Genomic DNA, 72,089 nt, shown 5'->3' with positions numbered 1-72,089 from the left:
CAGTTTGATTGCTGCGTGTTGCAGTTTGATGGCTGCATGTTGCATTTTGATGGCTGCGTGTCACAGTTTGATTGCTTCATGTTGCAGTTTGATGGCTGCGTGTTGCAGTTTTATGGCTGCGTGTTGCAGTTTGATGGCTGCATGTTCCAGTTTGAAGGCTGCGTGTTGCAGTTTGATTGCTGCGTGTTGCAATTTGATTGCTGCATGTTGCAATTTGATTGCTGCATGTTACAGTTTGACTGCTGCGAGTTCCAGTTTGATTGCTGCTTGTTGCAGTTTGATTCTTGTGTATTGCAATTTGATTGCTGCGTGTTGCAGTTTGATTGCTGCGTGTTGCAGTTTGATTGCTGCATGTTACAATTTGACCGCTGCGAGTTGCAGTTTGATTGCTGCGTGTTGCAGTTTGATTTGGTGTATTGCAATTTGATTGCTGCATGTTGCAGTTTAATTGCTGCATGTTGCTGTTTGATTGCAATGTATTGCAGTTTGAAGGCTGCGTGTTGCAGTTTGATTGCGGTGTGTTGCAATATGATTGCTTTGTGTTGCAATTTGATTGCTGCTTGTTGCAGTTTGATGGCTGCGTGTTGCATTTTGATGGCTGCGTGTTGCAATTTGATTGCTGCGTGTTGCAGTTTGATTGCTGCGTGTTGCAGTTTGATTGCTGTGTGTTGCAATTTGATTGCTGCGTGTTGCAGTTTGGTTGCTGTGTGTTAAATTTTGATTGCTCCCTATTGCAGTTTGATGGCAGCTTGTTGCAGTTTGATGGCTGTGTGTTGCTCTTTGATTGCCGCATGTGGCAATTTGATTGCTGCATGTTGCAGTTTGATTGATGCGTGTTGCAATATGGTTGCGGTATGTCGAGTTTTGAAGGCTGCGTGTTGCAGTTTGAAGGCTGCGTGTTGCAGTTTGATTGCTGCATGTTGCAGTTTGATGGCTGCATGTTGCAGTTTGATGGCTGTGTGTCGCAGTTTGATTGCTGCATGTTGCAGTTTGATTGCTGCATGGTGCAGTTTGATGGCTGTGTGTTGCAGTTTGATTGCTGCATGTTGCAGTTTGATTGCTGCATGTTGCAGTTTGATGGCTGCATGTTGCAGTTTGATGGCTGCGTGTCGCAGTTTGATTGCTGCATGTTGCAGTTTGATGGCTGCGCGTTGCAGTTTGATGGCTGCGTGTTCCAGTTTCAATGCTGCATGTTGCAATTTGATTGCTGCATGTTGCAATTTGATTGCTGCGTGTTACATTTTGACTGCTGCGAGTTCCAGTTTGATTGCTGCTTGTTGCAGTTTGATTCTTGTGTATTGCAATTTGATTGTGAGTGTTGCAGTTTGATTGCTGCGTGTTGCAGTTTGATTGCTGCATGTTGCTGTTTGATTGCGGTGTATTGCAGTTTGAAGGCTGCATGTTGCAGTTTGATTGCAGTGTGTTCCAGTTTGATTGCTGCATGTTGCAGTTTGATTGCATTGTATTGCAGTTGAAGACTGCTTTTTGCATTTTGTTTGCAGTGTGTTGCAGCTTGATTACTGTGTGTTGTAGTTTGATTGCGGTGTGTTGCAATTTGATTGCTGCATGTTGCAGTTTGATTGCGGTGTGTTGCAGTTTGATTGCTGCATGTTGCAGTTTGATTGCTCCATTTTGCAGTTTGATTACTGCATGTTGCAGTTTGATTGCTGCGTGTTGCAGTATGATGGCTGCGTGTTGCCGTTTGATGGCTGCGTGTTGCAGTTTCATGACTGTGTGTTGCAGTTTGATGGCTGCCTGTTGCAGTTTGATTGCTGTGTGTTGCCATTTGATGGCTGCGTGTTACAGTTTGATTGATGCATGTTACATTTTGATTGCTGCTTTTGCAGTTTGAATGCTGCGTGTTATAGTTTGATGGCTGCATAATACAGTTTGATTGCAGCGTGTTGCAGTTTGATAGCTGCATGTTGCGTTTTGATGGCTGTGTGTTGCAGTTTGATGGCTGCGTGTTGCAGTTTGATGGCTGCATGTTGCAGTTTGATTGCTGCGTGTTGCAGTTTGATTGCTGTGTGTTGCAGTTTGATTGCTGCGTGTTACAATTTGACCGCTGCGAGTTGCAGTTTGATTGCTGCGTGTTGCAGTTTGATTGTGGTGTATTGCAATTTGATTGCTGCTTGTTGCAGTTTAATTGCTGCATGTTGCAGTTTGATGGCTGCATGTTGCAATTTGATTGCTGTGTGTTGCAGTTTGATTGCTGCGTGTTGCAGTTTGATTGCTGTGTGTTGCAATTTGATTGCTGCGTGTTGCAGTTAGGTTGCTGTGTGTTAAATTTTGATTGCTGCATATTGCAGTTTGATGGCTGCTTGTTGCAGTTTGATGGCTGTGTGTTGCTCTTTGATTGCTGCGTGTTGCAATTTGAAGGCTGTGTGTTGCAGTTTGATGGCTGCATGTTGCAGTTTGATTGCTGCTTGTTGCAGTTTGATGGCTGCGTGTTGCAGTTTGATGGCTGAGTGTTGCAATTTGATTGCTGCATGTTGCAGTTTGATTGCTGCGTGTTGCAGTTTGATTGCTGTGTGTTGCAATTTGATTGCTGCATGTTGCAATTTGATTGCTGCGTGTTGCAGTTTGATTGCTGCGTGTTGCAGTTTGATGGCTGTGTGTTGCTCTTTGATTGCTGCGTGTTGAAATTTGAAGGCTGTGTGTTGCAGTTTGATGGCTGCGTGTTGCAGTTTGATTGCTGCTTGTTGCAGTTTGATGGCTGCGTGTTGCAGTTTGATGGCTGAGTGTTGCAATTTGATTGCTGCATGTTGCAGTTTGATTGCTGCGTGTTGCAGTTTGATTGCTGTGTGTTGCAATTTGATTGCTGCGTGTTGCAATTTGAAGGCTGTGTGTTGCAGTTTGATGGCTGCATGTTGCAGTTTGATTGCTGCGAGTTGCAGTTTGATTGCTGTGTGTTGCAGTTTGATTGCTGCGTGTTACAATTTGACCGCTGCGAGTTGCAGTTTGATTGCTGCGTGTTTCAGTTTGATTGTGGTGTATTGCAATTTGATTGCTGCATGTTGCAGTTTAATTGCTGCATGTTGCTGTTTGATTGCAATGTATTGCAGTTTGAAGGCTGCGTGTTGCAGTTTGATTGTGGTGTGTTGCAATTTGATTGCTTTGTGTTGCAATTTGATTGCTGCTTGTTGCAGTTTGATGGCTGCATGTTGCAGTTTGATGGCTGAGTGTTGCAATTTGATTGCTGCATGTTGCAGTTTGATTGCTGCATGTTGCAGTTTGATTGCTGTGTGTTGCAATTTGATTGCTGCGTGTTGCAGTTTGGTTGCTGTGTGTTAAATTTTGATTGCTGCATATTGCAGTTTGATGGCTGCTTGTAGCAGTTTGATGGCTGTGTGTTGCTCTTTGATTGCTGCATGTTGCAATTTGATTGCTGCATGTTGCAGTTTGATTGATGCGTGTTGCAATATGGTTGCGGTATGTCGAGTTTTGAAGGCTGCGTGTTGCAGTTTGAAGGCTGTGTGTTGCAGTTTGATTGCTGCATGTTGCAGTTTGATGGCTGCATGTTGCAGTTTGATGGCTGCGTATTGCAATTTGATGGCTGCGTGTTGAAGTTTGATTGCTGTGTGTTGCAGTTTGATTGCGGCGTCTTGCAGTTTGATTGCTACATGTTACAGTTCGATGGCTGCGTGTTGCAGTTTGATGTCTGCATGTTGCAGTTTGATGGCTGCTAGTTGCAGTTTGATTGCTGCATGTTGCAGTTTGATTGCGGTGTGTTGCAATTTCATTTCTGCATGTTACAGTTTGCTGTGAGTTGCAGTTTGATTGTGGTGTATTGCAAATTGATTGCTGCATGTTGCAGTTTGATTGCGGTGTGTTGCAGTTTGAAGGCTGTGTGTTGCTGTTTGATTGCTGCATGTTGCCTTTTGATTGCTGCGTGTTGCAGTTTGATTGCTGCGTTTTGCAGTTTGATTGTGGTGTGTTGCTGTTTGATTGCTGCATGTTACCGTTTATTGCTGCATGCTACAGTTTGATTGCTGCATGTTGCAGTTTGATGGCTGCATGTTGCAGTTTGATTGCTGCATGTTGCAGCTTGATTGCTGTGTGTTGCATTTGATGGCTGCATGTTGCAGTTTGATGGCTGCATGTTGCAGCTTGATTGCTGTGTGTTGCATTTGATGGCTGCATGTTGCAGTTTGATGGCTGCATGTTGCAATTTGATTGCTGCGAGTTGCAGTTTGCTTGATGCGTGTTGCAGTTTGATTGCTGCATGTTGCAGTTTGATTGCGGTGCATTGCAATTTGATTGCTGCATGTTGCCGTTTGATTGCGGTGTGTTGCAGTTTGATTGCAGTGTGTTGCAGTTTGATTGCTGTGTGTTGCAGTTTGATTGCTGTGTGTTGCAGTTTGATTGCGGCGTCTTGCAGTTTGATTGCTACATGTTACAGTTTGATGCCTGCATGTTGCAGTTTGATGTCTGCATGTTGCAGTTTGATGGCTGCGTGTTGCAGTTTGATTGCTGCGTGTTGCAGCTTGATTGCTGTGTGTTGCATTTGATGGCTGCGTGTTGCAGTTTGATGGCTGCGTGTTGCAATTTGATTGCTGCGAGTTGCAGTTTGCTTGATGCGTGTTGAAGTTTGATTGCTGTGTGTTGCAATTTGATTGCTGCGTGTTGCAGTTTGATTGCTGTGTGTTACTGTTTGATTGTGGTGTATTGCAGTTTGAAGGCTGTGTGTTGCAGTGTGATTGCTGCGAGTTGCTGTTTAATTGCTGCATGTTGCAATTTGATTGCTGTGTGTTACAGTTTGCTGCGAGTTGCAGTTTGATTGCTGTGTGTTGCTGTTTGATTGTGGTGAATTGCAATTTGAAGGCTGTATGTTGCTGTTTGAATGCGTTGTATTGCAGCTTGAAGACTGTGTGTTGCAGTTAGATTGCGGTTCATTGCTATTTGATTGCTGCATATTGAAGTTTGATTGTGGTGTACTGCAGTTTGAAGGCTGTGTGTTGCAGTTTGATTGCTGCATGTAGCCTTTTGATTACTGCGTGTTGCAGTTTGATTGATGCAGTTCGCAGTTTGATTATGGTGTGTTGCAGTTTGATTGCTGCATGTTACCGTTTCCTTGCTGCATGCTACAGTTTGATTGCTGCGTGTTGCAGTTTGATGGCTGCGTGTTGCAGTTTGATTGCAATGTGTTGCAACGTCATTGCTGTGTGTTACAGTTTGATTGCTGCATGTTGCAATTTGCTGGCTGCTAGTTGCAGTTTGATGGCTGCATTTTGCTCTTTGATTGCTGCATGTTGCCTTTTGATTGCTGCGTGTTGCAGTTTGATTGCGGTGTATCGCAGTTTGAAGGTTGTGTGTTGCAATTTGATTGCTGCATGTTGCGGTTTGATGGCTGCGTGTTGCAGTTTGATTGCTGCATGTTGCAGCTTGATTGCTGTGTGTTGCATTTGATGGCTGCATGTTGCAGTTTGATGGCTGCATGTTGCAATTTGATTGCTGCGAGTTGCAATTTGCTTGATGTGTGTTGCAGTTTGATTGCTGCGTGTTGCAGTTTGATTGCAGTGCATTGCAATTTGATTGCTGCATGTTGCCGTTTGATTGCGGTGTGTTGCAGTTTGATTGCGGTGTGTTGCAGTTTGATTGCAGTGTGTTGCAGTTTGAATGCAGTGTGTTGCAGTTTGATTGCTGTGTGTTGCAGTTTGATTGCTGTGTGTTGCAGTTTGATTGCGGCGTCTTGCAGTTTGATTGCTACATGTTACAGTTTGATGGCTGCGTGTTGCAGTTTGATGGCTGCATGTTGCAGTTTGATGGCTGCTAGTTGCAGTTTGATTGCTGCATGTTGCAGTTTGATTGCGGTGTGTTGCAATTTCATTTCTGCATGTTACAGTTTGCTGTGAGTTGCAGTTTGATTGTGGTGTATTGCAAATTGATTGCTGCATGTTGCAGTTTGATTGCGGTGTATTGCAGTTTGAAGGCTGTGTGTTGCTGTTTGATTGCTGCATGTCGCCTTTTGATTGCTGCGTGTTGCAGTTTGATTGATGCGTTTTGCAGTTTGATTGTGGTGTGTTGCTGTTTGATTGCTGCATGTTACCGTTTATTGCTGCATGCTACAGTTTGATTGCTGCATGTTGCAGTTTGATGGCTGCATGTTGCAGTTTGATTGCTGCGTGTTGCAGCTTGATTGCTGTGTGTTGCATTTGATGGCTGCATGTTGCAGTTTGATGGCTGCGTGTTGCAGCTTGATTGCTGTGTGTTGCATTTGATGGCTGCATGTTGCAGTTTGATGGCTGCATGTTGCAATTTGATTGCTGCGAGTTGCAGTTTGCTTGATGCGTGTTGCAGTTTGATTGCTGCATGTTGCAGTTTGATTGCGGTGCATTGCAATTTGCTTGCTGTGTGTTGCAGTTTGATTGCTGTGTGTTGCAGTTTGATTGCAGTGTCTTGCAGTTTGATTGCTACATGTTACAGGTCGATGTCTGCATGTTGCAGTTTGATGGCTGCGTGTTGCAGTTTGATTGCTGCGTGTTGCAGCTTGATTGCTGTGTGTTGCAGTTTGATTGCTGCGTGTTGCAGCTTGATTGCTGTGTGTTGCATTTGATGGCTGCATGTTGCAGTTTGATGGCTGCATGTTGCAATTTGATTGCTGCGAGTTGCAGTTTACTTGATGCGTGTTGCTGTTTGATTGCTGTGTGTTGCTGTTTGATTGTGATGTATTGCAGTTTGAAGGCTGTGTGTTGCAGTGTGATTGCTGCGAGTTGCTGTTTAATTGCTGCATGTTGCAATTTGATTACCGCGTGTTACAGTTTGCTGCGAGTTGCACTTTGATTGCTGTGTGTTGCTGTTTGATTGTGGTGAATTGCAATTTGAAGGCTGTATGTTGCTGTTTGATTGCGTTGTATTGCAGCTTGAAGACTGTGTGTTGCAGTTAGATTGCGGTTCATTGCTATTTGATTGCTGCATATTGAAGTTTGATTGCGGTGTACTGCAGTTTGAAGGCTGTGTGTTGCAGTTTGATTGCTGCATGTTGCTGTTTGATTGCATTGTATTGCATTTTGAGGGCTGTGTGTTGCAGCCTGATTGCTGCGTATTGCAGTTTGATTGCAGTGCATTGCAATTTGATTGCTGCATGTTGCAGTTTGATTGCGGTGTATTGCAGTTTGATGGCTGGGTATTGCAATTTGATTGCTGTGTGTTGCAGTTTGAGTGCTGTGTGTTGCAGTTTGATTGCGGCATGTTGCAGTTTGATTGCTGTGTGCTACAGTTTGATTGCTGCATGTTGCAACTTGATTGCTGCGTATTGCAGTTTGATTGCTGCGTGTTGCAGTTTGATGGCTGCTAGTTGCAGTTTGAAGGCTGCGTGTTGCAGTTTGATTGCTGCATGTTGCAGTTTGATTGCGGTGTGTTGCAATTTCATTTCTGCATGTTACAGTCTGATGGCTGTGTGTTGCAGTTTGATGGCTGCATGTTGCAGTTTGATTGCTGCGTGTTTGAAATAAAGAATAGATTTGCCTTTCTAATCTAGGCTTTATTAACTGAAAAATCCTGTAGCACATCTTTCAACATCCAGTCCTAACTAAAGGCTGGAAAGAACTGAATTTAAGGTGGCCACCACAAATCACATGACATCAACTACCAATGAGATTACAGCATATATCCCAAGGCAGGAAACAAACAACCAATCACAATACTTCTTACTAAACATAAAGAATAATCACCACATTCACCCCTCCTTTTAAAATATACTCCAACCTAAATAACCTTTACAATTTATAATTAATATTTACAACTAAAACTATGCACAGTATCTTCTGCAGGAAGGCTATCCATATCCCGATTTTCAACGGTTTCCGGATTAGCAATCCCATCAGGAGGTAAACTGGGACGGTCATGAACATCCATCGAGGGCTGACTAATAGAAGTATAATTATCTGCAGTCGGATTGGAAATATTCGTAGTATCTGTAACAGCATCCACATTATCTGAATCATGACTATTGTTAATATCCTCAGAAGAGGGCTGGCCACCACAAGGAGCCAAGTCTTTAATTGAAATGGTACTTTCTTTCCCATCTTGGAATCGAATATGAGCATATTGGGAATTTGCCTCCAACAGCTCCACCTCCTCCACTAAAGGATCATATTTTGACAATCTAACATGGTGTCGAAGCAGCACAGGTCCCTGCATAGTAAGCCATGAAGGTACCGAATATCCCGTAGTAGATCTCCGCGGATAGTTAAAGAGCCTTTCATGGGGGGTCACATTAGTAGCCGTTGAAAGCAATGATCTAATGGAATGCAGGGCATCAGGCAGTACCATTTCCCACTGTGTATTCTTAAGGTTCCGGGATGTCAAAGCCAACATAACTGCCTTCCAGATCACCCCATTGTATCGTTCGCACAGTCCATTACCCTGGGGATTATACGGGGTAGTTCTGCTAGTAGAAATTCCCCGACTCTGAAGGTATTCCTTCAACTGGGAAGACATAAAAGAACTTCCCTGATCCGAATGGATATACGCAGGCATCCCAAGGATGACAAAAAGTTGAGTCAGACATTTGATAACTGTAGCAGCTGATACATCTGCGCAAGGAAAAGCAAAAGGGAACCTTGAAAACTCATCCACAACAGTAAATATATATCAGTTTTGAGTAGTTGAAGGAAGAGGCCCCTTAAAATCGACGCTCAAACGTTCAAAAGGAGAAGTAGCCTTTATAAGATGAGCTCGTTGAGGCTTAAAGAAATTCGGTTTACACCGAGCACAGATAGAACATGATGAAGTCATCCGCTTGACGTCTTCAACTGAAAAGGGCAAATTCTTACTGCGTACGAAGTGTATCATCCTCGTAACCCCAGGATGGCATAAGGCATTGTGAAGATTAATAAGCGTATCTCCGTGAATCACAGAACAATAAGCCCTCGACAGCGCATCAGCAGCAATATTATCCTTCCCCGGACGATAAACTATATCAAAATGGTAACATGCCAACTCAATCCTCCACCTCATTATTTTATCATTCTTAATCTTTCCAAAATGTTTGACATCAAACATAAAGGACACAGACTTTTGATCAGTTACCAACGTAAAATGTCGCCCCGATAAATAATGTCTCCATTTACGCAGTGCTTCTACTATTGCATACGCCTCTTTCTCTATTGAAGAATGCCTTTTTTCACTATTGTTCAAGGTACGTGAGAAAAAGGCCACAGGTCTTCCATTTTGGTTCAGAGTAGCCCCAATTGCAAAATCAGAAGCATCTGTCTCAATCACAAAAGGAACCTGCTCATCAATAGAATGCACAACTGCTCCAAGGATATCCTTTTTAAAATTATCAAAACATGTCCTGGCCGCCCATGATAGAGGATATGTCATAACCCGAATAAGAGGCCAGATCTTCTGTGAAAAATTTGCAATCCAATTAGAATAGTAAGAAAACAGTCCAACAACTCGTTGCAAAGCCTTAGAATTAGTAGGACAAGGTAAATCAATCAATGGTCGCAGACGTTCTGGGTCTGGTTTAATCTTGTTTCCCAAGATAATGTACCCCAGTAGATTTACCTCAGTGGTCAAAAAGGTACACTTCTCTTTATTGAAAGTTAAACCAACTTTTTCCTCAGCTTGAAGGAATCTTTCTAAATTAGAATCATGCTCCACCCTTGATTTGCCACACACCGTGATGTCATCTAAGTATGAAAAGGTGTCAGAGAGAGAGTTATCACTTATAAAAGCATCCATTGCCCGTTGAAAACAAGCAACACCATTAGTAACACCAAATGGTATTCGGCAAAACTGATACAGCTTTCCACCAGCCTCAAAGGCCGTATATGGTTGATCCTTCTTAACAATAGGAATCTGATGATAAGCACTCTTTAGGTCAATAGTGCTAAAAACCTTATACTGAGATACTTTATTGATAAGCTCATCAATCTTAGGCAAAGGGTATACATCTAATTGAGTATACATATTAATAGTTTGGGAATAGTCTATCACCATTCGTTTCTTATGTCTCTCGTTAGTCGTGACAACTACCTGTGCCCGCCAAGGCGAACAACTAGGTTCAATGATTCCTTCCAATAAGAGACGTTGAACTTCAGAATTAATAAATTCTCTATCCTGGCTGCTATACCTTCTTGACTTGGTAGCAATTGGCTTACAATCCGGCATCAAATTGGAAAAAAGTGATAATGGAGAAATGGATAAAGAGGTTAATCCACAAATAGATAAAGGTGGCTTAGTCCCTCCAAATGAAAGACTGAGAGACTCGTGTAACTGAAGCACATTATGACCAATCAAAATATCCGCACAGAGATTAGGCAAAACAGATAGGCGTATATCAGTATACGTATTACCTAGAAGAATCAATTTCACAAGGCAACAACCAGCTACTTGTGAAGTGAGAGTCGTCTGAGCCATACACACCTGATAGGAAACAGGCAAAATTTTCAAATGCTTCTCCTTTGCAAACTGAAGACTTATAAAACTCTCGGTACTGCCCGTATCTATAAGGGCCTTCACTTCCAACCCATTAACTTGGGCCGTAACTATAGCTTTGTTTAGGCCATGAGCAAATGCAGCAGAAATTGATGCAATAAACGCCCTATCTAAAGGCTGAATAGTCACAGAGGAGGTAATTTAACCTGATGATTTACACACACGTGCGTAATGACCTCTCTTGCCGCATTTACTACACACAGCCTCCCGAGCAGGACACTTCAAACGAGGGTGCCGGACGTTCCCACAAAAATAACACTTCTGAATCCTAGAGGCAACAGCCGCTGAAGTAGAAACTGTTTCAGAATCTAGTAAACCACTCCTATTAAGTCCACATAATTCCTTTTCATCCGGAACTGCCGAAACCACAGTCACAGGCCGATTAAAAAGAGCATAAGAATCCGAACTTCTCTGAGCCACATCCAATGTAGAAGCTTGCTCAAAGCACTCTTAAGATCTGAAGTCTTATTTTCTAACAACCGCTGATGAATTGATCTAGACAGTAATCCATTAATAAAAGCATCCCGTACTGATTCTTCCTTATATTCTTCAGCCGTCACGGCCTTATAATTACAGTTAACACTAAGGCACCGAAGTGCTTGTAAATAAGTATCCAAAGATTCTCCCACCTGCTGCCTATGGGCAGATAGAAGGTGACGTGCAAATACCTCATTCTTTGGTTTAACAAAAATCTTTTCCAATGTAGAAATAGCCACTTCGTAAGTTTTACAGTCCAAAATATACTTATACACATCCGGAGCAATGTAGTTGATCAGCATATTCAGCTTATTTAGAGACTCTTGATCCAACACGCCCAAAAAGTTTTTAAATGTACAATACCAGTGTTTCCATTTATCATCCACTCCTGCAGAATTAGGGTCAGCATTGAATCGTTCTGGTTGAAGATATCACTCCATTCTGACATAAGTTAATAAATTGAAATAAAGAATTGATTTGCCTTTCTAATCTAGGCTTTATTAACTTAAAAATCCTATAGCACATCTTTCAACATCCAGTCCTAACTAAAGGCTGGAAAGAACTGAATTTAAGATGGCCACCACAAATCACATGACATCAACTACCAATGAGATTACAACATATATCCCAAGGCAGGAAACAAACAACCAATCACAGTACTTCTTAATAAACATAAAGAATAATCACCACAGTGTTGCAATTTGATTGCTGCATGTTACAGTCTGATGGCTGTGTGTTGCAGTTTTATGGCTGTGTGTTGCAGTTTGATGGCTGCGTGTTGCAGTTTGATTGCGGTGTATTGCAGTTTTGTAGGGGTTCACAAAAAATCCCTCAGCCCCGAACATACTGGAGTTATTAATCCATATCGTGGACGGAGACTGTGCGTGACTTTAAATTGCCTCTGGGTTGGACAATGTTTTAAACATACCCAGAATCGCAGGGGGGCTGCGTTGAGTTGGGCAGCATGTGGACAACACCGGAATCGAGGAACTTCGTGTAAAAATTCACACACTTTAAGACAGCACATTTTATTTTAAAAAATGTACTCTTGAGTTTTGAACTGTGTAAATTGCAAAGGGACAAAAATGGCTGTCAGAAAAGCATGGCCAAGGACAAAGGGGCTTGGAAAACAGCTTGTGTAGGTCTGTGAAAAGTCGGCGGATCAAGCAGTGGCAGTCAGGTTCTGTCAATCAAAAAAAAGGAGTTTCCCTTCCCTACAGAGGCAATGTTTGTTTACAGAAACTGCTGCAGGATGTTGACATAAGGGATTAAATCACTTGAGACTGCAGTTTCAGTGACCGCAGGACAAAGGGGCTTCTGTTTACCTAGTAATCCAACTCCATTCAAAGCCCAGCACACCATGACAACACACCGAAACTACAGAAAATGACACTCAAACTGAGGATGGGAACAGTTTAAACTGAATGGGTTTGAATCACACATTACCCAGACAATAGGGCAGTTGGATCCCTTTTGTTTTAGGTCAGATGAACTTGGATTTGGGCAGGAACATTTCGGCCCCAGAATGAAGACACATTCAAACCACTCCAAGCTTTATTCGAAACCCATTCCAGACAATGGGAGCAGTTTGGCCACTGGGAAATAGCCCATTTGAATCAGCCAATCGTGGCCTTTCTCTTGTGTATTCGGTGCAAATTTGCACACAGACCCTTTCAGCACCAAAACAGCAGGAGCTCACAGGATATAAAGATAGCTTCTCAGAAGCATCTCTCTCTCTTATTTTCCTTGGACTGCAGGTGAGCTCTTCTCTCTCTTTGGACCATAGGTGAGCAGGTTTCTGACTCCTCAACAAGGCAATCTAGTAAGGAGTTAGAGGGGTGGTAATTTAAGGGAAATTGCTAAGATTGTAAGACTTACATTGTAGCCATTTATCCCTCATTTTTGCCATCTGCCTTCCCCTGTTAAGCAACTTTACATTGATCGTGTGGTGTAGTTTCTTTATTGCTTTGATCGTGTGGTGTAGTTTATTTAGTTAATAGAGTTTGATTTTCTCACATCCAGACCATTTTGTCCGTTTTAATATATCATTAATTATAAGTTCCTCCAGTCAGAACTGGAAGGGTGGGTTTAGCGATTCGAAACCGCTGTTTGGTATTGGTCTCAGTGCAGTGGGAAAAAAGGCTGCCTGACCAGGTAAATTACCGTAAACCAGGTAAAGGAAGGTAAATTACCGTAAACCACGGAAAAGATGCCCCCCTGCAAATTGGCGAGCGCGGCAGGACTGGAGGCAGTTTTTGATATGATAAGTGGTCTGTATCTGGAGAAAGCAGCAGCTATTGCTTTTCTTGCTCTCAGTCTGTGGGCAGTCCTGCAGAAGGTAGCAGCAGTGTGTAAGCTGACCTATTATAGTATAGGTGGCCAGGTTAAAGAGGCTGAGAACTGGGAGTCCGAGTTTGGAAAATGCCAAGTGGAGGTAGATGAGGCCAGAGATAGTGGGATGAGGGTACGGGAAGAAAATGCACGCCTCACACTAGAGGTCACAAAATGCCAGGCAGAGATAGAGCGCCTTGTGCAGGAAGTCACAGAGGCTAGGGACAGTGAGATGAGGCTACAGGAGAAAAACGCACACCTCACCCAAGAAGCTAACGAGGGCAAAAGCCATGCGAGGCACAAGATAGAGTCCCTAAAGTGCCAGTTTACAGAAGCAAGGAGTAACGAGATGAGGCTGTGGGAAGAGAATGCCCGCCTCACCTCAGAAGTAACAGAGCAGGAGGAAATGGTTAGGGAGGTAAAGGCAGCTTATAAGCTGGCCTGCGACCGAAGGTTTAGTGGAGCAGATCATACCCCATGTAACCGAAAGATAGAGAGTTTGGGTATGGAGTTGAGGAGGACTAAAGGGATGGTATGTCTCATAAGTTCGAAGGGGAGTCCGTCGGACAGTACCATCAGTGGTGCTGCAGCCCCCTCGCCCACCTCTGCCTCCCCACAATGACTGGCCGATATGCTGGCCAAGGAGGGTGCATGTGTAGGCACTTTCTGGGACCCATATGGGTCCGGGCCAGTGGCAGCGATTGCAGGCAGGGATGGGACACAGGGAAAATCATGAAAATTGTATAAATCTGACCATACAAGTTCAAGTTCACAGGCTGTAAAGACAGGCACTGTGGCTTGTTCCAAGGGAAAAGTTGTCCGGCCCACCAATTGGGACACTTCCCCGCCCCAGTGGGACCTAAGTTTTGGCCAAAGTTTAAATTTGAACCAGTTATTTGGCTCAGAAACAGAGAAACAGCAGCCTGAGAGTAGAAAGCTGCAGGCTGCTGCGAGTCCATTCACAGAAAATCGCCTGGGGGGCTCCAGGGAGGAGCAGCCCTTTGAAAAGACTGCCCGCGCATGCGCAGTCGCTGGTCTGGAGACAGGAATTCCCCAGTCTTTTAAACAAGAGGTTCGCGCAGGCGCAGTTGCGCGCCTGAGGGGAGAGGTTTCCCAACACCAGGTTCACGCAGGCGCAGTTCCCCAGCCCGTGACCCAAGCGGCTCTTCTTCGGTTTTCCCACGCAGGCGCAGTCGCACGCCTGAGGGGAGAGGTTTCCCAACACTGGGTTCGCGCAGGCGCAGTCACGGACTTGGAACTCCCAGTGGCTCCTGTCCACTGTGAGGCCACGCGCGCAGGCACAGTCGGCCGTTTAAAGCTCCCTGCATCTCAGTCTATATGCGCTGGCGCAGTAGCCTGCTTGGAAGACCCAGCGGTTCTTCCTACCAATTTCAAAGAAATCGAACGCGCAGGCGCAGTTGCCTGAGATAGTGTAGCTGTTCCCCAGCCCTGTGAAGAGATTGTTCATGCAGGCGCAGTTGCCTGCGGGACCCCAGCAGCTCCTCTTCGGTTTTCCCGCACAGGCACAGTCGCCTGTTTGAAGACCGTGGGACTCCAGGGAGGAGGTTTCCGCAGGTGCAGTCGCCTGCCATGGGACTCAGGGGAGGAGGTTCGCGCAGGCGCAGTCACCTGTTTAAAGGGACAAGCTTCCCAGGCCACTTCTAGAGTGGTTCCCCCCATGGTGTGGGACTCTGGGGAGGCAGGGATAGCAATCCCTCTTGCAGAGGAGCTGGTACCAGGTTTTGGACCTGGGGAGGAAGATTTTCAGCCATCAGCAGCGGGTGGTGAGGGAATACCTGCCCCCAGTACAGGAGTGAGTAGGGAAAAGGAGACAAACTCGGAGTACCGGCAGGCTGCCAGGTATATTATACAGTCCGGGCTGTTTGCACCAGGGGGAGAAGGTTCCCAGCCAGCTAGGGCTGTGCCCCAGCCTCAGGGTCCGTCAGCCAAAGTTGCCCCCCACAGAGACGCCCCTCAGAAGGTCTCTTCAGGCGCCCCAGCCCAAGAAAGCATGGTCACCCACTACAGTGGAGTAGGGCGGACTCCCGAACCAGGGAGAAGCCAAAGGGCAGAGGTCCCCAATCAGCAGCCATAAGCTGCGAGGGACAAGAAGCTGGAATCAGTCCAGCTTCGCTGCAGGCAGCAGTAATCTGCGACAGTGACACCAGAGATTAGCCTGGCCGTCTGGAGACAGGCGGCATTCATATTATAGCTTTGTGTTAAGTAACTAATGTATATAGCTGGCTTTTAAGGTGTTTGAATTTTAAGTTTTGATATAACTAGTAGTTTTAAAGTTTAAGTTTATAAGTGTGCCAAATGCTTTTATTTTGGTCTGATGTCGAGGGACCCGGCCATGTCTCCACCTAAGGCAGCAGGTCAGTGAGACACGTGGCTGCATGTCCTTTTAAGTTTTTTTACAGGAGAGTGGACCAAGGAGCAGCCCTGCTCGCCCAGCCCGAGCTGGGCATTGAATGAAGATATGGATACAGAATGTTGGGGATCACCTCGCCACTGGACAGATCCAGGAGGAGACCCCACAGCGACCTTCAGGAGAAACCGGACAGGGTCCGGAGGAACTTGCCTAATCATCCTACATGGAAGAGATGGCCCCAGCTGGGTGGGGCATGGCCCCCAACCCAGCACTATCCTGACCGAAGTTCACTTGCGGGAGACCTCGCTATTGAGGAGTCATGGTGGGGAAGCGCAGGCGCCTTGTCAGATAGGGACGCGTTCCCCGGGAGTGGGTGGTGATGGCCCAGGAAAGATTGTAAAGGGGAGGGGGAGACCCAAGAGTCACGTGGATGCGTTCGGGGAAGGGAGGAACTCACCCGGGGCCCACGGGCAAGGTTAGAGTGTAAGTGTGGCTGGGAAGGATGAGTGGGTGGCCGGATCTGGGATCCAAGTTTGAGTGTGGGGCCAGTGAGAGCCGCCACACAGGCACCCATCATTTTCTCCAGCCAGTCGAGGGAAGACGGGAGGGGGAGGGACTGGGAGTTGCGATCCCATACTCCCCGGTCTTGGTCTGTGAAACATGAGGGGTACCCCACCTCCACAAAGGGACAAGGGAACGGCTCGGGGCTGGCTGTTCTGTAAAAATCCATTCTGTATGTTTTAAAAGTTTAAGACCATTAAAGGGGGGGGGTGGAAGGAACATTTACTGCCCGGGTGGGAGGAGCAATACCCACTCAAATTTCGTGACCCATCATTGGCACGTGATGGTCGGGGTTTATTTCAGCATTTTGTTTCAAATGTTTAATGGAGATTTTTGTATCTTGTTTTACAGTTCCAAGCGGTGCAGAGGCGTAGGACCCTCTCCGTGCTTGGAATCATTTTGATTACATTGTATAACCAAGATTGCAACATTTTGTAATATGTTATAATGTAACAAGTGGTGCAGGGGTAAGAGACCCCTCATTGTAACATTGTGTAATTGATGTATCTGTAGATGCCTACCATAACACGGTTTCTCTCGAATTTGAGGGGAATAGACGGGTCGGGGGATCAGTGGTAGGTAGCTATAGGTAAATACAGGGGATGATTGTTTGTGGGGGGGTCAGAAAATTTTGCTCACTTCTTCAAGTGGATACTACAAGCAAGTTGGAAGTATCCAAAGGGGGGAATGTAGGGGTTCGCAAAAAGTCCCTCAGCCCTGAAGATACTGGAGATATTAATCCACATCGTGGACGGAGACTGTCATAGAGTCATAGAGTCATAGAGTTTTACAGCACAGAAAGAGGCCCTTCGGCCCATCGTGTCTGCGCCGCCCATCCATCCCTGTCCAGTCTAATCCTATTTTCCAGCATTTGGTCCATAGCCTTGTATGCAATGGCATTTCAAGTGCTCATCCAAATGCTTCTTGAATGTTGTGAGGGTTCCTGCCTCCACCACCCTTTCAGGCATTGAGTTCCACATTCCAACCACCCTCTGGGTGAAAAAGTTCCTCCTCAAATCCCCTCTAAATCTCCTGCCCCTTACCCTGAATCTATGCCCCCTTGTTATTGACCCCCCCACTAAGGGGAAAAGTTCCTCTTTATCTACCCTATCTATGCCCCTCATTATTTTGTACACCTCAATCAGGTCCCCCCTCAGCCTTCTCTGCTCCAAGGAAAACAACTCCAGCCTGTCCAGCCTCTCTTCATAGCTGAGGCGCTCCATCCCAGGTAACATCCTGGTGAATCTTCTCTGCACCCTCTCCAAAGCAATCACATCCTTCCTATAGTGAGGCGACCAGAACTGCACACAGTACTCCAGCTGTGGCCTCACCAGCGTTTTGTACAGCTCCATCATAACCTCCCTGCTCTTATATTCTATGCCTCGGCTAATGAAGGCAAGTATCCCATATGCCTTTTTAACCACCTTTATCTACCTGTTCCGCTGCCTTCAGGGATCTATGTACATGTACACCAAGGTCCCTCTGACCCTCTGTACTTCCTAGGGTCCTACCACTCATTGTGTATTCCCTTGCCTTATTTGTCCGTCCAAAATGCATCACCTCGCACTTTTCAGGGTTAAATTCCATTTGCCACTTTTCCGCCCATCTGACCAACCCGTTTATATCGTCCTGTAGCCGGAGGCTTTCCTCCTCGCAATTTACCACCCCACCAATTTTCGTGTCATCTGCGAACTTACTGATCATACCTTTTACATTTTCATCCAAATCATTTATGTAGATCACAAACAATAAGGGACCCAGCACCGATCCCTGAGGTACCCCACTGGACACAGGCTTCCAGTCACAAAAGCAACCTTCGACCATCACCCTCTGCCTCCTGCCACTCAGCCAGTTTAGGATCCAACGCGCCAAGGCACCCTGGATCCCATGGGCTCTTACCTTCTTGACCAGTCTCCTATGCGGGACTTTGTCAAAAGCTTTACTGAAGTCCACGTACACCACATCCACAGCATTTCCCTCATCCACCCCACTAGTCACCCCCTCGAAAAATTCGATCAGATTTGTTAGACATGATTTACCCTTGACAAAGCCATGCTGACTATCCCCGATTAATCCTTGCCTCTCCAAGTGGAGATTAATTTTGTCCCTCAGAATTTTTTCCAATAATTTCCCCACCACAGATGTTAGACTCACTGGCCTGTAATTCCCTGGTTTATCCCTGCTACCCTTCTTGAATAATGGTACTACGTTAGCTGTTCTCCAGTCCTCTGGTACATCCCCTGTGGCCAGAGAGGTTCTGAAAATTAGTGTCAGAGCCCCTGCAATCTCCTCCCTTGCCTCCCACAGCAGCCTGGGATACATCTCGTCCGGGCCTGGGGATTTATCCACTTTTTGGCCCGTTAAAACCGCTAGCACCTCCTCCCTCTCGATGCTAATATGTTCAAGTATGTCACAGTCCCCTTGCCCGATTTCTATGTCTGCATCGTCTTTCTCCATAGTGAACACAGATGCAAAAAATTCATTTAAAACCCCGCCTACATCCTCTGGCTCTACACACAGATTGCCACTTTGGTCCCTAATGGGCCCTACCCTTTCCCTGGTTATCCTCTTGCCCTTAATATACTTATAAAACATCTTAGGATTTTCCTTTATTTTGCTCGCCAGTGTTATTTCATGGCCCCTCCTCGCCCTCCTAATTTCTTTTTTAAGTATGCCCCTGCACTTTTTATACTCCTCTAGGGCTTCTTCTGTCTTTAGTCTTTTGTAACTGCCAAAAGCCCCCCTCTTATTTCTAATGCATTTTTGTATATCCCTTGTCATCCAAGGTTCCCTTTGCTTGTTGGTCCCACCCTTGACCTTTACAGGAACATGTTGGCGTTGTACTCTCTCTATTTCCCTTCTGAAAGTCTCCCACTGTTTTGATGTGGATTTTCCTATAAGCAGCTGCTCCCAGTCCACTTTGGCCAGATCCTGCCTTATCATATTAAAATCGGCCTTCCCCCAATTTAGAACCCTTATTTCCGGGCCGTCTTTGTCTTTTTCCATGACCACCTTAAATCTCACCGAATTATGGTCACTGTCGCCAAAATGCTCTCCTACTGACACTTCCACCACTTGCCCGGCTACATTCCCCAGAATTAGGTCCAGTACCGCCCCCTCTCTTGTAGGACTTTCTACATGTTGGCTCAAAAAGCTCTCCTGGATGCACTTTAAGAATTCTGCACCCTCTAAGCCTTTCACACTCTGACTGTCCCAATTTATATTGGGGAAGTTGAAATCTCCCACTATTATTACCCTATTATTTTCGCACTTCTCGGAGATTTGCCTACATATCTGTTCCTCTATCTCCCCCTGACTGTTTGGGGGCCTATAGTACACTCCCAGCAAAGTGCTTGCCCCCTTTTTGTTTTTAAGTTCTACCCATATGGCCTCATTAGAGGAACCCGCTAATATATCATCCCTCCTTACAGCAGTAATTGACTCCTTAATTAATATTGCAACACCCCCTCCCCTTTTACACCCCCCTCTGTCTCGCCTGAAGATTCTATACCCCGGAATATTGAGCTGCCAGTCCTGACCCTCCCTCAACCATGTCTCCGTGATAGCAACAATATCGTACTCCCATGTGTTCAACAACAACTTCAGTTCATCCACCTTATTTGCAAGACTCCTTGCATTAAAATAAATGCCTTCCAGCCCTGCCATATTCTCTTTTGCCTTCACATATTTGCTCTGCCTTCCCAGCTGACTTGTTTTTCCCTCTGTATTTGGCCGTAAATCACCCCCTACTATAGCTCCACTCTGTACCCCAACCCCCTGCCAAGTTAGTTTAAACCCTCCCCAGCAGTGCTAGCAAACCTCCCCGCAAGGATATTGGTTCCCCCCTGGTTCAGGTGTAAACCGTCCGACTTGTACAAGTCCCACCTTTCCCAGAAGCAGACCCAGTGATCCAGGAAACTAAAGCCCTCCCCCTTGCACCATCCCTTTAGCCACGCATTCATCTGTTCTATCTTCCTATTCCTATACTTACTAGCACGTGGCACCGGGAGTAATCCAGAGATTACAACCTTTGAGGTCCTGCTCCTTAATCCTTCACCTAGCTCCCTAAATTCTTGCTGCAGGACCTCATCCCTCTTTTTACCTATGTCGTTGGTACCAATGTGGACCACGACCACTGGCTGTTCTCCCTCCCCCTCCAGAATGCCCTGCAGCCGCTCAGTGACATCCTTGACCCTGGCACCAGGGAGGCAACAAACCATCCTGGATTCACGTCTACGGCCACAGAAACGCCTATCTGTTCCCCTTACTATAGAATCCCCTACCACTATTGCTCTCCCACTCTTTTTCCCCCCTTCCTGGGCAGCAGGAGCACCCCCAGTGCCAGGAAGTTGGCCGCTGCTGCCTTCCCCTGGTGAGTCATCCCCCTCAACAGTATCCAAAGCGGTATACTTGTTTGAAAGGGGGATGTCCGCAGGGGTTCCCTGCACTACCTGCCTGCCTTTGTTGCTCCGCCTGATGGTCACCCCCTGTGCTGCCCTACCCTGAGGCGTGCACAACTCACTAAACGTGTTATCCACGAGCCTTTCAGCATCGCGCATGCTCCAAAATTCATCTGTGCGTGACTTTAAATTGCCTCTGGGTTGGACAATGTTTTAAACATACACAGAATCACAGGGGGGCTGCGTTTAGTTGGGCAGCACGTGGACAACACTGGAATCAAGGAACTTCGTGGAAAAATTCGCACACTTTAAGACAGCATATTTTATTTTTAAAATTTTCTCTTAAGTTTTGAACTGTGTAAATTGCAAAGGGACAAAAATAGCCATCAGAAAAGCATGGCCAAGGACAAAGGGGCTTGGAAAACAGCTCGAGCAGGTCTGTGAAAAGTGGGAGGATCAAGCAGTGGCAGTCAGATTCTGTCAATCAAAAAAAAGGGAGTTTCTCTTCCCTACAGAGGCAATGTTTGTTTACAGAAACTGCTGCAGGATGTTGACATAAGGGATTAAATCACTTGAGACTGCAGTTTCAGTGACCGCAGGACAAAGGGGCTTCTGTTTACCTAGTAATCCAACTCCATTCAAAGCCCAGCACACCATGAGAACATTCCGAAACTATGGAAAAAGACACTCAAACTGAGGAAGGGAACAGTTTAAACTGAATGGGTTTGAAACACCCATTACCCAGACAATAGGGCAGTTGGATCCCTTTTGTTTTAGCCAGATGAACTTGGATTTGGGCGGGAACATTTCGGCCCCAGAATGAAGACACATTCAAACCACTCCAAGCTTTATTCGAAATCCATTCCAGACAATGGGAGCAGTTTGGCCACTGGGAAATAGCCCGTTTGAATCAGCCAATCATGGCCTTTCTCTTGTGTATTCGAACTTTTCGGCGCAAATTTGCACACAGACCCTTTCAGCACCAAAACAGCAGGAGCTCACAGGATATAAAGATAGCTTCTCAGAGGTATCTCTCTCTCTTATTTTCCTTGGACTGCAGGCGAGCTCTTCTCTCTGTTTGGACCATAGGTGAGCAGCTTTCTGACTCCTCAACAAAGCAATCTAGTAAGGAGTTAGAGGGATGGTAATTTAAGGGAAATTGCTAAGATTGTAAGACTTACATTGTAGCCATTTATCCCTCGTTTTTGCCATCTGCCTTCCCCTGTTAAGCAATTTTACATTGATCGTGTGGTGTAGTTTCTTTATTGCTTTGATCGTGTGGTGTAGTTTATTTAGTTAATAAAGTTTGATTTTCTCGCATCCAGACCATTTAGTCCGTTTTAATATATCATTAATTATAAGTTCCTCCAGTCAGAACTGGAAGGGTGGGTTTAGCGATTCGAAATCGCTGTTTGGTATTGGTCTCAGTGCAGTGGGAAAAAAGGCTGCCTGACCAGGTAAATTACCATAAACCAGGTAAAGGAAGGTAAATTACCGTAAACCACAGAAAAGATGCCCCCTACAGTTTGAAGGCTGCGTGTTGCAGTTTGATGGCTGCTTTTTGCAGTTTGATTGCTGCATGTTGCAGTTTGATTGCTGCGTGTTGCAGTTTGATGGCTGAGTGTTGCAGTTTGATAGCTGCTTTTTGCAGTTTGATGGCTGCTTTTTGCAGTTTGATGGCTGCGTGTTGCAGTTTGATGGCTGCGTGTTGCAGTTTGATTGCTGCGTGTTACAGCCTGATGGCTGCACGTTGCAGTTTGATTGGTGTGTGTTGCTGTTTGATTGCAGCTTTCACCTGTTCACAGCAATGGAGAGTCATTGAGAACACAACATACTTACCTGACTTGAACCCCGCTCTCCGGAAACCTCGTTAAAAACTTGGTAAATTGGTAAGTACATGGGAAAATGGTGCTTAACTACCTTTTAACAAGCTTTTAAGTGTCTAAATTGGCTGACCCGCCGCTTGATGACACACCCTACACTTGGGAAACTGACAAGGAGGCGGGTTTACAGTGGGATACCGACCCGCTGTCAATCTTTGTGATTTTGACAGTGGACCCGCCTCCAAACCCGTACTCTGAGCGCCAGCAAAATTCCAGCCATGCTGTGGTTGTTGTACTCAAGTCAAATCCTAAAAGCTATTGATCGTCAAATATAATAGTCCCGTTTTTGAAAAATTGCAAAACATAGTTTATAGTGAATACCATGTTACAGAGAGAATGTTTTGCATGATTATTCTGTTAGAAAGGAATTATTATTTCAAGGTCATGGTAGTTCAATGAGCTGATTGATCTGAATTCCACACCTATTATGTAAGGTTGCCACCTGGTGGCTGCATTCTAGCTGCAGGCACTGCCACCAAGTATAACAGAGTTATCACTACACTATGGGGTTTTTTAAATGTAGTTATAGAGGTCTTTATTATCCCAGTATGTTGATTGAATACATAAAAATGATTTGCTATATTCTTTTAAACCCTTGTATAATTAGGCCTTGATAAATTGATAAATAGACTGCACCTCGCAACACAAGAGTGTAGGTATTTGAAAAGAAGCAGATGGGTATAGATCACATCAAAACAACAAAGCCTGATTTAACCAAATCTCCCTACAGTTATTAGTATTTTCAAATGGTCATCTAAGATAATATGACCCTGAAAATTCACTTTATTTAACACTGATTCATCTATCACGTGTTACTCACTCACAAAAAAAATGTGGAATTGATTAAGGCTCATTAGTGGACACTTCTCACCTACTCATGAACTAAATCTCAGGATTATTGGGGAGCACAGGGCTTGACCAGACCTTCAATGTATTTTTCATTTCAGTTAGAATTAAAAATTTTAAATATTTACCGTTACTTCAACTTTCTTAGTTAAACTTGAATTACAACTTTTAAATGGTTAGAGTTATTTCAAGTCACTTACTTAAATTTTCAGTTTGGTGTGGAACTGCAATGGCTACCCTTGTGGAATGGAATAACCAATCAGAAAAGGATAGTTACAACCAATCACAGCTCAGATTTAATGGTCACATGGTTCCCAAAGATCAACCAAATCTCTAAACAGGGATGGACGGAGGATGGATACAAGTTATTTATTTATACAAGTTTAGCAGTTGCTTTGTTCACTTTTTTCTCTATCCAATCATAGCCAGAGCATCTCCAGCAATGGCTTTTCTTCCCATCCCCACAACCCTACCACTGGAGTCTCCCACGAACAATCCTTGGTCCCCTCCACTTCCTCATTATGTGCTGCCCCTCGCTGACATCATATGAAGACATGGCATCAGGTTCCTCATGTACGCTGGCACCATCCAGTTCTATATCTCAGTCACCTATCTTGACCCTTCCACTAGCTCTGTGTTGTTAGACTGCTTGTCCAACATGCAGTCCTGCAAGAGCGGCAATCTTTTCCAGTTAAACATGAGACTGACCAAAACCATTATCTTCGGCTCCCGCCAAATTCCATACCCTCACCACTGATTCCAACCCCATCCCCATCCCCAACTACTTTCTCTGGTTGAAGTTGACTGTTCACAATGTCCTTTTTAACCCTGAGCTGAGCTTCTGACCCCATGTCCTCTCAATCACAAAGACTGCCTACTTGCACCTCCGTAACATTGCCTGTTTCCACCCTTACCTCAGCTCATCTGCTGTCGAAATCCTCATTCATGCCTTTGTCACCTATAAACTCAACTATTCCAATGCTCTCCTGGTCGGACTCCCAAGCCTTCACCCTCCACAAACTTGAATTCATCCAAATCTTTGCTGACCATATCTTAACCAGCAGCAAATCCCATTAACCATCATCCCTGTGCTCACTGATCTACATTGGCTCCTGGTCCTGCAATGCCTCCAATTTAAAATGATCATCCTTATGTTCAAATCTCTTCAAGGCCTCGCCTCCCCCTATCTCTGTAAACTGTTCCAGCCCAACAATCCTCCTCCAACTCTGTGTTCCTCCAACTCTACCTTCTTATGCATCCATAAATCCCTTCTCCCCACCACTGGTGGCCATGCCTTCAGCCATCTAAGCCCTGAGCTCTGGAATTCGCTCCCTAAACCTCTCTGCCTCTTCACTTCTCTCTCCCGCTCCTTAAAACCCTCCTCTTTAACCAAGCTTTTAGTCGCCCCTCCTAATCTTTCCTTTTCAGTAGCATCAATTTTTGTCTGAGTATTCTTCTGTGACATGCCTTGAGACATTTTTCTACATCGATGTAAGTTGTTGCTGTTTTATTCTACTGAAGTGAATGGAAAAGAAAATTGGCGTGATGTAAAACCGGCGGCCGATTCGCCATGACCCCGTTTTGCCCTACTGCGGAAGACCAATTTCGACCCTTGTGTATTTTTTTGGGCTCCTCGCTATAAGAAGGTTACAATAACCTTAAGCAAAGTGCACCACAGCTTTATCAAGATGACATAAGGGATGAGGGATCTGACTTCTGAAGAAAGGTTAGAGTAGGTAGGGCTGTATTATCTCAAACTGAGAAGTTTGTTCGAAGTGTTTCTAATGGTAAAAAGAATAGGCAAAGGTAAACATAGGTAAGCTGGTTCATTGGTGGGTAAATGAAACACAAGATGCCCATGATCTCAAGCATTAGATATATGAAGGGGAGAAATAGTTTGAATCATTTTTTAGAATGGAGAATGCTTTGTCACAAATGGTGATTGATATTGAATAAATAATTAAAGAAGAATATAAAAGGGTATGAAGAGAAAGAAAACAAAAACAAAGGGACCTTGGTGTGCAGATCCCTGAAGGTAGCAGGCCAAGTAGATGAGGTGGTTAAGAAGGCATATGGAATACTTGCCTTTATTAGCCGAGACATAGAATACAAGAGCAGGGAGGTTATGGTTAAACTGTATAAAACCCTAGTTAGGCCGCAGCTAGAATACTGCGTGCAGTTCTGGTCACCACATTACAGCAAGGATGTGATTGCTCTAGAGGGGGTGCAGAGGAGATTTATGAAGATGCTGCTTTGGCTGGGGAATTTTTACTATGAGGAAAGATTGGATAGGCTGGGGTTGTTTTCTTTGGAACAGAGGAGGCTGAGGGGAGACCTTATTGAGGTGTATAAAATTATGAATGGCCTAGATAGAGTGGATAGGAAGGACCTATTTCCCTTAGCAAAGGGGTCAAAAACCAGGGGGTATAGATTTAAAGTAATTGGTGGAAGGTTTAGAGGGGATTTTAGGAGAAATTTCTTCACCCAGAGGGTGGTGGGGGTTTGGAACTGGGCTTGAAAGGGTGGTAGAGGCAGAAACCCTAGCCACATTTAAAAAGTACTTGGATATGCACTTGAAGTGTCGTAACCTGCAGGGCTACGGACCAAGAACTGTAAAGTGGGATTAGGCTGGATAGCTCTTTGTCGGCCAGCGCGGACATGATGGGCCGAAATGGCTTCCTTCCGTGCTGTAACTTTCTATGATTCTAAGTGGAAAAATTGGATTCATTTGGGGAGAAAGCAAGAAGTTGGATTATTTACATCAGCCAGTGAGCAGGGCCTAAATTCCGAACAAGCAAGAAGGGCCAAAAGACCTCCTGTGCCAAAAATTCTAAGTTACTTAGAAAACAGTAAAATCATTTGATATATTTCAGTATGATTCTCTAAGCTATCCAAATTGTATAATCTTCTCTAGGAAACCTCACATGTAACCCCCTCATTCTCTCAGTCATGGCCTTGGTTGAGGTCGCTGATCTTGACCTTAGCCTTGTACTAACTTTCTGAGATTAGATTTTGAATAATGCACACACACTCAATGCCAGACTACACACTAACCTACAATAACCCAAAATAAACAAGTATGACAGGTTAGTTCAATAATGGTCAAACTGGTCAAAAGATTTCAATAGCGTTGTCGCATAACCTACTTAGAAATAACTGTGTAAATATAATAGACAGAATCTAAATTGTATGCACAAAGGCTATTGTGAACAACTCATCATATATTTTAAATTACCTTGAAAATGCTTTTTTGAAGGTTACACAATGGCATTTTATGCTATGCATGTCAGTAGTCAGATAATGGTTCAAGTCCCAGGACTGCTCGTCATGAAGTGTCCCTGACCTCAGGCAGGGAGTTTAGTTTTTTTTTGCTTGAGCTGCTTCATCGGTACAGTACTTCAAAGTGAAATTTTTAATCCTGTGAAGGTGAGGTTGCCTTTATTCATTTTGTCCTCTTGAATCACACCATCAAGCTGGGAGCACCATTGACATGGGGATATCCATAGCTGTATCTTGTCACTCCTCCAGTTGGAGGATCAATGGTGGTGTAGATATTGTGCACTAGTACAAATTCATAAAAAGATGGTTAGGTCAAAGTAGGCAAAATTAAAATCAGCAGAAAAAATATTAACAATAGTAAATAATGTTTAAAGAAACCGTTGCAAATTAGAATCCTTAAGTAGGACACAAGACAAGCATTATTTCACTCACAATGTTACAAATGGGATAAAATCAATGCTAATTTAAAATTCAAATGCAGCACTATCACTGAGTGGTTTAACACAAGAAAACCACTGTGGAATAGAAATCGCTATCAGCACTTCAGTTTCCTGAGTTGCTCTTTTCTTAGCTTTGATTCCAATAGGCAACAGATGTTAGGAACAATAGGAACAGGAGTAGAATGTTAAGTCTGCTCCGTCATTCAATTAGATCATGGCTGATCTGTACCTCAACTCCATTTACCCGCCTTAGTTCCATATCCCTTGATACCCTTACCAAAAATTTATCGATCTCAGTCTTGAAAGCTCCAATTGTCCCAGCGTCCACAGCCTTTTGGAGGAGAGAGTCCTTGATTCCCTCCGCATCTACCCTATCAAATCCTTTTAACATTTTAAACGCCTCGATCAGATCGGCCCTCAATCTCACATACTCAAGGGAATAAAAACCAGGTTTATGCAACAAGGTGAGTTCCATTATTCCTCAGCTGAGCTATTTCACTAATAGATTGCCTGAAAGTGAAGCTTTGAGTGGTATTCTTGTCATAAGGAAGGGCATTCGACCCATCTTAGCTCATCCATCCAGAAAAATAAACAGGAGGATGAATATAGTGATTGTGTACTCCCTGCGGGGAGCCATACTGCAAGGGAGTGGAAGTTGGAGATGGGGATAAAACACTGTTGTGCCAATTCTCTGACCAAATACTCCCTTCCAGCACAGTTCCTTGTATCTAGATTGTATCTTATGTTTAATTTAGGGAAAATTCACCTTTTTTAGATCCATTAAATTATGTTAAGGTATTCTATTTAGTGTGATACACTGTGCTGCAATTTAGCATTAAATTGGGGCTAGACTTTTCACCCAATCATAGTCAATGGGTGGAAAATCTAGGCCAAAGGTGCTTCTAGCAAGTTCATGAGAATGGCCTTGACCAGTGCTTTTCCAACTCCCTCTGTAAGTAAGCATCTGATCTCACCCTGTTGCTTTTTCCTGATGACTTTGCTGAGTTTGGGAACTGACCTGATTGCAGTCTGTCCCCATTTTAAGTAAGCACAGATTTAAAACTACCACTCCATAAAATCTTGACTGCACCATCCATGAACTATATTAGCAGGTGGAAAAAACCCACCAGTGTCCAGCAGCAATGAAATTTCCAGGAAGCCTTGGGAAGAACACCTCATTATCAGTGCTAACCTTGATTGAAGTCCTTTAATGTTGACCATGGTCTGTAGAAAATAACAGATTAGATACTGAATAATGTAAACAGACATGTCAGTGCCAGACCTGTTAAGTGCTAAACTACAATAACTGAAACAGTAAAGTTCAGTACAGATTAAAATGGCATTTCAATAGAGCTGTCAGGTACCCTTACTGTAAATGTTACTTCAGTGTTTTAGGATCACTTACATTCCTCTTTAACCGAAAAAAGGGAGAATACTTTTTTTTTCTCCATAATTAACTCACCAATGAAATGGCAGTCTCAGATATTGCAACTTGCAAAGCTATACATTACTGCAGTTTTGTTAGTGGGCTGGTAACTATGGAGAATAACAGACGTTCTTGTGATTTTTGGTGAAAGAGGAATTTTGGTTAAATAATTTTGTTTGTGGTAGTTATTAAAGAGCAACTAAACAAGTAATTGGGGTTACACGGGAACAAGGATGCCTTGCTGCAGTTGTACAGGGCCTTGGTGCGACCACACCTTGAGTATTGTGTGCGGTTTTGGTCGCCTTATCTGAAGAAGGATGTTCTTGCCATGGAGGGGGTGCTGCAAAGATTCACCAGACTGATACCTGGGATGGCAGGAATGACGTATGAGGAGAGATTGGGTCGATTGGGCTTATACTCGCTGGAGTTTAGAAGAATGAGAGGGGATCTCATTGAAACTTATAAAATTCTAACAGGACTAGACAGACTAAATGCAGGAAGGATGTTCCCGATGGCGGGGGAGTCCAGAACCAGGGGTCACAGTCTAAGGATAAGGGGTAAGCCATTTAGGACAGAGATGAGGAGGAATTTCTTCACCCAGAGAGTGGTGAACCTGTGGAATTCTCTACCACAGAAGGCAGTTGAGACCAATTCATTAAATATATTCAAGAAGGAGTTAGATATATTTCTTAAGGCTAAAGGGATCAAGGGATATGGGGAGAAGGCAGGGACAGGGTACTGAGTTTGGATGATCAGCCATGATCTCATTGAATGGCGGAGCAGGCTCAAGGGGCCGAATGGCCTACTCCTGCTCCTATCTTCTATGTTTCTATGTTTCTATGTTACACTTTTCGTCGGAAGGTAAAAATGTGAGGCATTTCTACAGCAGCTTCATATATAAAAGATTCTGTAGAATACTATCACTATTCCCTACATTCCAAGAAATTAGCTCAAAACATTTGCTTTCCTCAAAATTCCACAACATAATCTTTGTGCTTTGGCTCCTAGGGTGCTTCTTTCTGAAAAACTGTAAATTGGCATTAAAATTACATTTGAATGGGAAATCAACTCCTAAAATATTTTTTTTAATTCTTCCTCAGTTCTCCGAGATTGCTCCCCAACAGACCTTCCAACATGGTGCTAGGTATGTTTTCCTTATTGGGGTTAGTTCCAATGAAAATCTTCCCTTATTCATCAATTAACAGGGGGAACCACAATTTCTTCTCTATTGGCCCAGAAATTCGGGTCGGGGTCTTCCCGCGGGTGTAAGCCCCCGACCTGCACTTACCTTGCGCACCGGCCGTTGAGCTGTGGACCCCCGTGGAATTCCGATCCTGGGCCTTCTCCAACTGCAGGCACGCAGTGCTTGCGTATCCCAGGGGCGCAGTTAGTTCGCTGCATCCCCTGGGATCACGTGGGCCATGGAGAGCCAATCAGAGCAGGGAATGCTTCATTCCTAAGTTTGACAGGAAGTGCTGTCAAACTTATAAATACTATAAGCCCCAAAACATCACTAAATCTTCAAATAATTTTTTTTTTAAATCACATTTTTAAAATAAACTATAAATTACATGAAATAACTACTTTAAACAATAATTTAAATTTTTGAAAAAATTGATTTTATTTTCTAACGGGGCTAAAAATAAACTTACCTTTCTTTAAAGTATTTAAAAATAATAAACCTGTGAAGCTCGGGGGCCATTTCCCCGGAGGGCGAGTAGGCCAGCGAGTCCTGCTGCACTGGACGCAGAGGAGGAGCACATCATCGCGGAAATGAATAGCCAGGCCTTGAACATGCACACTGAGCTCATGGGTGCAATGGCAAAGGTGCCCGAAAGCATTGATTGACTGGCTAGGAGTGTGGAGCACTCCGCTGCAGCACAGGCCGACGCAACGCAACGGCTTAGTGCTGCAATTCAGTCACTGGTTGCTGCCATCCAGTCTCAGACTGCTCACATGTAGTCTCAGATTGATGTCACGCAAGCACTGACTGCTGCCATCCTCGCTGGGTCAGCCACATTGTCCCAGGGCTCTCACGGTGCTGCAGCAGTCCAGCAATCTGTGCTCGAGCAGATTGCTCCGGATGCTGATGTACTGCCCCGTGGGAGTGCCAGTGTGTCGGTCGAGCAGGAAGGTGCTGTTCTCTCTTAGGATGTCAGCATTCCTGCTCCCACCACTGTCACTTCCCAATTGCACTTGCCACTGCCTGCAACACAGCCAGCCCAGACTGCTGCCGCCCATGCAGAGTTGGTGCAGCCTACAGCCAGGGCCTCCAGGCCCAGAGCTGGTCGAGGGCGTCCTTCAAGGGCATCTGTAGTCTCAGCATCTGACATTCAGCAGCCTTCCACCAGCCTTGCTGCAGCCACTGGCGCCCCATTACGGAGGAGCAGTTGGGTGGGAAGGGGGGAAGTGCGTAGGGGATGGAGATCATCCTCGAAGGACAAACAGTAGGAGGCCTAAATAAATGGTGGGAATGTTTGTAGTAAAGGTCGAAGTTCGTCTCATTACATTTGTTTACTGTTTTGGCATTTTTCTCCAGCTTGTGAGAACCAGTTCTGTAAATTCATGATCTGATGTGTTTGTTTCCAATTGTTTGTCCTGAATAAATGATACACACAGAGTTTGTTAAATAAAAAAGTTGTATTCAAAATGTACATGTTTGGCCTTTGGAATCATTGCGGCTTTGGCCGGCTATAGGGGTTGCGGGTTGCTTTCCATGATGTTGTTCTCCATGCCAGAAGCCATCTCCTGAGTAGAGGCCTACAAGCGGCTTCTTATCAGCCGTTGATGGATGGTCCTTGCAACATTGTGGGCCTCCCTCCCACCTTGGTGCTGCTGCTGATCATCCTCCTCATCCTCATCTTCCTCCTCCTCTTCCTCCTCCTCCGGTGGTGCACCAATCCCTGGTGGCATTGGCTGGGTCCTGAGGATTGCCAGGTTGTGAAGCATGTAGCACACAACTATGAAAAGGGAGACTCGCTCAGGCGAGTACTGCAGGGCTCCTCCTGTGTGGTCCAGACAGCGGAAAAGTTGCTTGAGCACGCTGATCATCTGCGCAATTGTGTGCCTGGTGGCAATATGGCTCTCATTATATGCAGATCGGTGGGGTGTTGGGGTTACGAAGCCAGGTGCAGAGTGGATAATCCTTGTCCCCGAGGAGCCATCCACTTGGGTGATGCGGTGCCTGGAAAAGGTCTGGCACACCAGTCTGGCGCAGGATGAAAGCATCGTGGCTGCTGCCAGGATAGCAGGCATTGATGGCGAGTATGAGTTGTGTGTGGTCACAGACCAACTGCACATTTAAGGAGTGGTAGCCCTTGCGGTTTCGAAAAACCTCAGTATTTTCATGCGGTGCCCACAATGCCACATGCGTGCAGTCAATGGCACCCTACATCATGGGGAAGCACGTTATCCTAGCAAAGCCACATGTGCGTTCATGCTGTTTGGCCCAGGTCATGGGGAAAGAGATGTACTGGTGTCTCCATTTATACAGGGCAGTTGTCACCTCCCAGATACAGCAATGGACCACGAATTGGGCGATATTGGTGATGTCCACAGTAGATGCGTGAAAGGAGCCGGTGGCAAAAAAATTCAGAGCCACTGTCACCTTCACTGCCACCAACAGAGACGTCCTGGTCCTCAGTTGAGGCTGCAGATCTGGTTGCAGCAGATGGCAGAGCTCAGTGACCACCTCCTTGCAGAAGCACAGCCTGCGCAAACACTGCTCCTCAGACAAATGAATGTAGGAGAATTGCTCCCGGAATACCCTGGGAGGGTAAGGTCTCCTGTGCAGAGGCCTGTTGGCCCTCCTACCTCTGGCCATGATTGCCACTCTCTCTTTGCGTCTCTGTTGCCTCCGATTCTGCAGGGGCAGGACGACGCCCCCAATCAGTGCAGCCCCCATAGTTTCTTCTAAATCGATGCAAGGAAGGTCAAATCAAAAAGAACCTGCAAAGTGCTGCTCAGTACCCAAATCTCCTTCACACAGCATTGAATCTCTCCAGAAGTCTCTCTCTCTCACTCAGAATTTCTCTCTCTCAGAATGTGTGGTGCAAAAATGTCGCAGACGAAAAAAGGCAGGAAGCGGCTGCCTTTAAATAGCGCTCCCCCAGCCCCTTCCCGACTGCAAAGCATTCCCCTCTACCTGTCGTTGCTAGTGGCAGGTGGTAAGGCAGGGGGCGCCACTCAATGTCTGGTCCAGGGCGCTACCGGAGCATTGCACGCTCGACTGACGCCACGATCTGCGGGCGCAGGAGATCATGGCGGTAGTGTTTAGTGCCGCCGCAAAATGTATGGTCAATTTCGCGAGCGGCGCAAACATCGCCACGCCCGGGCGCTAGTTGCTTTGGTTTTTCTTCGCCCTCCGTTTAGGGCGCTAATGGGAGGTGCTAATCAACTGAATTTTTCCCCCTAAGTGTTTAATCTGAGATCCATATGCACTGTGACCTCCTTGGAAAGCCCTCTCCTCACATTGATTGAGCGCTTATAACATCTCTTCCTCAACTGAGATATATACAAGCAGAATGGAAACTATTTATACCCTCTCATCCTGGTCCTCAGAATTGGAGGAAGAGCAGCCGCGGCAGCAGCAGAACCAGGCACACCGACAACAGGAGCACCAACCTTCTCCTCAGCCACCTGATGTTGCACAGGGCAGAGGGCATCAACGCAGGCTGCACCACACCACAGGAGATACCCCCCCACACGGAGTTTACAGGCAGAGGATGAGCTTCCTCAACATGAGTGAACAGCAGTGCCAAAGGAGGCTGAGACTTTCGCAAGGGTTAGTCGCTGACATCTGCACAATGCTGCATCAACACCTGGAGCCCAAAGGAGCGTGTGGACACTCCTTACCAGTGGCTGTCAAAGTCACCACCGCACTCAACTTCTTTGCTTCAGGGTCCTTCCAGGGATCAGCAGCAGACATCAGTGGAATTTCCCATTCAGCCGCACACACTTGTATCATGCAGGTTACCAATGCCCTCTTTGCAAAGGTGCACAATTACATCCACTTCTCCACAGATGAAGCAAGTGTAGCTGCGCATGCAGTTGGCTTTGCAAACATGGCAGGCTTCCCAAGGGTGCAGGGCATCGTAAAAATGTAACATGTGGCCATTAGGGCACCCCATCACAACCCAGCTATATTTGTGAACCGCAAGGTTTTCCACTCCCTTAATGTCCAGCTGGTGTGTAACCACAGGAAGAACATTATGCATGTTTGCGCCAAGTTCCCTGGCAGTTGCCATGACTTGTTCATCCACAGTCCACTGTGCCTCAGCTCTTCAATGCGCCAACCCAACTTTCCTGATGGCTCCTTGGAGACAAGCGCTATCCCCTGAAGATGCGGCTAATAACACCGATGAGGAGGTCATCAAACAAAGCTGAGGAGCGCTACAATGTGAGCCACATTTCCACCAGAGCCATCATCGAGCAAACCATCGGCTTGCTCAAAATGTGCTTCCGATGCCTCGACAGATCTGGTGGAGCCCTACAGTATGCACCAGACAGGGTCTCCAGAATCATCGTGGTCTGCTGCACCTTGCACAACATCACACAGCAGTGTGGCTTACCGCTGCCTGAGGAACAAGTGGCACAACGCACAGCCTCCTCGGAGGAGGAAGAGGAGGAAGAGCCGAATGAGGCTGCAGATGAGGAACACCTGGCGGAGGCGGCTGTGCCAGTGCCACCAGCACAGGAGCTCATTGCTGGCCGTGAGGCAAGGGATGGACCAATCCATGCCAGATTCGCGTAACTTTATGTAACAAACACATGTGGCTGACGCATGGAAATGAGTGTTTGCACGACCTTCATTACACACCATACAGCATCTGTACAATTAACTGTGCATTCCTATCACTCTCCCCACCATCACTACAGATGAAAGGCACCCTGACCCCTCACTGTGCAACTTCCATTTCTGAGCACACATAGGGCAACTCTTTAATCTTTGACATCGCATTTCTTTAATACAATTGAAATAACGATGAGAAATGTAACTTTGTATTATATCAAAACACCCAAGTGACTACCCTTGTGACTATTTGTGTGTTAACTTTCTCTTACGCGTGCTTCTACGTGGTTTTTCCCCTGTGGCTTCAGCAGAGGTAGAGGCACCTTGCTCACTTCTCTGCTGCACCTGCTTAGATGCCTTTGGCGGACATCCTCTGGGTTTGGGAGCCTGGGAGGGCTCCGCAACAGTCTGCTCCTCCTGCGGCTGTGCAGGGACTGAGACGGCCATCTCAGTTGGGTGCGGAATCTGGGGCTCTGACCGAGGGCTATGCAGTGGCATGGTCATGTGAGCACTTGGAGAAGAGCCCACACTTCCTTGTTGTTGACCACCAGCATCCCTCTCATGGATCACCCACACTTCAGTGCTAGCAAGTGGCTGGAGAGCACCTTGCTGCACATCAGTGGGGCCATGAGGACCTGTCTCTGTACTGACAGTCCTCATAACGGGGACGTCCATGCACCTCTGGTGCCTCTCATCAATAGATGCCCATCTATCCTCCATTCCTCCATAGCAGACCATCTATTTGGAAGAGTCATCATGCTCTGTTGAGTCTGGCGAGTTGTGTCCTCCAAGGAGGTTGCCACCCTCTCTATGGCGGCACGATCGTGCGCCATTGCCTCTACTAAGGCAGTGCTCGTGTTTGAGATGGACTCCTCCATTCTCCGCACACTCACAGTTACCATGGTTGCAAACCCTGTCAGAGCCTCCTGCACACATTCCTGAAGCTCCAGCGCCGCTCTCTTTCTGGGTGGCCCCAGAGGCACAGCGTCTACATGCAGCTGAGCAGAGCTAGGAGCATGCCGTGGCCTCCGACGAGGGCTCTCCTCTGCTGTCCCTGTCTCCACCAGCTGCTGATGCTCACTTGTGAGCTGTGATGCACTATATCTTGCAAATGACCCACCGAGGTGTGCGTCTCTGCGCTGGTGTTGGGTGCGCTTATTTCTGCTGATGCTACTCCCTCAGAGGTTGCAGCTTTCTCCGAGGAGTCGTCCGGCTCTTCGTCCTGGACAGTAGGGAGGGGGGCTCTCGTAGGTCCTGTGGGGGAGTAAAGGCATGAGTTAGACATGTGATATTTACGTAGCAGACACATCCCATTGTGCAGAATTTCAGAACTCAATCTGTATGAACATCAGATATCATATCAGTCACTCATGAAATCTGAATAAGAGGGCTGCAAATCTATTCTGTCACCAGCTTGCTCCACTGTGCCCGTCTCTCCGTCTCCATCCAGCTCCTCAGCACCTTCGACGATCTCGAGAGCAGCCTCCTCAGCGGTGGTCAAGTGCGCCATGGAAGGTAGCCCTCCTCCTGTCCTCTCCACTTCCTCTTATTGTGGGCTCTCTTTTCCTGCAATGCGGGACACAAGTGGAGGTTGAGCGAGAATGTTAGAGTGAGCGTAGAAAATCCATGGCATAGATGCTTAGAGAGAGACAAAGATGGAGTGAGGTGTCAATATCAAGGGCCCTCCCTTTGCGTTGTTAGTTGTTGTCATTGCATAACAGTGAGAGCAAGTGTGAGGTGTGCATAGTAGAATAGTGAAGTGATTCTGTACATAGAGAGAGAGGGATGGTTAAGGGTGCAAGGGATGTAAGGGTAAATTGGAATGTGCAGGAGTAGGTTGACAATGCAGAGTGCTGGTGATGAGTGGTGATGGGGAGCAGATTGAAGGTAAGTGTGATGTTATACTCACTTTTGCTGAGTGTAGCAGATCATTGAACCTTTTCCTGCACTGGACCCAGGTGCGAGCACACAAAGACCTGGCGCTCACCTCCTCAGCAATCTGCAGCCAGGCTGCCTTGGTTTGCTGAGGAGGCTTCCTCTGTCCATTGGAGGGAAACAAAACCTCCTTGTGCCCTCTCAGCCCCTCCACAAGAGCATGGAGGGAGTCATCATCAAAACGGGGAGAAGCCTTGGTTCTTGCAGCAGTCATCTCACAAACAATACCACTAAGGAGCATCAGAAAGTGAATAAAACCCAAAGGCTGCGTGGGCCCCTTAAATGCAACTGAATCGAAGACATCAACAGAGGCTAGCAGCAGACGCCAGCCCACTGATTGGGCCGGGTAACGCGCACGGTAGGCTTAATAAGGCCAGTTAACTCAAAATCGTTATCTCAGTGCGGCTGAAACCAGCAGTGGGACTGGAACCTGCCGAATAGCGAACCCAACGCAAATCCGACACCGCTGGCAAAATCCAGCCCTGAGTTTCCAATGAAATTTAAAGGGACAGAAATAGTGAAAGAGAAGTGGCAAAATAGGGACACAAACATCCTTGAAACCTTTGAAAAGGCTTGAAAGGCATTTCAACCTATTGGTAGCCTTTGCCAAGGCTGAAATGGGAAGGTTAACAAAGGATAAGCAAAAATGAAGGGAAAGAAAACACAATGTGGAGGCATGAGTCTGCAGGCACGCAACAAAGCAATCTGGCACCCACCTGTTGGATGGCTGCTGACATGGAGATGATGTGGGATGAAATTGATGCAAAGAGGGTGGTCCTGTTTGTCAATGCATGGCACTATTCTCACTTCAACATATCCACCCAGGGTGTTCAGGGAGCAATTCTCCTATCTGAACCTCAGCAAGAAACAGTGTGTGAGATGTCTGCGCTTCAGTAAGGATGTCCACACTGAACTCTGCCACCTACTGCAATCTGAGAACAGGGTGAGGACGGCATTGCCAGTGGCTGTAAAGGTGACCGTGGCCATGAATTTTTATGCGTTGGGCTCCTTCCAGGCTGGAGCTGGAAATATTTGCAACATCTCACAGTTTGCTGTCCACTGTTGCATCAGGGAGGTCACTGAGGGTCTCTATTCCAAGAGAGCTGACTACATTTCATTCTTGCAAGAGAGCAGCAGGCGTAGCGAGCACACGGCTTCGTGAGGATTTCAGGCTTCCCCACGGTGCTGGGTGCCATTGACTGCACACACGTCACTTTGCAGGCACCACATGCCAACTCTGAGATTACCACAACCAAAAGGGATTCCACTCCATCAACGTACAGCTGGTGTGCGACCATACGTGCGTATCATGCAGTTCAATGCCCGGTATCATGGCAGCAATCATTCTGTGGCAATCCGCTGTGCCATCTGCATTTGAGCCACCACGACAAACCAGAGGATGGCTACAGGGCAACAAGGGCTATCCTTTAACGACATGGATCATGACTCCGATGCACAACCCATGCACGCGTACAACAAAAGCCATGCTGCCACACAAAATGTCACAGAGCACACAGCATTGGCATACTGATATAACGCTCCCGCTGCCTGGACCGCTCTGGAGGAGCCCTTCCATACCCTTCCTGCTGCTGCATACTGTACAACCTCGCCATCATGAGGGCACTCCCCTTGCCACCAGCTATAAGGCGAGCAGCTGAGGAGGGGAAGGAAGAAGAAGAGGAGGAAGAGGAGGAAGACGAAGGGAGAAAGCAACCTAAACAGCTCCTTTCTGGCCGGGCTGTCCGTGACGACTCGACCGTGATATCAGTAAACGTTTCCCCAATTCCCCTTTCAACATTAATCCCATACCTTACCTTCCCTCTGCCACTGATCATCACAGCGTCCACTTGGCCACAATGCAAAAATAAAAGCCAACACAAAATAAACATTCCAAACCAAATTTCAAAATCAAAGCTTGCCGTACTGCATACAAACATCAACTATTCACACTTGTGCATTCCCTTAGTGCTTGTCTTCCGTGTGCCTTTGCCTGTCCTAGTGCTCCTACGCAGTGCTACCCCAGTAGCAGCAGCATGGCCGGTGGAAGGCTGCTGACTTTCAGTGGGGGAGACTGCAGATGGCCTTGGAGGACGCCTTAAACAGCCCTAGGCCTTGAAGACCCCACTTCGGACAGCACCATCTTGGCATGGGCGGCAGCAGTTAGGGCTGACTGGCTGACAGGCAACAGTAAAGGCACTGGCAGAATGGCAGGGGATTGAGGATAAATGCATGACAGAAGTCTGAGCTTCCACTGCAGCACCCAGACGTTGGGTGGCTTCTGCTTGTGCTGCAATGACTATCAGATACTGCATCATGGTTGGGCCCACAAGTATGCTAATGGAGTTGGCCACCACTTCCATGCTGGTAAAGATGGGCTCCAAGCTCTGAGTAAAGCCCTGTGCCAAGTTGGTTCCAGACTCCTCCATGCTCCTTGACATTGTGCGCAGACTTTCTGGTAGGCCTGCCAATGCACCAAGCATTTCAGTGTGCATACCCATCAGCTTTGATCTGAAGGCCACCCATTGAACTGCTCACCTGAGTCCTCTGCAGCAAAACTTGAGTGCGACCTTGCCCTCTGGCAAGCTGGCACCTGCGCTACCCTTGTCCCCTACCCTAACTGCAGGCCACTCGTGCCCGGTGTCTCAACACATGCCGATCCCACCTCTATGCTATCCTCTAAATTCTTCTCTTCTTAGGCAGTCCCTCGGAACCGAGGATGACTTGCTTCCACATTAAAAATGAGTTCTCAGGTGACTGATGAGTCCGATCCGGGACCTACAGTCTCTGTCACAGGTGGGGCAGATGGTGGTTGAAGGGGCGGCTGGGTGGGGTGCTTGGGTTGACGTGCGCTCCTTGCGCTGCTTGCGCTTGACTTCCGCTTGCTCCCGGCGAAGATACTCGAGGTGTTCGGCACCTTCCCGGATGCTTCTCCTCCACTTTGTGTGGTCTTGGGCCAGGGATTCCCAGGTGTCAGTGGGGATGTTGCACTTTTTCGAATTACAGTATGCAGACGACGCTTGCATCTGCGCTCACTCGGAAGTTGAACTCCAAACCATCGTCAACACCTTCACCGAAGCGTACGAGAGCATGGGCCTTACACTAAACATCCGTAAGACAAAGGTCCTCTACCAACCTGCCCCTGTCATACAGTACTGCCCCCTGATTATCAAAATCCATGACAAGGCCTTGGACAACGTGGACCACTTTCCATACCTCGGACACCTACTATCAACAAGGGCAGACGTCGATGACGAAGTCCAACACCTCTAAATTACCAGCAGTGTCAGTATCTGAGCTGATGGCTGCAAGTGTGAAATTGACTGATGGTGTTTCTTTTTCATCACTGTCTTCCTGCTCTTCCACCTCTTGCTCTTCCACCACTGCCTGACCAGGTTGCAGGAGAGAGAAAGGGAGAAATAAGAAGGTTCTGAGGAAATTCTTCAAAAAGGAAATGGAATAAGCAGTAATTTACCAATAAAGAAATTATTTCCATTTATATAGAGCCTTTCCTGACCTCAGGACATCCCCAAGCACTCTACAGCCAATAAAGTGCTTTTTGAAGTATAGTCACTGTTGTAATTTAGGAAAACAGACAATCAATTTGCCCGCTGCAATGAGATAATGACCAGGTAATCCGTTTTTGTGATGTTGGTTGAGGAATAAATATTGGCCAGGACACCAGGGAGAACTCGTCTACTCTTCTTCTAATAGTGCCATGGGATCTTTTACATCCACTTGAGATAAAGGTTACCTAAAGGTTCTGAGGTAGCGCCTCGCTCCCTGACGTTTGCACCTTAGGAGAGGTGTATAGCGCCTGATTTAGCACTCAAATCACCTCCAGGGGCAATAGAGGCAAATTTTGCAGTCGGAGTCGATAATTAGTGCCAGTTGCTAATCTTTGCGTCCGGCCGATATTAGCGCCCCAAAATTCCTTTGTTCCTAAATAAATGTAATTAATGTTGACAGGCTTGGAAACTATCTGAGATTAGATGTTCAATAATGCACACAGACACAGTGTCAAATGATAACCTGCAGTAACCCAACTAAACAGATGAGCTAGTGAAGTCAATATAGTTTAAAGAGAATCTAAGATGTCAGCTGTACGGTCTGCATGAGATTGGGTAAAAACTGAAAAGTCAACAAAACATATTCTGGTATCATCCTAAATTGTATTTTGCGAGAATTAGAGCACGTCAGCTCTTCAATGTCCTGCAGTAACCTTCAGTAACCTCCAACACATTCTCCTGAACCGTAAGGTTCAATACAGTTCAAAGCGATTCCTAACATTTCAGTAGCACAATCTACATGAGATTTTGTATGAGCTGAAGAGTAAACCTGGTTCTCTTTAGTTGTCCTAAATAATATTAGTTTGAAAGCTAATTCCAGATGATCACGGGACAATGGACATGACTCTCTGGCCTCCTTTCAGTCAGGTCACCAACCTGACAACGCAAGTGTGGCATTGCCCGCAATGTGGAGCTGCCTAAGGCTAAGTAACAGATGGCATAACACCAACATTTTGGCATAAAATCATGTTAATGCTTTCCAACAGGGACGGCATTTCATCAATACAACAGTCTCCCAATCTACACACAGATCTGGAGCTTATATCCCTTGTCAGCTGTACCCACACAGCCTTGGTTTCTTTGGCAGGCCTCTTCCTCCGAGATGAGTGGAAGAGCACCTCCATGCTAGTTCTTACCCCCTCAAACAACTTTTGCAGTGCCTCATCTGAGAGCCTCGGGTAGGCCCTTGTCTTGGAATTGGACACAGTGGTTTCTCAAAAGATGTTGGAGGTGGTGCAGGAGAAGCAGAAATGCTGTGGAGTGAGCCAAGGGAGCAAGGAGCCATAAAATCAGACTGGAAAAGTACTGTCAACAGAAGCGAGTTTCAGTCCCAAAACATTAATTGAGCAAGGGCATCCCACACCTCTGAAATCAAGTGGACAATCATGGGAAAATCTCAATTTATTGAAAACTATCAGTGGAGGCGAGTTTCTGACACACCCAAACTGAAACCCACCTCCATCTCGCTTCCAGTGAGAAAATCACCCCCACAGAGTGAAAAGACAGGGACGGCAAGGGGGACAGAATCAATAGATACAGCAATAATAGAGAGGGAGGTAATCGGCTCCTCCTTATTACTACCCACTTTTGGGCAGTTTTGAAGCGTGAAAAAGAGTAGAATGAAGTAGTGTGGCCTAGCACCACAATAACACCCCAAAAAGGTAGCACAAAAATGATCCTTGGTAAAAACCCAGCAGCCTGCAGTACTGCCCACCACAAGTAGGCCACACTAAATGTAAATGATGGTTGATATATGTGAAGCTTTGTGAAACTGCCTACATATTGATTTTTGCTGTTTAGAGTTCATCTGAAGACTTCTCCTGCCATTTATAGCGAATACTGGTAAAAGTTATTTTTTGTGTTGAAGGAATGGATCTCCCAATGGAAATCCTTCTTTTCCTGTGCTATAAAGAGGAGAAGCAGGAGGCAATGGAAGAGGCTAGATTGGAGGAACTTAAAGTGATGTAACACAGAAGATATTGGCCGGAATTTTCGCGCTGCCGTGCGTGGGGGTTTGGAGGCGGGTCAGCAGTAAAAGTTGCAGAAATTGTGAGTGCATTGGAAATGCGCCGTCATCCCGCCTCCAACTTGGGCGCGTTTGCCAGCGCGCCATGGACCCGAATGGCAGAGGCGGGCAACCTAATTAAGCTCATTAAATCCTTGTTGTGAGACCCTTTACAGGGATTTTATGCAGACTTTTTGATTTTTACTGGATGACCATGGGAATCATCCAGCTCAGGAACCACGTCTGTCAAACTGAGATGGAAGCTCAGTGGCCATTGAACGAGGTCTTTAATTCAGAACATGGAAATCCAAATAAATACTCCCACATGACACCTGCTTACTTGCCTAAGGGAAAAGCTCTTGCTGACTCCATTTTGTGCACAGATTTAGGTGTCCAGAGTTTGCAGGTCTTTACTGCAACGTCAGAAGCCACTCTCACCACATTGCTAGTAACTATCACAACATCGACAGATTGGTCCTCTGACCTCTACTTGACCTGCCATCTATTACATCAGCATGGGGACCGCTTACACTGTCTCACCTTGGTCCTCAGAATCGGACCAAGATGAGTCCCACCACCAGCAGCAGCAGGCACACCAGCAGCAGCAGGCACACCAGCAGCAGCAGGCACACCAGCAGCAGCAGGCACACCAGCAGCAACAGCAACAACACCACCAACTTTCTCCTCAATGACCTGATGCTCCACAGACAGAGGGCATCAGCACAGGACTGCACCACTCTGGAGTCGATGCTCCCAACACAGGATATACATGTTGTGTATGTACCTTTAAGAGAGAACTGTTTTACAGCTCCTGTATACTGTAGTACCGGCAGTGACCACACCTGTATATAAAGCCGGAGCAGGCTTCTGCACTTCAGTCTTGAGACTACTCTGCTCTAGTAAACACCTGTTGATTGTTAAGTTACAGCCTCCGTGTAGTTCTTGGGGAAACATCCTATTTAAAGAATCATGGATCTAACAATACAGGCAGAGGATGAGCATGACTGAGCAGCAATGCCAGAAGAGGCTCAGGCTATCATGCCAGGTCATTGCAGACATTTGCAGCTTGCTGGAACAAGACCTGCTGCCCAGAGGACCTGGTGAACACTCCTTACCAGTGGCTGTCAAAGTCACCAGCACCCTCAACTTCTTCACCTCAGGCTCCTTCCAGGGATATGCAGCAGACATTTGCAGCATCTCGCAGTCGGCCACACACAGAAGCATCACACAGGTGACCAATGCCGTGCTTCACAAGTCAGTCAATTGTATCAACTTTGCCACTGATGAAGCCAGTGTTACCGAGCAAGCGCTCAGCTTTGCCACTCTGGCTGGCTTCCCACAGGTGCAGGGTATCATCAACTGCACACATGTGGCCATCAGGGCACCCCCACATCAGCAGAAGTGTTTATGAACTGCAAGGGTTCCATTCCCTCAATGTGCAGCTGGTCTGCAACCACAGGAAGATCATCATGCATGTGTGCGCCAAATTCCCTGGCAGCTGTCATGATTCTTTCATGCTGCGCCACTCCACCCTCCCTCAGCTCTTCGCACCGCCAAACACACTTACTGGCTGGCTGCTTAGAGACAAGGGCTATCCTCTGAAGAATTGGCTCATGACACCCTTGAGGAGGCCAAGCAATGAAGCCGAGGAGCATTATACTGAGAGCCACATGTCCACCAGATGTGTCATAGAGCAAACAATAGGCATGCTCAAGGTGCGCTTCAGATATCTTGACAGATCTGGAGGAGCCCTTCAGTACACACCAGTCAGGGACTCCAGAATCATCATTGTCTGCTGCGCGCTGCACAACACAGTGCAGCCACGAGGATTAGAGCTGCATGAGAAGCAAGGCGCAGAGCGCACAGCCTCTTCAGAGGAGGAGGAGTATGAGGAGGAAGACAAGGAAGAGGAGCAGGAGGAAACTGAGGCCCAGATGGCACCAGCACCGCAGTACATTTCTGCCTGTGAGGCCAGGGAAGGCCTCATCATGGCCAGATTTACTTAATTTCTTGCATTGCGCCCATAATGCTGCCACATGCTGTGCCAAGTTCCCCCCACCCCCCTATCCACCCTCAACAACACCATAAAGCATCCCTACAATGAACAAGCCATTCCTTTCATACTGACCCCCATTGCTGGAGGTAACGTTATGTTTCACCATTCACTCCAACTCACAAAGTCACTTCCAAGGTAGCAGGCAAAAATGGGCATGACCGGAAAGTGGTGAAGATAAATACTTTTATATGTGTGATAACAGTACAGAACCTGAACAATAACACTTCTTTATACACCCATGTGCTTACAATTGTGCATCTACTTCTGTGTCATTTTTCTTTTCCGAGTGCTTCTACAAGGTGCAACCCCTTTGGCTTCAGCAGAGGTAGAGGCAGGCCGCTCACTTCCCTGCTGCGACTGCGTAGACACTTTTGGTGGACGTTCTCTGGGTTTTAGAGCCTGTGAAACCCCCGCCAAAGTCTGCTCTTCCTGCGACTTTTACAATAACAACAGCAACAGCAACCACGTAGAAGCATAAATGCAGGAATGTCATATTGCCACCTCACCATCTCAAATCATGAGACAATCAGACAAGAGTCGATTAAAGTTTAACGTAACTTCTCTGCTTTTGAATTCTATGCCTCTAGAAATGAGCCCCAGTGCTTTATTTGCACTTTTATGTTTTTTTTTTACCTGTGTTGCTACTTTTAATGATTTGTGAATCTATACCCCAAGATCCTTTTGCTCCTCTACTCCATTTAGACTCTTATTTTCCAAGGATCAGGTCGCCTCCTTATTCCTCCTATCAAAATGCACCACTTCACACTTATCTATATTGAAATTAATTTGCCATTTACATGCCCATTCTGCAAGTTTACGATAGAATTAATTAAAAGCTTTTAGTTCATCATGTACAAACTCGATTTTTTTTAATTACTTGTCAGAAATGACTGGGATATAAAAGAACTGCATAATAATGCATTAACACCTCAAAAATGCCACTTAGTTACATGGTTATGCATCGACAAACAATCCAAAAGCTGAAAGAGGCATATCTATCCATGCAATTTGTATTAATTTTAAAGTTTTCAATGTATTAACCCATCCCTCACGTCACTATAGCAATGGCTGCACAAGCAGCAGGAGCAGCGGCTTTCCTATGGTGCTGACATAAGTAATTAGAATATTAATCACAATGCAACCAGACAACCAACAAATATAAAGTGCTATAGTTCTTTAGTTCACAGTATTAAAAAGAATTGAACAGAAACAGATATCCCTATTTCCAACTTCAATCACTTCCATTAATAAACGTGGGGAGCGAAATTGGGAGCCTTTGCACCCGGGGGGCACTAACAGGGTGCAAATGGCTTTGCGACCGGGCGCGGCACTGACATCGACTCCTGCCATATTCGACGGGAGTTTTGCTGTGGCGCTACGGTGTTGTGCCCCAATTTCCTTCACCCGGAGATCATAACGTCATCACCACACGCATCATCCCGGTAGTGCCCCGGACCCGAAATTGACTTCCGCCCCCTGCAGCAGCGCCGGGGTGTGCATCGGGCAGCCGGCCGCTTCAGGGGCGATGATTAAAGGCGAGGTGGCTGAGGTAAGTAAAAAAGAAACGTACCTTTCTTGTTCCAGTTTTTTCCGCGGGTTCCTGCCTGTGATTGATCAGCCCGGCACTCTGCTTGAGTGCTGGGCTGATCGTGTGGGATCGCGGCTGCCTTTGTGGTCCAGGTATGTACTTTTTATATTACAGAGCCTGCAGCGATGGCCCTTCCCTTTAAGGGAGGGAAGGAGCCTTTAAACGCAGCAGCGCTGCACGGCCCAGAGTACAGCGCTACTGAAGTCTCTGCCCCACCTGTTGCCCATTGCGCTCCAAGAAGGAAGTGGAGTGCTTTATTTAGCACTCCACTTCCTTCCTGGAGTGCAAAACCAAATTTTTCAAAAGTTTGAAATCGTTAGCACCTGGCGCTAACTTCTCAAACTTTTAAAAATGAGTACCCCAAGTGAGGCGATAGTGAATTTCTCCCCCGCGGTCTTCTTGAACCCGCGCATCCACCCCACCCCGCCCCCCATGTAACATGTCAGAAATGCAGCATTTATTCACAAGTGCAGAAAAACACATACACAATTTGCGTCACCGAATTAAAAACAAAAAACAGGAAAAGCTATGGTTTAACAGAAATAAACATTCATCTTTCTTCCTGGACAGGAAAACAAATCAGACTGACTTAATGGAAATATTTACTAATATGTTGACGTAAAGATGTTAATTTACAAATTTCATTTCTAATGTTTTTCTCTCAAACACTCTCCATACTAGTAATCCCTGCTCTTATCAAGAAAAGTGTTGAATTATTTTAGGTACTTCCCAATTAAATAGTAGGAAACAAACTTCATTGTACACTCAATTTTTAATCTCCTATTTCAAACATTGATACCAAATCTAAATTGTACATTATCAGTTTAATCGAAGTATTTTCTGTGTCTTTCTCAATAAACAAATAGTGGTTTCTTCTAAAGTAGCTTCCTGCAATTTTTATACTTCATTACATAACTTCTGTTTCTATTAACACTCCACTAAACGTTTAAGAGGAACTCTATATTTACATTATTCCTGGGACTTGTTCAGGCTATAGAACGACAGACAAAATAAAATGGTTTGTGTTTTTCCCCTTTTTTGGTTCTCTTCCTAAACGTCTTAATGATATATTTAAAAAATCCTCCTGCCCTCCCCTTCCTCAACAGCATGGTTGCATGTTTGTGTAAAGCTACTCACTTCAGTCAAATATTGAGAAATTTCAATTTTAAAATGTTTTAAGCATTTCAGAACATTTAAGAAAGCGTTTGGACTTCAAGACCTGGTTGAAACTTGTTTAGATGAGGGGAAAATTTATTTTTGTTTCTGTTTCTTCCAAAATCATATTGGAAAATTAGGGGGGAAAAATATGTTTTTAAAACTAATTTTTTGTGAAAAGTTAATTAAAAATCTTTAAATTCTTTCAAGTCTCATTGCAGCTTTGACAGAAGAAGTTGCTCCAAGTTTCTCTTTCCCTCTTCACTGCTGGCATTAAACATACAAGAAAAAAACTCTAATTCCAAATGGAGCTCAAATAAGAAGTGAAAAATGTTTGGACTATTTTCCAAGGATGCGCACAATCCATAATGGCCCTGGTAATATTATAAGCCTCTTCTTTTAACCTAATACTATCCTTAACTTCATTAGTTAGCCATGGATGGATCACTTTTCCCATGGAGTTTTTATTTAGCAATGGAATGTGTATTGGTTGAGAATTTAGGAATATTTCTTTAAATGTTTGCTGCTGCTTATCTACTGTCATACCTTTTAATCTAATTTCCTAATCTACTTTAGCCAATTCGCCCCTCATACCTATCTAATTGGCTTTATTTAAGTTTAAGATTCTAGTTTCCAACTTAAGTATTTCACTCTCAAACCCAATGTGAAATTCTATCATATTATAATCACTCTTCCCCAGAGGATCTCAGAGTAACTGCTGCTTTGATTTTTTTTGCACTGGAGCTTTCCAGGCAGCATTTAATGACTTTTGTCACATTTGTCAGGCATCAGCCCACTATTGTATAAATATGGCCACTGATGCTTTCGTCTGGTGGGTCTCACAATTGAGTAAACTGCACAGGGGACTCAGGCCACACTACACTACAGCAGTCTTGTGGTTCTTCTCTGCATTGCTACTGTAGTGTCAACCATAGCTCAGCTGGCAGCACTCTCACCTCTGAGTCAGAAGGTGGTGTGGGTCAAATCCCATTCCAGAGACTTGAGCACAAAAATCTAGAGTGGCATGCCAGTGCTTTCTTTTGGATAAAGTGGTAAACTGAGGCCCGTCTGCTCTCCCAGGTGGATGTAAAAGAACCCATGGCACTATTTCAAAGAAGAGCAGGGGAGTTATCCCTGGTGACCTGGCAATATTTATCCCTCAATCAACATCACTAAAAAAAACAGATTATCTGGTCATTATCACATTGCTTGTTGTGCATAAATTGGCTGTCGCGTTTCCTACATTACAACAGTGACTACTCTTCAAAAGTACTTCATTGGCTGTAAAGCACTTTGGGACATCCTGAGTCATGAAAGGCGCTATATAAATGCAAACCTTTCTTTTCTTTCTTTCCCAGACTTGAATGTCTCTCTTATTTCTTGGAAGCCAGATCTGGATGCCGCATTCAAGGTGCAACATGATCAGAACACTATCAAAATTGTTCATTACCTCCTCAGACTGACACCCAGAACTGAGAGGTTCTACTCATCAGGAAACATTGAACAGGCTGGGGCTCTTTTCTCTAGAAAAGAGAAATCTGAGGGCTGACCTGATAGAAGTTTTTAAGATTATGAAAGGGTTTGATAGGGTAGATGTAGAGAAGATGTTTCCACTTACGGGCAAGACCAGAACTAGGGGCCATAAATATAAGATAATAAATCCAATAGAGAATGCAGGAGGAACTTCCTTACCCAGACTGTGGTTAGAATGTGGAACTCGCTACCACAAGGAGTAGTTGAGGCAACTAGCATAGATGCATTTAAGGGGAAGCTAGATGAGCACGTGAGGGATAAAGGAACAATATATTGATGGGGTTAGATGAAGAAGGGTGGAAGGAGGCTTGTGGGGAACATAGACACTAGCATGGACCTGTAGGGGTGATTGGCCTGTTTCTGTGCTGTAAATACTATGTAATACTTTGTATTCTACTATTTTGGCTATTTTCAACATCCTATTGGCTTTGTTAATTGCTGCTCTGCATTGGTGTTTAGCATCAGGTCTACTAAGACTCTTGGGTCTCTTTCAGCTTCATCCTCAGCTATTTCAATACCATTCATAGTAATAGCTTCAGACAGCAGAAGATCTTCGGTCCATCTAGCATACATATCCATGGTATTTTTTTGGTGCATTGTCATTCTTTTCTTCCTATCTGTACCACTTTATATGTCTGCATTGAATTTAATTTATCATTGTTCTTCTCATTTATATAATTTGTCCAACTTAGTTTGGAGTTACTGAGCTACTTCTGCTAATTCCAATGCCCTCCCCCCTTCCTCAGTTGATCATCTGCAAATTTGATCATTTTTCACTGAATGTCTGAACCCAGGTCATTTATGCAAATTAGAAACAGTAGAAATTCCAGCACTGACATACTGACATAACTCGTCTAACAAGTATTTATTGTTCCCTACCCTTCATCCAGTTTCTTATCATTTCCAGAGATTACCTTAAATTACCATAGCTTTGAATTTTTTTAACAGCCTTTTGTGTGGAACATTTTCAAAAGTCTTCTGGAAGTCAAGGGATGACCACTTGGATTCTCACTTCTTCAAAGAAGTCAAGGAGATTGTCAGGCAGGACCTTTCTCTTCCAAATCCATGTTGACTATTGTTAACTAAGTTATTGTGGTACAGATAATCCTCAAGTTTACTGCTGATAATCAAATCTATTATTTTAAGAGAAATGCAAGTAAGTCTAATTGGCCTGTCATTCCCTGAGTCTGTTTTCTCACCATTTTTGAATTAGGGCACAACATTAGCCTGTTTCCACCCCTTTACTATCCCTAGGGGGAAAAATTCAGTTGGTTGTGCCTCCCGTTAGCGCCTTAAGAGGGCGCTAATGGGACGCAAACCAACTAGCGCCCGGGCGCGGCACTGCCCACACCTCCCACGAAATTCAGCGGGAGGTTAGTGGTGGCGCTAACCGGTAGTGCCCTGCGGCACTGCGCCTCTGGTGATGACATCATTGGTGTGCACAGCGCCCTGCTCACGCCCCGGCCACGATCTTCGAGAGCGCTCCCTGACTTACCGCCAGACGCTATGTCCGACGGGGTCAGGGGGGCGTACCTGCGGCCGGGGAGGCACAATTTAAAGGCGAGGTGCGGGGCAGCTATTTTTGTTGCTGGCTACCTGCCAGCACCTGCCTGCACTTCCGTCCCAGACCTCCTGAAATGCACCCCCCCCCCCCGCGGAGTGCTGGCTGCGCTCCAAGAGCCCGGCACTTCACTTGAGTGCCGGGCTCTTTTGCCTGCAATCCCGATCCCCGGGGGCCCAGCTGGGGCCCAGGTCGCGCTGCACAAGGCCCCTCCTCTTTAAGAAGGGGAGGAAGGCCTGCAATACCGCGGCATGATGTGCTGCAGTGTGTGGCGCTGCGGCACATAATGCCGCAATATTGACTCACAGCACCCCAAGACGGATGCGGGACGCTTCCAGTAGCGCCCCGCTTCCCTCTTGGGGCGCAACCACTCAATTTCTGGCGTGGGGATGCTAATTTTTTCGGGGCGCTGCTTTTAGCGCCCCGGCGAAGTTAGCGCCCCAATTGGGGCACTACTCAATTTTTAGCCCCTAGTGTCTATTGACTCAGCACTTCACAAATAGCTTCTAGTCTCTTTCAGAAGTCTGGGATAGAAGCCATCTATTGGTTTCTTTTTGAGTCCAATTAGCCTGTCTAGGTTAATTCGGCACTAATTGGGAATCAAGACTGGGACATATGTGGCTAAGTATTACACAAGACTGTTCCATTTTCAACATCAAGGAAAAGTAATTTTTGTGACTTTGATTTAAGGGAGGTGCATTATAGATAAAATGGACCGTAATGTATTGGTGAAAACTGAAGCCAATATTGATAGAGTAGGTGATAATCACTCACTGGATTAATCTGTATTAAGATTATAATGTTAGATCGATTTTGTGGAACCTTAAGAATGTTAAAAGTGTAAAAGAGGAGATGGCAAGGGTCCCAGTGGAGGGGAGAGACTGAACCCCAGTACCTCCCCACCCCCGATGGTGGGCAGATGGGAAATGTTCTAACCGCAAGTGGCAGGTGGGCACCAAAGATGCATCTGTAGTGGTGGGGGTGCTTGCCGGCATCCATGTGAATTGGATGTCCTCTTGCTAACCCCATTACCTGCAGGAATCGTGGCTCTTGGATATTTGGGGATAATGTCTAATCTGGGACTGCAGGCATCATGTCACATTAATCAGTGCCATGGTGGTCTCCTGGACTACTGTTACTGTCCGTCACTTTTCATATGTTCGTATCTATATATATAAACCGGTCCGTCCGTCTGTCTTTCTGTCTGTCTGTCTGTTTGTCTGTCTGTCCGGCTATACAATCAAAAGTTATAGAGCGTACCTACACATATGTTATATCAAAAGAAAGCTTATCATTAGGGGACTCTAATAGGTGTATTTACTTTTTGGTCAGACAAAAATTGTTCTGACAGTATACAAAAAAGGTTCAAAAAACGGCAACATTCCGCTCATTAGCGTTGAGTGACGTGATGGTTGACCAATTGTACAGGGGATTAACCTGATGGTTGACCAATCGGTGCGTCATGGGGGGCATTTCATTGCGTGTGTGGGCGGGCCTAATCCTTCTGAGCTGAGGTGAGTGGCCGCCACCTTGATTCCTAACGATTTATTTTTCCCACTTTCTGTGTGTTTATTTTTCCCACTTTCTGTGTGTGTGGAGGGGAATTTGTCTTTAAAAAAAAGTAAATTAATTTGTAAATATTTTTTCTAAGCTGATTAATTTTCCTACCTTTCACCCTCTTTTTTTCCTCTTGGCTCGCTACCTCCGCCGGGTGCCGCAACCTTGGAGGCTTACCCCACCTGCAGGCCTCGAAGCCTCGGCCTCTCCTAGCCAGCCATGCCCGAGCTAGCCACCTCCTGTCCCGCCCCGTGATCGCCGCCATCTTGGTAAAGGTTGGCGGCGCGGGACTGAGCCGAGCGTAGCCATCGCCGCCATCTTAGTAAAGGGTGGCGGAGCGGGAGTCAGCATGCGCGTCAACATCGGCCCGGGGCGCGACCTGAGCTAAGGTGACTCCGGCCGGGCCTCACGCGCTAGGCCGCGCACCGGCCGGCCCTGAGGCGCTGATCTGCGGAGGGGGAGGGAGGGAGAGGAGAGGGGGGGGGGAGGGAGGGAGAGGAGAGGGGGGGAGGGAGGGAGAGGAGAGAGGGAGGGAGAGGAGAGGGGGAGGGAGGGAGAGAGCTAAGGTGAGTCCGGCCGGGCCTCACGCGCTAGGCCGCGCACCGGCCGGCCCTGAGGCGCTAATCCGCGGAGGTGGAGGGAGGGAGAGGAGAGGGGGGGAGGGAGGGAGAGGAGAGGGGGGGAGGGAGGGAGAGGAAAGGGGGGAGGGGGGAGAGGAGAGGGGGGAGGGAGGGAGAGGAGGGGGGAGGGAGGGAGAGGAGGGGGGAGGGAGGGAGAGGGGAGGGGGAGGGAGGGAGAGGAGAGGGAGGGAGAGGAGAGAGGGAGGGAGAGGAGAGAGGGAGGGAGAGGGGAGGGGGAGGGAGAGGAGAGGGGGAGGGAGGGAGAGGAGAGGGGGAGGGAGAGGAGAGGGGGAGGGAGGGAGGGGGAGGGAGGGAGAGGAGAAGGAGAGGGGGAGGGAGGGGAGGAGAGGGGGAGGGAGGGAGAGGAGAGGGGGAGGGAGGGAGAGGAGAGGGGGAGGGAGAGTGAGGAGAGTGGGAGGGAGAGTGAGGAGAGGGGCAGGGAGGGAGAGGGGAGGGAGGGAAAGAGTGAGGGGGTGGGACAGGGAGGGAGAGCTCGCCTTCTTCCTTCCTAGTTTCCTTCGCAGGGGTCGATTGGGCCAGGCCTGAGGCGCTCCTTCCCCCCCTCTCTCTCCAGGCTAATCCCAAACTAAATCCAGCAGTCTCTCTCTCTCTCTTCCCCCCCGTCTCTCTCTTCTCCCCCCAGTCTCTCTCTTCTCCCCCCAGTCTCTCTCTCTCTCTCTTCCAACAACAACATGCCCTCAAAAAACCCTTGGCACCACCGGGCACTCCAGCTAGTGTCAAATAAACTGGGCCACTGTCTGTGAGTGAACCTGATTTTTAACCCCATATGCACTGTGACAGAAAGATAGAAACCGATACTATGAAACAGCATGGATAAAAATGCATCAATTTACATGTTAGCCTTGGCTCAGTGGTAGCACTATTCCCTATGAGTCAGAAGGTTGTGACTTTAAGCCCTATTTTAGACATTGTGCACATAATCTAGGCTGATACTTCAGTGTAATACTGAAGGAGTGCTGCACTGTCAAAGGTACTGCCTTTTGGATGAGGCATTGAACCAAGGCCCCATCTACACTCCTAGGTGGATTTTAAAGTTCCTGTGGCACTACTTGAAGAAGATAGGGGAGTTCTTCAGATGATCTGGCTGATATTTATCCCTCAACCAACTTCACTGAAACAAATGATCTGTTTATGTTGCTATTTGTGGGACCTTGCTTTGTGCAAATTGGCTGGTGTGTTTCCCTACATTACAGCAATGGCTACACAGCAAAAGTACTTCATGGGTCATGAGGCACTTTTGGATATCATGAAAGGTGCTATATAAAGGCAAACACTTTCTTTCTTTTATCACAGTTACCATTTGTGGCATCCTGACTGCTTGACGTCAACCTTACTAAACTTTCCTAACTGCTGGCATCAAATGACCTCCTGCCTTTGGCATAGTTGCTGCTCATCTGACACTGTCTGATGTGTGGTAAGGTTGACATTGGAGCCAATCCAATGTCAGCTGGAACTTGATTCCATCAGAGTCAGTGTTGAAGCTCCTATGACTGCCTACGGGTATAGTGGTAATGGCCTGAATTTTAATAGTTTGGCGGGTTGGGAGCAGGGTGGGAGTGTGGGGTGGGGGGCTCGGAAGTGGTGGGGAAACCTGAGCGAACAGGTTCCCGCAGGCCCGGCCGAATTTAACAGCAGGGCTGATTTGCATTGGAAACCTCAGTTTCCCGCCCGCAGCCAGACTGAGAGGCTGGCAGGCTGCGGGCGGGTAGGTCTGCGACACTAGGCTGCGGAAAGGAGGGAGGGAGGGATCGCCTGGGGGTCGGTGGTGGTCGGGTGGGGGTGGTGCCAAAAAGCGCATGGGGAGGGCCAGAGGGGCAGGGAGGGGGGTCGTGACCAATCGGAGGGTCAGAGCTGCGGGGGCGGGGGTGGTGTTGGGATCGATCGGAGGGCCGGAGGAACAGGGGTGGGGGGGGGTGGCCCAATTGGAGGAGCAGAGGGAGGGGGAGGCGGGATCGATGAGAAAGCTGAAGAAGCAGAGTGGAGGGTTCAGGAACGATCAGGAGCTGGAGCGGCAGATCGGGGGGGAGTGGGTCGGGAGCAGATCAGGGGTCGGAGCAGCAAATTGGGGGCTGTAGGAGCCTCATGGGGTGATTGGAGGCCAGGGAGGAATTGGAGGCCTCGTGGGGGGGTCTCCAATCGCAGGGGTGGGTTAAGCAGTGACTCTGGATCCAGGAGGCACTTACCTCTTGGAGATGCCAGAAACGTTTGCTGCAGATCCCTGGAAGGAGCCTGAGGTGAAGAAGTTGAGGGTGGTGGTGATTTTGACAGCCACAGGTACTTTCAGAGAGATTTGGGTGCCCCAATACAAGGAACATAGACAGTTAGTATGCAGATGCAGCAAGCAACTAGGAAGACAAATGGCATGTTGGCCTTTATTGCAAGGGGGTTGGAATACAAGAGTAAGGAAGTCTTGCTACAATTGCACAGGGCTTTGGTGAGACCACACCTGGAGTACTGTGCACAGTTTTGGTCTCCTTATTTTATTTTATTTTTATTCGTTTATGGGATGTGGGCATTGCTGTGAAAGCCAGCATTTATTGCCCATCCCTAGTTGACCTTGAGAAGGTGGTGGTGAGCTGCCTTCTTGAACCGCTGCAGTCCGTGTGGTGAAGGTACTCCCACAGTGCTGTTACGGAGGGAGTTCCAGGATTTTGACCCAGCGACGATGAAGGATCGGCGATATACTTCTAAGTCAGGATGGTGTATGACTTGGAGGGGAACTTGGAGGTGGTGGTGTTCCCATGCGCCTGCTGCCCTTGTCCTTCTAGGTGGAAGAGGTCGCAGGTTTGGGAGGTGCTGCCGAAGAAGCCTTGGCGAGTTGTAGATGGTACACACTGCAGCCACGGTACGCCGGTAGTGGAGGGAGTGAATGTTTAAGGTGGTGGATGGAGTGCCAATCAAGCGGGCTGCTTTGTCCTGGGTGGTGCCAAGCTTCTTGAGTGTTGTTGGAGCTGCACTCATCCAGGCAAATGGAGAGTATTCCATCACACTCCTTACTTGTGCCTTGTAGATGGTGGAAAGACTTTGGGGAGTCAGGAGGTGAGACACTCGCCACAGAATACCTAGCCTCTGACCAGCTCTTGTTGGGACAGGAAGGATATACTTGCCTTAGAGGCGGTGCAACCAAGATTGATCCCTGGGATGACAGGGTAGCCCTGTTCCTGGGACTAGGGACAGGGTCACTGGCAAGGCTTGGAAGCTAAGCTAGAGCCAGGCCTGGTTAGTACCTGGAGGGATGACCATCAGGGAAGACCAGGTGCAGAAGGTCACAGAAGGAGCCCTGAGGAGGGGCGGTTGGTGAGAAGGTCACGGAAGGAGGAGCGGCTGGTGAGCAGGCCCGGGCGTTGGGCTGAAGATTGTCGGACAGGAGGAATGGTGGAAATGGAATGGCGGCGCGCACCGACGCAGCGGCTTTGCTTCTCCCAGTCATGGGAGCTTGCAAGATCACATTTCATTGTTCATGTACTTGTGCAATGACAATAAAGTTGAATTATTATTATTATAAGGAGCGATTGAGTAGATTGCACCTATACTCTGGAATTTAAAAGAATGAGAGGTGATCTCATTGAAACATATAAGATTCTGAGGGGGATTGACCAAGTAGATGCTGAAAGATTGTTTCCCCTGGTTGGAGAATATAGAACTAAAAGCCATAGCCTCAGGATAACGGGTAGGACTTATAAGAATTTCTTCACTCAGAGGGTTGTGTATCTTTGGAATTCTTTGCCCCAAAGTGCTGTGGATGCACAGTCATTGTGTATATTCAAGGCTGAGATAGATACATTTTTGGACTCCAGAGGAATTAAGAGATATGGGGATAGAGCAGGAAAGTGGAGTGGGGGTCAAAGATCAGCCATGATCTTATTGAAGGTCTGAGGGGCCTTATGGCCTACTCCTACTCCTAATTCTTATGTTCTTATGTTCTTATGTAAGGAGTGCCCACCAGGTCCTCTGGGCAGCATGTCTTGTTCCAACAAGCTACAAATGTCTGCAACGACCTGGCACGATAGCCTGAGCCTCCTGAAGCTGTGCTGCTCAGTCGTGTTGAGGAAGCTCATCCTCTGCCTGTATACTCTGTGTTGGGGGTATTTCCTCTGGCATGGTGCAGCCCTGCACTGATGCCCTCTGTCCTGTAGAGCATCAGGTCATTGAAGAGAAGGCTGATGTTGTGGTTGCTGCTGCTGGTGTGGCTACTGCTGTTGGTGGTGGTGCTCACCTTGATCCGATTCTGAGGACCAAAGTGAGAGAGTATAAGCGGCACCTGTGAGGGTGCCGGTTAGTTCCCTCAGTAACCCTTAGATGGCACCTTCACTTGTTTGTTTCCCTTTGCTAAATTGTTACTAGTTTACTTAACTGCCTTTTATCAGGTTTATTGTTTTCACCTGTTTTTGCTTGTATTTAAGTTCTATGGTTTCTTCCCTCTGTGCTCAGTCTTGACAAGCCATTTGCCTAGTGGTAGCTTGTCTTGAGCTCCTATGTTTGTAACTGTTTGCCTGTGTGATTCTAGTAAAGTACTTTTATTTAAGACTGCATACCTGCTTCTCGCCTCGTCTGTCTGCACTTGGGCCCAGAACCAGCCTCGCCCTGACAGCAAGACTGAGCCAGTATGGACCCAGCAGTGATGGAGGAACTTCGTTCTATTCTCTCCCATCAAGGTGCTTTCCTCGGCCGCCTTGAGCAACTTCTCCAAAGCATTTCGGACAAGGTAGATACGTGGACTCAGACCATTCAACACCCAGCCGCTGTGGCTTCTGCTCAGGATGTTCCTCCTCAGTCAGTTCCTTTGGGTGCTACCCCACCGGTCGCCAATCTCCAGACTCACCGAGCGCCTCACCTACCCGCGCCAGAGCGCTATGACGGTCATCCGGGCAAGTGTTGCGGCTTCTTGACCCAGTGCTTCCTAGTTTTTGAACTCCAACCCTCCATGTTCCTATCACCCCGCTCTAAGGTAGCGTTCATCATATCACTACTCTCGGGAAAAGCTCTCGCCTGGGCTACCGCTATATGGGAGCAGCAATCTTTCGTCTGCTCAGACATTCTCCTTTTCGTCGAAGAGATGAGCAAAGTCTTTGACCATCCTGTGAGTGGACGGGAGGCAGCTAAGAGACTTTTGAATCTCCACTAGGGCAACTGCAGCGTAGCCGACTTCGCCATTGAGTTCCGCACACTCGCTGCGGAGAGCCGCTGGAACACCGAGGCCCTTCTCTCCACGTTTCTTCATGGCCTCTCCGAATCTATCAAAGATGAACTGGCGTCCAGAGAGGTTCCGGAGGACCTTGACACACTCATCTCCCTTGCCATCAGAGTGGATAACCGCCTCCGGGAGCATGGTAGAGAGAGGAGATTCACTACTTCCACAGAGGTGAGATCTTCCGGTATTTCGAATCTGACCAAGAGTTTCCAAGTACCCCGAGTCCACCTGTTAGCGCCGAAGAGGAACCTATGCAACTCGGCAGAACTCGGCTCTCCCAGTTTGAGAGACAGAGGAGATTGAGAGAGGGGCGTTGTCTTTACTGTGGTCTGTCTGGCCATCTCAGAGCCACGTGCCCTGAGCTTCAGGAAAAAGCCAGGAGGATTGGGAAAATACGGACAGATCAAATCCCTTCTCCTACCCCTTCTGTCTTCCAAACCCTGCTTCCCGCTCATCTCTCTTGGGAGGGACAACAGTACAACCTCCAGGCGTTTATTACTCCGGGGCCGCTGGCTGTTTTATCGATGCCACCCTTGTGCGCAGCCTGAAAATTCCTTTCTCCCGCCTTGACAAGTCTTTACAAGTCACCGCCCTCGACGGCAGGCCCCTTGCTTCTGGGCATATTCATCATATCACCGGAGTATTACATGTCCAAGTAGGGGAGAGACATCAAGAGTTGCTGCAGTTTCACCTTATCGATTCACCTGAGCTCCCTCTCATTCTTGGATATCCGTGGCTCTCTCTTCACAACCCTCACATTGACTGGACTACCGGGACTGTGCTGGAGTGGGGTCCTTCATGTCTAGCCAACTGTCTTAAAGTCTTCCCTAGTCTGCCCCGTCCTTCCTCTCCCGAGCCAGCTGATCAGCTGGACCTTGCTCATGTGCCCCCTGAATATTCGGACCTCCATGCTGTGTTTAGTAAGAGGCGGTCCACTACACTCCCCCCACACCGATCCTACGACTGTGCCATTGATCTCCTGCCTGGCACTAGCCCCCCTCGGGGTCGGCTCTACTCTCTCTCTGGCCCTGAGAATGTTTCCATGGAAGAATACATCAAGGAAGCCCTCGCTACACGTTTCATTTGCCCTTCCACCTCCCCAGCGGGTGCTGGCTTCTTTTTTGTAAAGAAGAAGGATGGTGGTCTCAGGCCTTGCATAGACTGTCGGGGGCTTAACAAAATTACCATTAAGAACTGCTATCCTCTCCCTTTGATGTCTTCAGCGTTTGAGCAGCTGCAGGGAGCTACCATCTTCTCCAAGCTTGACCTCCGCAACGCGTACAACCTGGTCCGCATTAGGGAGGGGGGTGAATGGAAGACTGCCTTTATCACCCCTAGCGGTCACTGGGAATACCTCATCATGCCCTTTGGTCTCACTAACGCTCCTGCTGTCTTCCAAGCTCTGGTCAATGGCGTGCTCCGGGACCTGCTGAACCAGTTCGCATTTGTTTATTTGGATGACATTCTCATCTTCTCAAAGTCCCCCCAGCAGCATGTCCAACACGTCAGACAGGTTCTGCAGAGGCTTTTGGAGAACCGTCTCTTTGTCAAATCCGAGAAATGTGAATTCCACATCTCTAAGGTCACCTTCCTGGGCTACGTCATCTTCTGTGGAAGCGTCCAGATGGATCCTAGCAAGGTTCAAGCCGTCTTGAACTGGCCGCATCCCACGTCGGTTAAGCAGGTTCAGCGGTTCCTGGGATTCGCCAACTTTTACAGACGCTTCATCCGCAACTTCAGCTCCATTGCCGCCTCCCTCTCCGCATTGACCAAGGGCTCGTCTTTACGGTTCAGTTGGTCTTCTGAAGCGGAACGGGCCTTTCAGGAGCTCAAACAACGTTTCACCTCTGCTCCCATTCTGGTACACCCGGACCCCACCCTGCCCTTTATCGTAGAGGTGGATGCCTCGGATATTGGAGTCGGGGCTGTCCTGTCCCAGCGGTCCCTGAAGGACCAAAAGCTACATCCCTGTGCCTTCCTTTCCCATCGTCTGAAGCCAGCAGAGAGTAACTACGATGTCGGCAACAGGGAGCTCTTGGCAGTTAAGTTGGCCTTGGAGGAGTGGAGACACTGGTTGGAGGGAGCAGAGCATCCTTTTGTCGTCTGGACCGACCATAAAAATCTGACATATATCCAGGGCGCCAAGTGCCTCAACCCTCGGCAGGCCAGGTGGGCTCTCTTCTTTAACCGGTTCAACTTTCTCCTGTCTTACCACCCAGGGTCTAAGAACCTCAAACCGGATGCCCTTTCTCGCCAGTTTGACCCCTCGGAAAAGGACCGGACCCCGGAACCTATCATCCCCAGTTCCTGCATCATTGCTCCCGTCGCATGGGAGATTGAGACGGTGGTGCAAGGAACCCAATGTCAGGAGGCTGACCGTGGAGGAGGCCCTCCTAATAGCCTTTATGTCCCCAGTCAGGTGCGTGCCCAGGTCCTTCAATGGGGGCACTCTTCTCGATTGACTGGTCATCCTGGGATCCGTCGAACTCTCGAGTTCCTTAAGGGGAGGTTCTGGTGGCCCTCTATTGAAGCCGACACCCGAGCCTTTGTCTCTGCTTGTCCCGTCTGTGCCCAGAACAAGACATCCCAACAACCTCCGCTTGGTCTCCTGCATCCCTTGCCCATCCCCAGCCGTCCCTGGTCTCATATCGTCCTGGATTTCATCACCGGGCTACCTCCATCTGAGGGATTCACTACCATCCTAGTTGTGGTCGATCGCTTTTCCAAGGCTGCTCACTTCGTTCCTCTTGTCAAGCTTCCCTCTGCCAGAGAGACTGCCCAGCTGGTTGTCCAGCATGTCTTCTGCCTCCATGGCTTGCCCCTGGATGTCGTCTCTGACCGTGGTCCCCAGTTCTCATCCAGGTTCTGGAAGGCTTTTTGTTCCCTCCTGGGCGCTTCTATCAGTCTCTCCTCTGGGTTCCACCCACATTCTAACGGCTAGACTGAGAGAACCAACCAAGATCTGGAGAGGGTGCTAAGAAGCTTTGTGTCCTCCAATCCTTCCACCTGGAGCAAGTATCTGGCCTGGGCAGACGTGCACAATACCCTTCAGAGCTCCTCCACTGGCCTCTCACCTTTCGAATGTCAATATGGCTTCCAACCGCCACTCTTCCCTGAACAGGAGAAGGAGGTAGGAGTCCCGGCTGCCCAGGGGTTCGTCCAACGCTGCCGCCGTACCTGGAGAAGGGTCTGATCCGCATTGCAGCTCGCTTCTTCTCGGCAGAAAGTGCAGGCTGACCGACACCGCCGCCCAGCTCCTCGGTTCCGGACCGGACAGAAGGTCTGGCTGTCTACCCGGAATCTTCCGCTCCATGTGGAGTCCCACAAGTTGGCTCCCCGGTTCATCGGACGTTTTAGGATTTTGGAAAAAGTTAATCCTGTGGCCTACCGGCTCCTCCTTCCTCGGTCGATGAAGATACATCCCACGTTCCACGTCTCTCACCTCAAGCCGGTACTTACCAGTCCCTTGGTTCCTGCTTCCAGAACACCCCCCCCCCGGCCCCGCATGATTGACGGTCAGCAAGCCTACACTGTCCGTCGCCTCCTTGATAGTCGCCGGGTTAGGAGGAGCATTCAATACCTGGTCAACTGGGAGGGTTATGGTCCTGAAGAGTGTTCCTGGGTTCCGGCCCGGGACACTTTGGATCCTGAACTCATCAGGGATTTTCACCGTCACCACCCTGATCAACCAGGAGGAACGTCAGGAGCCGTTCCTAGGGGAGGGGGTCCTGTGAGGGTGCCGGTTAGTTCCCTCAGTAACCTCTAGATGGCACCTTCACTTGTTTGTTACGCTTTGCTAAATTGTTACTAGTTTACTTAACTGCCTTTTATCAGGTTTATTGTTTTCACCTGTTTTTGCTTGTATTTAAGTTCTGTGGTTTCTTCCCTCTGTGCTCAGTCTTGACAAGCCGTTTGCCTAGTGGTAGCTTGTCTTGAGTTCCTATGTTTGTAACTGTACCTGTGTGATTCTAGTAAAGTACTTTTATTTAAGACTGCATACCTGCTTCTCGCCTCATCTGTCTGCACTTGGGTCCAGAACCAGCCTCGCCCTGACAGGCACCCATGCTGATATCGTAGATGGCAGGTCAAGTAGCGACCAGAAGGCCAATCCCTCAATGATCTAATTCTGACTAACAATGTGGCGAGAGTGGCTTTTGATATTGCAGAAATGACCTGAAAAGTTCAGAAACCTAAATCTGTGCACAAAATGGAGTTAGCAAGAGCCTTTCCCCTAGGCAACTAATGAGGTGTAAGGTGTGTGTATTTACGTGGTTTTCCCTGCTGTCAATTAATACCCTCGCTCAATGGCCACTGAGCTTCTGCCTTCCCTTCACAGGCGAGGTTCCCGAGCTGCGTGCTTCCTGTGTTAAATTCAGAAGCTGCAGTGTAAAGCCCTCTTAGGGGTCTGATAACAAGCAGTTAATGAGTTGAATTATCACCCGGCTCTGCCGATCGGGTCCGTGGCACATTGGGAAAAGCGCCCGAGTCAAAGGCGTGAGGAGGCAGGATAACGGTGGGCTCTCGACGCGCTGCCTATTTCCACAATTTTTACAGCTGACCCACCTCAAAACCTGCATGTGTGGCAACGGGAAAATTCCAGCCTTTAACTTCCCGCACAACCCCAACCCACCCGTTTTTTGGGGGTTAAAATCCCGCCGCCTCCCCCCCCCCCAGTGTGAGGGGCAGCTGACATAATACAATAAAGGCAAATGAAATTATTAACGTGAGCTCTACTTATATTTTTTTTAACCATGACAAATTATAATGGAGTGTTTGTACATCACCTGCAAACAAATTAATCCGCACTGCTATTTCTTTTTAAGAACATAAATGCACTGAAAATCCACCAGGATGGTGCTTGCTGGTGACCTTCAGCACTGAACCCACCAGATTTTGTGGTTTCAGCAGGAGGGCACCTAATTTACATGGGACCAGTCAGTGCAAATTCCATTACACGCGTATCTATGACACCCGCCAACCCCAAGTAACTGAAAAAGCTGGCAACTGCCCACCTTTGTCGGGGCAAAGGAGGGTTGCTGAGGCTGTTCACCACCCCTATCATCATTGATAAGAAATTTCTCGGTAATGTGGAATGCCATGCTATTTTGGAGTAATTAAGTTTGTTCCATTACTACCTGTTTCAAATATACTTTCAATTTATATTGACTGTGGCTTGATAAAGAACATCTGTCATTGAATTTTCAGCCATGCACACAGGCTGCTGTCCATTAGTAACCAACAAAGGACTAAGCACAGTGGTGTGGCAGTAAAGTTTAATCTAGTTCAAACAGTCTCTCAATTTTCACCCACAAATGCTACAATAGGTCAAAAATGAGTTAGCAAAAGTTGTATTATACTTTCTGTTTGAAGAAACAGTATGGTGACTATTCTATTTAACATTCCTTAGCAAAAGTATCAGTTTAAAATAAAATCTGGAAATAAAAAGCTGGTACCAGTAAAAGTGACCATGAAGCTATCAAATTGTCATCAAAATGTCCTTTAGGGAAGGAAACCTGCCATCGTTATCTGGTGTGACCTATAGGTGTCTCCAGCGGTTGACTCTTAAGTGCCCTCTGAATTGGTCTAGCAAGCCACTCAATCGTATCAAACCACTAGAAAGAAAAACAAGAATAAAACTGGATGGACCAACGCGGCTGCAACCTAGGCATCGATTTAGGACATAACAAAGGCACACTCAGCCCAGTCGACCCTGCAAAATCTTGCTCACCACGGGACTGGTTCCAAAACTGCAAGAGTTGTCCCACAGACATGTTCAGCAACAGCTTGCTTTAGTCATTTTCACAGCATCATACCTATCAGCCAATGTCCCAGACTCTTCCATTGCCATCTCTGGCTATGTCCCCCACCCTCGGCAAGATAGACCCATCAGAGGTGGGGGCATAATATCATACAGTCGGGGGGGAGGGTCCCTAGTGTTGTGTCTGTGTATAATAAGACACAGACTGCAGGAGAACGGTACAACAGGTGTTTACTCAACGTGGCTCACACTGGAACTGATCTGTACAGATTACTACTCAGTGCTATATACAGGTGTGGTCACTGCCGGTACTGCAGTATACATGAGCTGTAAAAGATAGTTCCCCCCTTAAAGGTATATACATTACAATTCCTCCCCTTTTAGATTAACAGTACCATAACACTCATTTAACAATTAAATATCAAACTAATTACAATTAACACTTTTAACATGCAACATTAGCTGAAAATAGTCTATTTATATATTCAGTCTTTGGGGAGGCTTCCTGATCCTTTCTGGATAGTGCCTTTCCCGAGTGTCTTGCTCTTGGTGCGGAGGCGATTCTGGCCCCCTGTCGTCGGTTGGTTCATCAGCTTCCGATGCTACTGTTTCTGGGGTAGATGCTACCTGTACGTCGGGTTCATCACCAGGTACGTATGGGCGAGGCATTGGGTTGACTTGTTCCTGTGACTCTAGGATCTGGTCAGCATGGCATCTCACGATGCTCTCCCCAACGTCCACTGTGTACATTAGTGGGCCCTGCCGTGTGCATATCATTCCTGGCTGCCATTTTTCTGTTCGGTAGTCGCGGGCCAAGACTGGTTGCCCTACATTGAAGCTCCTTGTTGGCTTCTCATGGATGTGCTGGAATTGCTTACTCTCAACATCTCTTCGTACGTTTGGTCTGAGCAAATCCAGGCGAGATCTTAACCTTCGGTTAAAGAAGATCATGGCTGGGGCCTGGTTGGTGACTGCATGTGTCGCATTCCGGTAGGCGAACAGGAAATTGTCCACCTTGTGCTGCAGCGGAATGTTGTTATTGTACATAGCCTTTATTGCCTTCTTAAAGGTTTGTACAAACCTCTCAGCCAATCCATTTGTGGCTGGATGATACGGGGCGGATGTGTAATGCCTTACCCCAGGAGAGAGGGGTCTAGGAGGGGTAAAGAGAAAAGAAGAAAAAAGGGGGAGAAAAAAGTGGAAATAGAAGTGATGGGCTTGGGTCCGGAGTGGTAGCCAAAATGCACACGCAAATAGAAAAGGGGAAATTCAAGTTATGTAGGCCTGGTTACGTAGGCCTGGTTACGTAGCAAGATTAGGATAGATATGTCCTGTTAGTAAATAGGGAATAGAGAGGAGGCAATAGGAGAGTTAAAGTCAGAGGTTCCGTGATGGGATGAAGTTTGACGTAGGTAGGGTGAAGTCAGCTTGGAGCATCGACAGTTTCGGAGAGCGGTATGGAGGGCATGTGAGTCCAGAAGAGTATCAGAGGACGCACTGCTGGAGGTACTTCTGTGGGAATGAAGAGCCAGGAGGTGTGCAGAATTGATCACAGGGCAGAAAAATAGTGGTGAAGTTGGAGGTCAATTCCACAATTCTACAGCCAGCAGATCTTTTTCTCTCAAATATTTCAACAGCATAAAATACTGGAGATGTATCCTTACTGTCAACATAAAAGGCCTTAATCATAGAGCCACAAATCTTACACTGTATAGGTGTAAAAAAATTCAGAAGTGCGATCCAGGACTAAAAGGTCCTGCAAGTTTAACTCATTGAATGGTTTTGCAAATCTGAATTAAAATTAAGCTTTGCTGGAATTGGGCTTCAATAAATTCAGTTTGTTTGTTTTGAGTTGTTTTCAACAGTTAAGCAGAAATTTGGAATTGAGCCTAGGAGGTCATAATGATTTTAGTGGTTCACGATTTTCTTGGATAAAATGTGAAGCTATTTACGTAGTCCTATTTCAAACACTTTACTTTTGGGTTGCTGTTAAACATTATTATTTTATCTGGACAACTGTTGCAATTTGAAGATCTTTAAAATTGCAAATACTGTATTTGAAGGACTTTGTTACATAATATTAGCACAAAGCTCACATTAGGTCCAAACATGCACAAAGGAGCTGAATTCCAGAGGTGAGGTGAGAGTGACTGCCCTTGACATCAAGGTAGCATTTGACAGAGTGTGGCATCAAGGAGCCCTAGCAAAACTGAAGTCAATGGGAATCAGGGGGAAAACTCTTCACTTGCTGGAGTCATACCTAGCACAAAGGAAGATGGTTGTAGTTGTTGGAAGCCAATCATCTCAGCCCCAGGACTTCACTGCAGGAGTTTCTCAGGGCAGTGTCCTCGGTCCAACCATCTTCAGCTGCTTCATCAGTGACCTTTCCTCCATCATAATGTCAGAAGTGGGGATATTCACTGATGATTGTACAGTGTTCAGTTCCATTCACAACTCCTCAAATAATGAATCAGTATATGCCCGAATGCAACAGGACCTGGATGACATTCAGGCTTGGGCTGATAAGTGGCAAGTAATGTTCACGCCACACAAGTGCCAGACAATGATTATCTCCAACGAGCGAGAGTCTAACCACCACCCCTTGGCATTCAATAGCATTACCATCGCCGAATCCCTTACCATCAATATCCTGGGGGGTCACCATTGACCAGAAACTTAACTGGATCAGCCACATAAATACATAGAAACATAGAAACATAGAAGATAGAAGCAGGAGTAGGCCATTCGGCCCCTCGAGCCTGCTCCACCATTTAATGAGATCATGGCTGATCATCCAAATTCAGTACCCTGTCCCTGCTTTCTCTCCATATCCCTTGATCCCTTTAGCCTTAAGAAATATATCTAACTCCTTCTTGAATATATTTAATGAATTGGCCTCAACTGCCTTCTGTGGTAGAGAATTCCACAGGTTCACCACTCTCTGGGTGAAGAAATTCCTCCTCATCTCAGTCCTAAATGGCTTACCTCTTATCCTTAGACTCCAGACCTGGTTCTAGACTCCCCCGCCATCGGGAACATCCTTCCTGCATCTAGTCTGTCTAGTCCCGTTAGAATTTTATAAGTTTCAATGAGATCCCCTCTCATTCTTCTAAACTCTAGTGAATACAAGCCCAATCGACCCAATCTCTCTTCATACATCATTCCTGCCATCCCAGGTATCAGTCTGGTGAATCTTCGCTGCACTCCCTCCATGGCAAGAACATCTTTCCTCAGATAAGGTGACCAAAACTGCACACAATACTCAAGGTGTGGTCTCACCAAGGCCCTGTACAACTGTAGCAAGACATCCTTGCTCCTGTACTCGAATCCTTTCGCTATGAAGGCCAACATACCATTTGCCTTCTTAACCGCCTGCTGCACCCGCATGCTTACCTTCAGCAACTGGTGCACAAGGACACCCAGGTCTCGTTGCACTTCCACTTTTCCCAATCTATTGCCATTCAGATAATAATCTGCCTTCCTGTTTTTGCCACCAAAGTGGATAACTTCGCATTTATCCACATTATACTGCATCTGCTTTGCATCTGCCCAGTCACCTAACCTGTCCAAATCATACTGGAGTTTCTCTGCATCCTCCTCACAGCACACACGCCCATCCAGCTTTGTGTCGTCTGCAAACTTGGAGATATTACATCTAGTTCCCTCGTCTAGATCATTAATATATATTGTGAATAACTGGGGTCCTAGCGCCGATCCCTGCGGTACCCCACTAGACACTGCCTGCCACTCGGAAAAAGGCCCGTTTATTCCAACTGTTTATACTGCAGCTACAAGAGCAGGTCAGAGGCTGGGTAGTGATTGTCTCACCTCCTGACACCTCAAAGCCTTTCCACAAGTCAAGAGTGTGATGGAATACTCTCCACTTGCCTGGATGAGTACAGCTCCAACAACACTCAAGAAGCTCAACACCATGCAAGGCAAAGCAGCCCACTTGATTGGCACCCTATCTACCACCTTAAACATTCATTCTCTGCACCACCGGCATACTGTGGCTGCAAGATGCACTGCAGCAACTCGCCAAGTCTTTTTTGGCAGCACCTCCCAAACCAGCGACCTCTACTACCTAGATGGACAAGGGCAGCAGGCACATGGGAACACCACCACCTCCAAGTTCCCCTCCAAGTTACACACCATCTTGACTTGGAAATATATCGCCATTCCTTCATTTTGGCAGGGTCAAAATCCTGGAACTTCCTCCCTAACAGCTCTGTGGGAGTACCTTCACGACACAGACTACAGCGGTTCAAGGCGGCAGCTCATCACTGTGATGAAATATATGCCTTCATCAGCCCCTGTGTTTTACCTGCTTTGTATTGTGTGAACCGCCCCCTTTTGTTCCTATTGTGTGTATTGGCTACGCCCCTGTCTTTTGCCATATAAAGGTCTCAAGAGCTGTATGAGTCATTTCTACCAGACGAACCCGATGTGGAAAGACCTGCAATGCTGCAATGTTCTTAGTGATTAAAAGCCTTTAGTTGAATCCTTTAAACTCCTTGTCTTTGAGTTATTGAAGGCACATCAATTTTATTCACTAAAACACCAAGATGGATCAACTCCTGAAACCAGAGCGCTTGGATCTGGACCCCCATGCCTCAGACGCAGCCACACAGTTCGGACACTGGTTCCAATGCTTCGAATTTTTCATTGCAAACTCATCCACCACCATAGCAGCCGCAACCGCCACCGGAGACGTGAAACTGGGAATCCTGCGAAACTGGGTGAGCCATCGGGTCTCCCCTCTCATCCAAGATGCCACCAGCTATGGGGATGCCTGCACCATTCTGAAGGCCCACTACGTGCGGCCAATAAACGAGGTGTACGCCAGGCATCTTCTGACTACTCGCACGCAGCGGCATGGTGAGTCACTAGAGGACTTTATGCTAAGCCTAAAAGTACTGGGCAGAGACTGTAACTGAAAGGCCATGTCTGCCATCGTGTACACGGAGGAGCTGATCCGAGACTCCTTTATTGCGGGCCTCAGTTCTAATTACATTCGGCAGAAACTGTTTGAAAAGGAGGGACTGGACTTAAAACAGGCTATGGGTATAGCGCGATCGCTGGATATGGCCCAGAGGAACTCTGAATCCTGTTCCTCAGGCCACGCGGCCCACTCCTCCTCGTGCGCGCCGTGGGGGCCGCCATCTTGGAAGCCATCTTCACCTCCCAGGTCTCAGGCCAGCCCAGCACCATCGGAGCCCCAGCCTCCACCCAGGAGCCCCACTACTGCCTCGATGCATCGGGGCCCTAAATGCTACTTCTGCGGCCAGGACAAACACTCCAGGCATCTGTGCCCAGCGAAGGGCACCACCTGTTTTAAATGCGGGAAGAAAGGACATTTCAGCAAAGCCTGCAGAGGGAACCCCGCCTCCAACTCCACCACCAACTCCATCTTCGACGCCATCTTGTCCACCCTCATGGAGTCCACCATCTTGCCCCGACTACACGGACATCCAGGACCCACTGGTGGCCTCGATCACTGTGGATCAATCCAGGCCGCATCCGTTGTCTAAATCGATGATGGACATAGAGGTAAACGGGAACAAGGTTAAATGCTTGATTGACTGCGGGAGCACCGAAAGCTTTATTCATCCTAGCCTGGTAAAACGACTTTCACTAACGATAGTCCCCACACAGGGCAAAATCGCCATGGCTGATAAGACTCATACCTCAAAAATTACAGGTTTCTGCGCGGTTATGTTGTCGGTAAAAGGCACTGATTACAGAGATTTTAAACTATTGATAATGCCAGATCTCTGTGTGAGCGTGATCTTGGGTCTGGACTTCCAGTGCCACCACCAAAGTATCACGCTTACCTACGGTGGGTCCCAGCCGCCCCTCACAGTGTGCGGTCTGGCTACCCTGAAGGTCAAGCCGCCCTCTCTGTTCGCCAACCTCGCACCCAACTGTCGACCCATAGCGACCGAGAGTAGGCGGTACAGCTGGGAGGATAGACGGTTCATTGCGTCGGAAGTAGAAAGACTCAAGCGGGAGGGTATCATCGAATGCAGTACCAGCCCGTGGCGCGCCCAGGTAAAAGTAGTTAAGGGTAGCGAAAAGAAGCGGATGGTGATAGATTATAGCCAGACGGTTAATCTATACACCCAGCTAGACGCCTACCCTCTGCCCCGCATAGCGGATATGGTTAACCAAATCACGCAATATCGGGTGTTTTCCACCATCGACCTAAAATCGGCATACCACCAGCTCCCCATTAGGCTGGAGGACCATCCATACACCGCCTTCGAGGCAAACGGACGCCTCTACCACTTCCTCAGAGTCCCCTTTGGGGTAACGAACGGGGTCTCGGTCTTCCAGCGGGAGATGGACCGCATGGTCGATGAGAACCAGTTAACAGCCACCTACCCATACCTAGACAACGTCACCATCTGCGGCCACGACCAGCAAGACCACGACTCGAACCTCGCGAGATTTCTGAAAACTGCCCTCAGACTCAATTTCACCTACAACGAGGATAAGTGTGTCTTTAGCACCATGCGCCTCGGTATCCTGGGCTGCGTGGTGGAAAACGGGGAAATCAGTCCGGACCCCGACCGATTGCGCCCCCTACGGGAGCTACCCCTACCAAACACTCCCAAGGCCCTGAAAAGGTGCCTGGGGTTCTTCTCCTATTACGCCCAATGGGTCCCCAATTATTCTGACAAGGCCCGTCCCCTTCTGAAATCAACGTCCTTCCCGCTCACGGCCGAGGCCCACGCCGCCTTCAACAGCATTAAACACGACATTGAGAAGGCCGCGCTGCGGGCAGTGGATGAAAACATCCCTTTCCACGTTGAAAGCGATGCGTCCGACTTCGCTTTAGCAGCCACCCTCAACCAGGATGGGCGGTCCGTAGCCTTTTTCTCAAGAACCCTCCAAGGGCCCGAGATCAGGCACTCCTCGGTAGAGAAGGAGGCCCAGGCCATAGTGGAGGCAGTGCGGCACTGGAGGCACTACCTAGCCGGCAAACGCTTCACACTGCTTACCGACCAGCGGTCGGTAGCCTTCATGTTTAACAACAAAGAGGGGGAAGATCAAGAACGACAAAATTCTCAGGTGGCGGATCGAACTCTCCACGTTTGAGTACGACATAATATATAGGCCGGGGGCCCTCAACGAATCCCCCGATGCCCTATCACGAGGGATGTGTGCCACCATCCAGGGGGACAGGCTACAGGGCCTCCACAATGGCCTCTGCCACCCGGGGGTCACCCGGCTATTCCACTTTATAAAATCCCGTAACCTGCCCTATTCCATCGAGGAGGTCCGGTCTATGACCAGGGACTGTCGCACCTGTGCGGAATGCAACCCCCGTTTTTTCAGGCCCGACCGAGCCCACCTGATCAAAGCTACATGGCCATTTGAGCGCCTGAGCTTAGATTTCAAGGGACCACTCCCCTCCACCGACCGCAATGTGTACTTTCTCAACATTGTGGATGAGTACTCCCGCTTCCCATTCGCCTACCCCTGCCCAGACATGACCAGTGCCACGGTCATCAAGTGCCTCAGCAACCTGTTTTGCATGTTCGGCATGCCTAACTACATCCACACTGACAGGGGGGCGTCGTTCATCAGCGACGAACTACACCAATACCTGCTGTCGAAGGGGATAGCCACGAGTCGGACCACTAGTTATAACCCCCGGGGTAATGGGCAAGTGGAGAGGGAGAACGCGACAGTGTGGAAGGCGGTCACCTTAGCACTAAGGTCTAAAGGCCTCCCCACCTCCCGCTGGCAAGAGGTCCTCCCAGACGTACTCCACTCAATAAGGTCGCTACTGTGTACTGCTACTAACGCCACTCCTCATGAGAAGATGTTTGTTTTTCCCCACAAATCAACCTCAGGAGTGTCCCTACCCTCGTGGCTCTCCACCCCAGGGACAGTCCTATTACGAAAGCATGTGAGGGGCCACAAAACGGATCCACTCGTGGAGGCAGTACACCTACTCCACGCAAACCTACAGTACGCGTACGTCAAGCATGCCGACGGGCGTGAGGACACCGTGTCCATAAAGGACCTCGCCTCGGCAGGAAGCGACGACAACCCATCACCACCACCCCCAGAAGAACCTCCACCATCCCCAGAGGTATCCTCACCACCCCCAGAAGTACCTGCAACACCCCCAGCACATGGGTATGCCCAGGAGGGCACCACGGACTCCCGGTCGGAACCTGAGGTACTGTTGCGACGTTCAGGAAGGACTATCACACCCCCGGACAGACTAAGTCTGTAGAAGGGGTGAATGTGATGAAATATATGCCTTCATCAGCCCCTGTGTTTTACCTGCTTTGTATTGTGTGAACCGCCCCCTTTTGCTCCTATTGTGTGTATTGGCTACGCCCCTGTCTTTTGCCATATAAAGGTCTTAAGAGCTGTATGAGTCATTTCTACCAGACGAACCCTGTGGTGTATGTGCCTTTAAGAGCAATTATGGTGTATGTGCCTTTAAGAGCCCCAGGTGTGCATAATGCCGGTAATTGCCACTTGGGCTATATAAGCCTGTGTATTGTGTATATCCTTCAGAAAAAAAACCCCAGACTTGCTTAGTAAATACCTATGAACCAACTCCTGTCTTCAGTGTCTTTATCTACACACGGACACAACAGTGGCGACGAAGTGGAAACGGACTTACCTGCAATTCGGCAGCACTTCAAGGACATCGATTCCTCCAGCGTCCAGAAGACTCAAGGAAGTAAGAGAAACTGTGGTTTCACCAGCTGGCCAAGCTGGTGACAGGTACTGCGCTAATCCTTCCTGGGCGTCAGGCTGGAGCTCCAGCGGCGGGCTCTACAGCTGAGACAGGCAGCGAAATCGGAGGCAAGCAATAACAGACTGGGAGGGTGCACTCGAGAGATGGCCGGCGCGGCAAGCAGGTCAGCGTTTAGACCTCCGTCGGGAACGAGTCTCCAACAGTGAATAAACGGAAACCACAGTAAAACAGCGTTGTTATCGGTAGCAGCAGCGGGAAAGCGCGGGAAGTGCCATATCGTTGCTACAGAGAGAGAAAAAAAAAAAGCGCGGGAAGCGCCATATCTTTTCTGAAATGCCTAAATCTGGTAATATTGAGGCTTTTGATGGCGAAATAGAAGATTGGACCACATACGTGGAAAGAGTAGAGGTTTATTGCACTGCAAATGGAATAACAGATGAAAAAAAAGCTTCAGTACTTCTGAACTTAATGGGCGCGAAGACATACGGGCTGTTACGAAATTTAATCACTCCAGCCAAACCAAAGGACAAGACTTTTAAAGAAATTGTTGATACCCTGCAGGAG

At 47.3% G+C, this 72,089-nt stretch overlaps 1 long non-coding RNA gene across 1 annotated transcript; it reads right to left on the bottom strand.

The window, feature by feature from the left end:
• Window positions 1–23,588: 23,588 nt before the first annotated feature.
• On the bottom strand, window positions 23,589–45,583 carry LOC147124632 (uncharacterized). Its single transcript, XR_015078732.1, has 3 exons — window positions 45,384–45,583; window positions 28,162–28,258; window positions 23,589–26,876 (listed from the first exon to the last, which is right to left on the bottom strand). It is a non-coding gene; the product is annotated as an uncharacterized LOC147124632 (long non-coding RNA).
• Window positions 45,584–72,089: the final 26,506 nt, after the last annotated feature.

Source organism: Somniosus microcephalus, chromosome 1, assembly GCF_052327205.1.
Source record: "Somniosus microcephalus isolate GS21.2 chromosome 1, FLI_Smic_1.0, whole genome shotgun sequence".
Classification (NCBI taxonomy): Eukaryota; Metazoa; Chordata; class Chondrichthyes; order Squaliformes; family Somniosidae; genus Somniosus; species Somniosus microcephalus.
The sequence above is the reverse complement of the archived record's forward strand: the minus strand, read 5'-3'. Positions and strand labels throughout refer to the sequence as shown.